Source organism: Zingiber officinale, chromosome 3B (assembly GCF_018446385.1).
Source record: "Zingiber officinale cultivar Zhangliang chromosome 3B, Zo_v1.1, whole genome shotgun sequence".
Lineage (NCBI taxonomy): Eukaryota > Viridiplantae > Streptophyta > Magnoliopsida > Zingiberales > Zingiberaceae > Zingiber > Zingiber officinale.
This window is the reverse complement of record NC_055991.1, coordinates 131,611,147-131,683,235: the sequence shown is the minus strand read 5'-3', so window position 1 is coordinate 131,683,235 and position 72,089 is coordinate 131,611,147. Positions and strand designations below refer to the sequence as shown.

The window sequence follows — 72,089 nt, the reverse complement described above, 5'->3', positions numbered from 1 at the left end:
AAAAACTATTTCAAAAAACTAGATCTAATTGCCTCTTGTATTTAGAATTCATACAAAAGAAATACAACTAGTATGATGCGGAAATTAATTACTAATTATACCTTCCTTTGTAAACTTTAACGACCTCTTGATCTTCTATCGTATTCATCTTCTAACCTCGGACGTTGTGTGGGCAACGATCTTCCGAGATGAGATCCACCAAGCACCTTCTTCTTCCTTCTAGGTTTCGGCCACCACAATTCTCCAAGAGAAGTAGAGGTCCGGCCACCACCACCAAGCTCCAAGGGATGCATGAAACAAAACCTCCTTTCTCTCCTTCTTCTCCTAGCTAGAACCGGCCACCATCAAGAGCTCCAAGAGGGGTTGCCGCCGGCCACAAGAAGAAGAGAAGAGGGAGAAGCTAGGGCCGGCCACCAAGGAGGAAAAGAGAGGAAGAATAGAATAGAGTCGTTAGCCATGAAGGCACCTCTACCTCCTCTTTTATAATCCTTGGTCTTGGCAAATAAGGAAATTTTAATAAAAACTTCCTTAATTCTTTTGCTATGAAAAGGAAAATTTAATTAATTAAAAATCAATTTTTTTTTTCTCAATTCATATGGCCGGCCACTTTCTCCCCAAAAACAAGGAAAATTTAATTCACACAAGAATTAAAACTTCCTAATTTGTTTCTAAAAATTTATAAAAAAAATTTATCCAATAATTTTAATCCATTCATGATTGGTTTAGTAAAAAGGAAATTTTATAAATTAAAATCTTTCTTTTAAACATGTGGATAATTTTCAAAAAGGAAAGTTATCTCTAAAAATTAAAATTTCTTTTCAATCTACAAATAAGGAAAGATATCAAATCTTTTCTTAATCTTTTGTAGAAACTAATAAAAGAGAATATTTAATTTTTAAACTTTCTTTTAAATCATGAACATGGTTAAAAAAGAAAAGTTTTCTCAAAATTAAAATCTACCTTTCAATCTACAAATAAGGAAAGATTTCAAATCTTTTCTTAATCTTTTGTAGAAAACTATAAAAGGAAAGATTTAAATTTCAAACTCTCTTTTAAAACCATGATATCCACATAAGAAATAATTTTAACAAAAATCCCTTTTTGATATGATGTGGTCGGCCACCTAGGCTTGGGCTCCAAGCTATTGGCCGGCCACCTTAAGGCTCAACCTTTAGGCTTGGCCGACCCCTATAGGTTGGGTAAGAAGGTGGGTATGTGGTGGATATAAATCTCTATATACAAGAGGCTACGATAGGGACCGAGAGGAGGAATTGGTTTTGGTCTCCCGATGAAATTAAGCTTCCCGTGTTCGCCCCGAACACACAACTTAATTCCATCAATAATAATTCATTCCACTAAAGAACTATTATTGAACTACCGCACCAATCCCAAATTACATTTTGGGCTCCTTCTTATTATGAGTGTGTTAGTCTCCCTGTGTTTAAGATGTCGAATGCCCACTAATTAAATGAGTTACTGACAACTCACTTAATTAATATCTTAGTCCAAGAGTAGTACCACTCAACCTTATCGTCATGTCGGACTAAGTCCACCTGCAGGATTTAACATGACAATCCTTATGAGCTCCTCTTGGGAACATTATCAACCTAGATCACTAGGACACAGTTTCCTTCTATAATCAATAACGCACACTATAAGTGATATCATTTCCCAACTTATTAGGCTTATTAATTTATCGAACTAAATCTCACCCATTGATAAATTAAAGAAATGAATATCAAATATATGTGTTTATTATTATATTAGGATTAAGAGCACACACTTCCATAATAACTGAGGTCTTTGTTCCTTTATAAAGTCAGTATAAAAAGAAACGACCTCTAATGGTCCTACTCAATACACTCTAAGTGTACTAGTGTAATTATATAGTTAAGATAAACTAATACCTAATTACACTATGACCTTCCAATGGTTTGTTCCTTTCTATCTTGGTCGTGAGCTACTATTTATAATTTATAAGGTGCTGATAACATGATCCTCTATGTGTGACACCACACACCATGTTATCTACAATATAAATTAATTGAACAACTACATTTATCATAAATGTAGACATTTGACCAATGTGATATTTTTTCTAGATAAATGTTTGTACCAAAAGCTAGGCTTTTAGTATACACTCTAACAATCTCCCACTTATACTAAAAGACTAAGCTGTCATATCTGCTGCCATACATCTGATTCCCAACCCTTCAACATGCTCATAAAAAAGCTCTTGCCTTAAGGGCCTTAGTGAAAAGATCTATAGGTCATCATCTGATGCAATCTAGGCGGCAACAACTTCTCCTCGTTTATACGATTTCTCGTATTGGGTGGTACTTGTGCTCTATTGTGTTTACTTGCCTTATGGACTCATGGTTTCTTCGAGTTTGTTACTACACCAATATTATTACAATAAATTGTAATAATTTTTGGACAAACCAGAAAACATATCTAAGTCCATCTTGAGGTTACTGAGTCATTCAGCTTCTATGGCTGCCTCTGAGGCTGCCACATACTCAATTTCCATAGTGGAGTCTGAAAAGCACCTATGCTTAACATTCCTCCATAGTTATGGCTTTACCTCCTAAAGTAAACACAAAAACCCCGATGTTGACTTACTATCGTCCCTTATCTGATTGGAAGTCAAAATCCGTGTAACCCACAGGGATCAAATTATCTGCCTTGTAAATTAGCATATACTTTACGGTAGCCTAGTGTCCCGGTCCTGGGTTACTTCGATATCTGCTAACTATGCACTGGGCAAAACAGATATCCAATCTCGTGCATAGCATACATTAGGCTTTCCAACAGCCGAAGCATAAGGAACTTGCTTCCATGTCCTTTATCTGCTTTGATGTCTTCGGAGACATCTCTTTAGATAAAGTTTCTCCATGTCCAAAAGGTAGAAAAACCTTTTATGGAGTCTTGCATGTTTAGACGAGCTAGGATAGTATGAAGCTCGGGATAAGCACAACATTCTTTTCTTGTGATCCTTTTGATCCCGAGAATATGTGCACACTCTCCCAAGTCCTTCATATTGAATTGTTTGGATAACCATACCCTTACTTCCGGCAATACTTTGATATTGTTTCCAACTACCAAAAAATATCATCTATGTATAGTACAAGAAATACCACTACGCTTTCATCACACTTCTTGTATACACAAGATTTATCCGAACACTAAATCCATAAGACTGGAATACAACCGGATGTTCCAAGACCTTGAAGCTTAACTTCATTCCATAGACCGATTGAGCTTACATACTCGATGCTCTTTGCCCTTTGCAATGAACCTCTCTGGTTGCTTTATATGGATGCATTCTTCAAGACTTCCATAAAGGAAAGCTGTCTTGACATCCATTTGCCTAATCTCATAGTCTATATGAGTAGCAATAGATAAAAGAATCCGGATAGACTTAAGTATGGCTACCGTTAAAAGGTTTCCCTTCTTCAACTAGCCTTGCTTTGAAATTTTCCACTTTCCCATCTATCCCTTTTTGCTATTGTAGAATTATTTTCACCCAATGGTTTTTACACCATTTGGTGATTCTATAAGCTCCCAGAATCTATTAGAATACATATATTCTAATTCTGTATTTATTGCTCTTTGTAAAGATACTTCATCTTTATCTTGGAGTGCTTTGTCATATGTCTGGGGATCAGGTTCACGTCCACCAGGGATCAAGTCCAAAGACTTTCCCAAAACATGAATCTTTTAGGTTGCCTAACAACCCTCCCACTATGACGAGATACTTTCTGCAATTGTGTATCATTTGTGATACGTGTTGCAGTTTCTTGTGATATTACATCTTGTACAGTTGGTACTAGATTAGACGTGTCCTTTAATTTCCTTAAGAATAATTTTTACTCATGGCCTTGTGGTTCATAGTATAATCCTTTTCTAAAATTGGGCATTGGTGCCAACAATGACTTTCCGATTTTAAGGACTATAAACCTCTTTTCGTTTTTCTAGGATAACTCACAAACAAGTGAACTCATGTCCAACTTATCAGTGTCTCTCATGTGCTAGAGAACCCAAATCCGAATATGCTTCAGACTAGGCTTACACCCAATCTGTAATCTTATGGGAGTAGAGAGTTCTGACTTAGAAGGTACTATGTTCAATTCCATTTCCAGTGTATATCCTTAGAACGAATTTGGTAATTTTCTGAATAACTCATCATCAATCTAATTATTCTATAAGAGCCTTATACCTCTTTCTACTACACCATTCTGTTGGGGTGTACCAGGTGCAGTTAGTTGGGATTGAATCTCAACTTCTGATAAGTGACTCCTAAACTCTCCTAAGAGGTACTTGTTACTACGATTTCACCGTAGTATCTTGATACTTTTTCTTTGACGTTACTCCACATCAGCCTAGTATTCTTTGAACTAATCAAAGCACTTAGACTTGTGGCGAGTCAAGTAAATGTATCCTTATCTCGAATAGTAGTCTATAAAAGTGACGAAATATTCGAAACAACATCTTGCCTGGATAGTCAAAGGTCTACACAAATCAGAATGAATCAATTCCAACATATCTTTGGCTCTATACCCCTTTAAAAGCTTCTTGGTTATTTTTCCTTTCAAGTAAGACTCGCAGGTTGGAAAAATTTCCACTACCAATGAACCCAAGAGTTCATTGGTTATTATCCTTTGAATCCTACTCAAGTTAATATAACCTAGCCTTGGATGCCAAAAATATGATTGGTTCATATCCGAAGGTTACTTTCTCTTAAAGATAGAAAATGTGTTATTAATTTCCATTAATTGCATCATGGGAGTTATTGGATTATAAATTGTCAACCAACGTACCAGAACAGATAACTTCCCTATTTTTCTTGATAATAAGTTTGTTATCAAAATAGACAGAATATCTATTCTTTAATAGTTTAGAAACTGAAATCAGGTTCTTTCTAAACTTAGTACGTAAAGATAATTTCTAATAATTCATATTTTATTCCTATCAAAGGATAAACATCTCCTACTGCAATAGCTGCTACTTTTACAGCAGTGCCCATGTGAACGGTGATTTATATAGTTGTCGGATTTCCTGGAACCCCTACAATGAATTGCAGACATAATAAGTGGTTCCTGTATCTACACACCAGGTACTGGTAGATAACACCACTAAATATGTTTCAACAACTAATAAAATACACCGTTATTGTTCTCAGTTCTGTGAGGACAGTCTACCTTAATGTCCAACTTTTCCAATCATTACAATTGGGACTACTAAGTCTATTCTATAATATAACAACTAGGGGATTGACTAACATTTGAAATCCTAAGAATCACAAAACTATTTGGTCAAGACCAACACTTTAAAATCCCCGTGAATTTTGTATGCCACGATAGTGTGGACGTATGCAAAAAGATATTTTGTCTATTAATTTTATTATCTCGTCATTCTATGATAAATAAAATTAATAGTTGGTCTATTTTTGATCAAATATTTTGGTCAAAACTTTGAATTTAAAATAACATTGATTCCTCAAACAATATTATTTAAATTCACCAACAATTCAAACACCGAGAATTTTGCATGCCACGATAGTGTGGACGTATACAAAATTGAACATTTGTAAGAGGAGGGTTTTACCCATTAATTATCTTGTCAATACATCTTTATGACAAATAAAATTACCTCAAACACCGTGAATTTTGTATGCCACGATAGTGTGGACGTATACAAAACCAAACATTTGTAAGAGGGGTTTTTCCCATTAATTTTATTTCCTTGTCATCCTGACAAATAAAATTACCTCATACATCGTGAATTTTGTATGTCACGATAGTGTGGACGTATACAAAAACTCGACATTTATAAGAGGGAGTTTTAATTTTATTATCTTGTCAACTTATCTTTTTGACAAATTAATAGTTGGTTTTCCTTTGGTCACACAAATAATAGCAGTGACTCCGATGGGGAGGATACTATTAGACATGCCTAAGTGTATACCATTACTTGACACTAAGTCCATTAATAAGATTGTGCCCCTTCCGATGGGGAAGATCACACGCTCTTAATTAATTTCCTATAGTCATCCTAAATGGAAGTTTGATCTAGTGATCCGCAAATAAACTCATCCGATATGGAGGAAGGCACTCAGAGCCAACGCGCAAGCTTGTTGCATCACTTACAAACCAGTAATGGAGACCATGAGATTCATATACTAATCTCTCTCCCACTTAGTTATTTATGGTGAGGAATTTTAACCTAGCTATCACACACATGCACACATATACAGTAAATAAAAAGCAATAAATTTGAAAATTATTTTTCAACTATTATGACCTTTTTCCATCACTGTCCTCCGTGTGCTCCAACCCTAGCTGTTGCCATCTTTAGCCACCGCCATTGGGTCGAATCATCGCATCCATCTTGCTTCTTATTCCGCTGCGCCTCTGGTGCTCCAAAAGTATCACGCCTCGCAAGCATCCGATCCGCGACAAAAATAGAATTTGACATGTGTCGATCCTATATTCCTCGAGGGAATGTACATGAAATCTAGATAGAAAATAAAATTCTAAAATCCTAGGGCTAATACAGCTCCTGCTGTATTAGTTACATACAATCATGCACAGACACAATAATGCCCTTGACATGTCCAAGGGTTCAATCACACACAACATCTATAAGCCATAATAGTTGGAGCCTGCAACCAAAAAGTTAGCACATCCTACTATTATCCTGCCTAAATTATGTATGACATGTGCATAACCTATTTGAATTCTAAACACACAGAGGCAAACCCTAGCTCTGATACCAATTATTGGTTAGTCCTAGGAAAATGTACCGGTTCCACTGTACAAAATTTTTTTTTACAAGTGTCGAACCTTTCCTTAAATAACCTATTGTGTTCTTTAGAAGTTAAATTAGAAATCGTACACGGAACTTAACATCATTGATTCCAAATTTAACTTATCTGTTCTTAATGGTTTAGATTTGAATCGCAAGCGGAACTTAACACTATTGATTCAAATCCACCTATGTTATTAATTTTATTAAATATTAATTTCCAAAATTGGCTTCCAGGACTGCATGGCGAGGTACATGACCTTCTTGGATAAGGGAGCAACCACCACCGCCTAGACAAAGTCTTTTAAGGAAAGCTAATATTTAATTTCCTTAAATAACTCTAAGTTAACCAAAAAGAACAATCGAATCACAAATTCGAAAAAGAAGAAAACACAAACTCGAAAAACTATTTCGAAAAACTAGATCTAATTGCCTCTTGTATTTAGAATTCATACAAAAGAAATACAACTAGTATGATGTGGAAATTAATTACTAATTATACCTTCCTTTGTAAACTTTAATGACCTCTTGATCTTCTACCGTATTCATCTTCTAACCTCGGACGTTGTGTGGGCAACGATCTTCCGAGATGAGAACCACCAAGCACCTTCTTCTTCCTTCTAGGTTTCAACCACCACAATTCTCCAAGAGAAGTAGAGGTCCGACCACCACCACCAAGCTCCAAGGGATGCATGAAACAAAACGTCCTTTCTCTCCTTCTTCTCCTAGATAGAACCGGCCACCATCAAGAGCTCCAAGAGGGGTTGCCGCCGGCCACAAGAAGAAGAGAAGAGGGAGAAGCTAGGGCCGGCCACCAAGGAGGAAAAGAGAGGAAGAATAGAATAGAGTCGTTAGCCATGAAGGCACCTCTACCCCCTCTTTTATAATCCTTGGTCTTGGCAAATAAGAAAATTTTAATAAAAACTTCCTTATTCTTTTGCCATGAAAAGAAAATTTTAATTCACACAAGAATTAAAACTTCCTAATTTGTTTCTAGAAATTTATAAAAAAAAATTCTCCAATAATTTTAATCCCTTCATGATTGGTTTAGTAAAAAGGAAATTTTATAAATTAAAATCTTTCTTTTAAACATGTAGATAATTTTCAAAAAGGAAAGTTATCTCTAAAAATTAAAATCTCTTTTCAATCTACAAATAAGGAAAGATATCAAATCTTTTCTTAATCTTTTGTAGAAACTAATAAAAGAGAATATTTAATTTTTAAACTTTCTTTTAAATCATGAACATGGTTAAAAAAGGAAAGTTTTCTCAAAATTAAAATCTACCTTTCAATCTACAAATAAGGAAAGATTTCAAATCTTTTCTTAATCTTTTGTAGAAAACTATAAAAGGAAAGATTTAAATTTCAAACTCTCTTTTAAAACCATGATATCCACATAAGAAATAATTTTAACAAAAATCCCTTTTTAATATGATGCGGCCGACCACCTAAGCTTAGGCTCCAAGCTATTGGCCGACCACCTTAAGGCTCAACCTTTAGGCTTGGTCGGCCCTAAGCTTGAGCTTCAAGCTTGGCTTGGCCGGCCCCTATAGGTTGGGTAAGAAGGTGGGTATGTAGTGGGTATAAATCTCTATATACAAGAGGCTACGATAGGGACCGAGAGGAAGAATTGGTTTTGGTCTCCCGATGAAATTAAGTTTCCCGTGTTCGCCCCGAACACACAACTTAATTCCATCAATAATAATTTATTCCACTAAAGAACTATTATTGAACTACCGCACCAATCCCAAATTACATTTTGGGCTCCTTCTTATTATGAGTGTGTTAGTCTCCCTGTGTTTAAGATGTCGAATGCCCACTAATTAAATGAGTTACTGACAACTCACTTAATTAATATCTTAGTCCAAGAGTAGTACCACTCAACCTTATCGTCATGTCGGACTAAGTCCACCTGCAGGGTTTAACATGACAATCCTTATGAGCTCCTCTTGGCGACATTATCAACCTAGATCACTAGGACACAGTTTCCTTCTATAATCAACAACACACACTATAAGTGATATCATTTCTCAACTTATCAGGCTTATTGATTTATCGAACTAAATCTCACCCATTGATAAATTAAAGAAATAAATATCAAATATATGTGCTTGTTATTATATTAGGATTAAGAGCACACACTTCCATAATAACTGAGGTCTTTGTTCCTTTATAAAGTCAGTATAAAAAGAAACGACCTCTAATGGTCCTACTCAATACACTCTAAGTGTACTAGTGTAATTATATAGTTAAGATAAACTAATACCTAATTACACTATGACCTTCCAATGGTTTGTTCCTTTCCATCTTGGTCGTGAGCTACTGTTTATAATTTATAAGGTGCTGATAACATGATCCTCTGTGTGTGACACCACACACCATGTTATCTACAATATAAATTAATTGAACAACTACATTTATCATAAATGTAGACATTTGACCAATCTGATTCTTTTTTCTAGATAAATGTTTATACCAAAAGCTAGGCTTTTAGTATACACTTTAACAATACTACCCTACAAAACAAAAGTTAGCACAATTATAAAAACAGAGTAGTAATTAGATTCTATCTCCTTGAGACCAGAATATAGTCAAGATCTCAACTTAGATTTCTGAAATGGATCTATGTTGGATTGACGCCTACTGTTCCGTCAAATGGGGAACACGTCCTCACCAAGTCACTCCCCTCCGGTGACTTACCTTAACTTATCGTCTTGCCAAATATCCGGTCAGCCCGTCGACCTATCTGGACTTCATGTTGGCTATCTGATCGGCCCGTTGACCTAGCTAGACTTCCCTATAACACTGAGTTATCACAATAGATAAAACAGTAAAGTAAGACAGTGTTAACAGATTTCAAGATTCGTTGATCCGGTCAATCATGCGCGGTTGACCAGAAACCAGTTGGCTACATATAACCTAGGGTTACTTCCCCTAGGGCTGCCCAGCTTCACTCACTAGGACTTCCATTGTCTGGCTTCACACACTAGGACTTCCACCACCTAGCTTCACTCACTAGGGCCTGGCTTCACTCACCAGGACTTCCACTACCTAGCTTCACTCACTAGTGTCCAGCTTTACTCACCAAGACATCCACCACCTAGCTTCACTCACTAGGGCCTGACTTCACTCATCAGGACTTCCACTACCTAGCTTCACTCACTAGGACTTCCACTTTGCCTAACCTCCAGTTAGGACTAGTCACTCAGTAGACTTCTCACTTGCATATCCTTTGGTTAGGACTTACCTTTGCTAGTCATCTAATCCTGACTAGACTTCTCTCTTCCAATCATCAAGTCCTATTTGGATCAACCCTTGATCAAATTGACCAAACTTAGGTATATTGTCAAACATCAAAACCCTAGAGGTCGATTGCACCAACACACTCGACAATTCTTACACCCATATCTTGCCCTGAAGCTCCATTTCAGTTTTCAATCATTGCAACAAATCTCAGTTAGTAACCTTTACTCACCTATTATTTTACGGATATGCCACTAAGGTAAAAGTTTGTTAAATATTCAACTATCCACACTGAGCTTGTAACCTCCATCCTTGTAACTACCTTCCATTTTTTGAAATAAGCTTACGGGGATCCCAAAGTGACATACCAAATTCTACTATAAGAACTTTAAGATAACCTCCTTCATGATTCTGGCTAGCATTTCAGCCTCCATCCACTTAAAAAAGTTGTCCACTATCACCACAAGGAATATATTCTGTGTTGTACCAAGCGAAAAGGGTCTCACAATATCTACCCTCATTGGTTGAAGGGGCAAGCCGCTACAAGTGGCTTAAGTAAGTCTGCTGGAAGAGAAGATCTAGGCTGGTGTAGTTGTCAACTTTCACAATCTTGCATCAACAACATCACATCCTTTTTCATAGTAGGCCAGAAGTACTCAGCTACAAGGGTTTTCCGAATCAGGACTAACCCCCAATGTGGCTTTCACACGTCGTTGATGGATTTCTCAGAGGATGTAGTCAGCTTCATAATCTTCCACACAACGCAACAATGGTCCATATAGGAACACTTGTATAAAACTCGGTAAAGGAGTAGGAATTGGACAGACCATTTTTGTACCTATGAAGCCTAGACTGGATCAAATGGTAAGACTCCTCTGATGAAATACTTCACAAACTTTGAGAGTCAGTCCTCCTCTTTTGGCACAGGGTTGGTCTCTATTTGTAGTGGCACATCTACTTGAAACACCACCTATCGAACCCCTAATCTCCCAGTCACACAGCAAGTTCATCAGTTCGGCTATTCTCCACTCTAGGAATGTACTTGATAACCATCTCCATAAACCTCTCCTTAGCCTACTCTAAGCCTCACAATACTTTTGGATCTTTTCCTCCTTGATATCATAGTTGCCTTCACCTATTGTCCCAATAGTTGAGAATCTAGGTGCACTATAACCTGAACTGCTCCCACATTCCGAATTGTTTGAAGCCCAATTAGTAGCGCTTCATACTCCACTTTATTGTTGGAAGCCTTGAAGCATAATTGTACAACTAGTTTTATCTCTTCTCTGTGTAGGGATATCAATACCACACCACACCGCAACCTTTACTGCTAGTGAACCATCGACATATATCTTCTATGCCACATCTTCTTCTTTGAAACGATTTCCAACAAGAAATTAGCAATGACTTGGGCCTTGATAGACGACCTTGATTGATAGTCTAGGTCGTATTCACTTAACTTTGTAGGCCACTTAACCAACCTTCTAGTAGCCTCAGAATAGGTAAGAATGCACCCTAACTGAGTGTCAGTCAAGATAACAACATGATGAGATAGAAGGTATGGCCTCAAGCATCGTGTTGTTAGGGTAAGCCCCAATGTCAATTTTCCAAATCCAATGTGGTGTACTTTGGGTCCCTTGAATAAATAACTAAGATAATACATAGGGAGGTATTCGGTTCCCGCCAATGCACAATTACAGAATCATAGCTACCTCAAAAATTGCCAGGTATAATAACAACTTCTCCTCAGGCTGAGGTTTACTAGCGCAGGTAGTCTCATCAAGTAGTCCTTCAGCTCCTTAAATGCCTATTAGAAACGAGTGGCCTTCCTCAAGATCATGAAAAATGGCTGGTTCAGATCTTCCAAATGAGAAATGAATTACGACAAGGTTGTAACTCTATCTAAGAGGCACTACACCTCTCAAACGCTCTGCAGGGACTGCATTTGTCGAACAACCTCTATCTTCTCCGGGTTGGCCTCTATGCCTCATTCCGTTACCATCTACTCCAGGAATTTACCTTTCCTCACCCCCAAATACACATTTTACTGGGTTTAGTTTCATGTTATAGCTTCGTATAGTAGCAAACATTCTTCCAAATCAGATACCAACCCTTTTATGACTAGGAATTTAACCAAAATATCATCCACATAGACTTCAATGTTTCTCCTAAGTTACTTGTTGAACATGCGATCTATTAGGCGGTGCTATGTAGCTTTAACATTCTTCATCCCAAAGGGCATTACCATATAGTAAAATGTCTCATCTATAGTGATGAAGCTGACTTTGTCTTGATCCGAGACTGCTAGAGGGATTTGATGGTACCCCTAGTAGGAATCCATCATAGAAATGAAACGACACTCAATGGTAGAGTCCACAAGCTGGTCTATCCGAGGCAAGGGATAACAGTAGTCCGGGCATGCCTTATTCAAATCTTGGAAGTTAATTCAAACTCGCCACTTCCCGAAGGACTTAGGCACCAACACAACCTTGCCAAACCAAGATGGAAAGAGCACTTTTGTGATCAGATTGCAACAACTTTTTGACTTCTTCCCTGATAATTTTGTCCCTCTCTAACTCAAAATGCCTCCATTTTTACTTTACAAGACTGACAATGGAGAGGAGATGTAACTGATGTTCCATCACACTCAGGGGAATTCCTGTCAGGTGATAGGGAGACCAAGAAAAGACATCATGGATCCTCATCAAACACTTACCCAACATCCTCTTCAAGTCTGACTCCAACTACTGCAATGAAGAAGGGCACGTAAAAGACAACTGTCCAAAACTAAAAAGCAAGTACAAGAATAAGGACACAAGCATGGACAAGAGACCAACCCAAAAAAGGCACAAGAACCTAAAAGTGATGTGGGACGAAACCTCATCAGAATCAGAAATTGAGGCCTACGTCGGAATCGCGCTAATGGCATGTCACCAAGAAGAAGCGGAATGAGCATCGAGAGCATTGATGAAGGGAGGACAACATCAGAAGAGAGTATCTCTACAGGGGAAGTCTCATATGATAAAATCAACAAGGTAAGTCAGGTACAATCCTTATCGCATGATAAGCTATTTAAATTTATAAAATTTCTGACTAAAACATCTTATAAATTATAAATTGAGAATAAGAAATTACAAAAAGATTTCAACAAACTCAAAAAGGAAAATGATAAACTAAAAGGAATTTTAGTAACATTTTGTCGACTAGAAGACTTCGATAAAATAAAAATGAAAAATGAAAAACTGAAAGCAGAAATAGAAGAATTAAAAAATCATGCATGCTCACATAATCAACATGTTAGAAAATATAATGGATTAAATTGACACTTTAAATACCATAAAGGTCAAATTAGGAAAATATTATTGAAATATATTTCTAAGAAATTGTTGATTAATCCTGTAGGAAGGAATCTATTTTGGATTCCAAAATCATATTTAGATTGACTATTTTTTTTGGACTTAGAGCTTTCAGAAAGAAAATTAAATATTCAATTTATTTAAATGACTTTGTCTAGAATTGATTGTTGTTCCAATAATTAAGAAGGTCTAATGCCTCGCCACAGCTTAGAAGTCAATTACTGAAATGAATATTTAATTGACTAATTGTAAAGTATTTAATTATTTTAACTAATGTTTTAAATTGTTTGTCAAAATTTCTGTTAGAAAAATTCAGATTGTTAAAATTTATTTAACAAAAATCATATTTATTAGAGTTATTTCAGCTAATTTATTTTTCTATATCTAAACAATTCTTCAGATTTTTTTTAACCATTAAAAAATTTTCTATGAATTAATTATCCAAATACATTTTTTTAAAAAAAAATTGATTTTCCTTAGATTTAATTTTATCTTTTCCAAAGTCATTTTAAAAATACCCTATTTAATGTGATCAAAGGGAGAGAAGGGAAGATTAAGTCTAGGGGAAGGTATTTTATTTTTTTTCACATTATTGAGTTAGAAATTTATTACCTTATTATTATTTGTTTTTATTATTACCCTAACTTAACTTGGGATTGCTCACGTCAAAAAATGAGAGATTGTTAGTATCCCAAAGTAGTTTTAATGTGATCAACCAAGTCAGGTTAGGTTCTGTTGGTATTTAACCCCTGTGTCTAAGTGTATAGGAACTTAAGAGCATAGAAAATCAAGCAAAAGATGCAGCTAGCGAGAAGGACGACATGGGAGAGAGCCAACGGGCTCGGTGCGTCCGAGGGATGGGGTGCTAAGCAAAAGTACGCGGGCGAACGAGAAGGAGGCGTGCAGCGTTTCCGAAGGACGAGAAGTTGGAGTGAAAGACTGCTTGAAGGCCGGAAGTTAGGTTCGGGTAAGCCCTATTCCGGATGGTCGAGATCACCCAAGCGAGTGGAGCTGGAGCGAAAGAACCGAACCAATACGAGCGGAACCAGAGCGGATGACCTAGACCAAAAAGTCAACTGGAAGTTGACTTTCTAGTTCGGTGTCCAGAATCAAATTTTATCCAAAGCGCGACTTGCGCATTGCATTACGACGGAGATAAAGTTTTATGCCCCAGGAGGCGCCTGGAACCCTTCCAGGCGCCCTGACCAGGGCTATAAATACAACCCTAGTCCCAATGATTCAAAACAATACTTGTAAAACGCTTTTAGCTTGTTCTACTACTTATTTGTGAGCCATCAACACTATAAGAGGCTTCTCCTCCTAAAGGAGCCTGTTTACTAAGCTTTCAACTTTCTTAGATTAACAATCTCCCTGGTTGTATCCAAGTAACCCCTTCGTGCCTCTACTCTTAGTTTATTTCTTAAACTTATTTTATGCAAGTGTTAGTTATTGTTAAACTATAAAGTTCGAAGAAGGTTCATTTTTATTTGCAGAGATATTCACCCCCCTCCTTCTAGTCGACTTCCAAGGGACCTACAAGAACTTGAAAAGTGTCATAAGAACAAGGCTAAGAAGTCCCGATTGATTGAATGGAGCCTTGATGCAGGATGTTAAACCATTGTTGAGCTTGCCAACAAGTGTGGTGTGGAATACTTGGCATTTCACAACATCAAAAAATTGATGAAGGAGAGACGTATTTTCAAAATCACAAAGATATCCTCTAGATCGGTAGTGTCATTGTACTCCCGCATCTATGGTGGCCTGAAATTAGTGATTCTACAATAGCCAATCAGAAAGACATCTAGTGAACAACAACCCTTCCCAATGACAGTCTGACTGGGTTAATCGGCCTAGCTGGGCTGACTGACATCCACCTAATGCAAGAAGAGGAGGTCACTATTTTGAAGCTTTGTACTGAAGGCTCAAGCATTGGGATGGCCCGAGCAGAAGCTACTACTCCCTCTGAAGGTTACATGGCTCGACCCCGCTGAAAGGCTTCATCGATCTTCAACTTGGTAAACTGTGCTAATTGCCCCCACGGGATGGGACCTTCTGCCATCTTTACTATTGGCAGTTGAGACGAACATCTCGATTCTTCATATTCTTCCCTATTGAATCTGCAACTCTCCTAGTATTCACCATCCTCACACCTTATCACTCACTGTTCACAAACAAAGCTAAAATGATGCGATTAGAATTTCCTGCTTGACTCTGAGGCTCGTTAACCTGCCGCGCCACTTGAGTTGATGGTTCTTCCTGGTAGAGCTTTATCTGCTATGTGCCAAGACTGGGGCTGACGGGGCCTAACAGGGGCTCGTTAACCTGCTACTCCCTCTAATAACATTTCATTGCAACTAAGCAAACTTTCAATCTGAGATATTAACATACATCAATGGGGACTGACGGTGTTGGCCTTACCCCTAATGTTTAAGTCAACACAAGGTTGAAAACAATTAACGCTTGCCTTCTCCAAGAGAATGGCTTGTGCTGGAAAAAAAAGAAGTCTTTCATTGGGAAGAGCTTTTGTAAGTTGTCGGAACAGTCATCTCTTATTGAGGAAGAGATTTTTTTAGAGAAATTTGAAAGAAGAACAACATTTTGGGAAGTTAACCACCACATTGATGGGAGAGAATACTTATAGAAATTGAGAGAGAGAGAGAGAGAGAAAGAGAGAGAGAGAGAGAGAGCTTAGAAAAAGAGAGTGAGAGTTTGTCCCCCTTCTTTGGCCAACACCCACTAGGTTATATAAAAGTTGTCATGTCAGCTGCCACTCCAGCTATCATCCATCTCCTTATACATCATCCCTGAGGTGAGGAGTGGGTTGGAGCTCAGAAAAAGAGAGTGAGAGTTTGCCCCCCTTCTTTGGCCAACACCCACTAGGTTATATAAAAGTTTTCATGTCAGCTGCCACTCTAGCTATCATCCATCTCCTTATACATCATCCCTGAGGTGAGTGGGTTGGAGCCGTTTTGTTGTGTGTTAGGGAAAGGAGTCGCCGCTGCTGCCATGTCAGCTTCCACACCAGCTGACACCCATCATCCAATGTACTATCCATAGTGTTAGAAGGAAGTGGGGCTGAACATGCCTTGCCAAGTGCGAGAGGAATGATCTTCTACTGCCATCGTGTCAGTGAAGGGACAAGAGCAAAAGCCTGCCACTAGGTCGACTTCAAATCTAGAAAAAATGTTATCTGTTGTTGACACATACCATCTTTTCCATCAACATCTGACATCAAGTACAGCCAATAGAAGTGATTAAATATAATGATGGGAATGATTCAACTTCTAGATTATGTTCCACAACCGGTAGTGTTGTCACAGCTTAGATATCCATTCCACTTAAGAGATTGTTAGTCGAAGATGTGCCAAGGCAAGTGATAATTATGATAATAAAATAGAATAACCAAAGGGATTATAATTTAGCTAACACAGTTGTATGTAGAGAGGCTTTTGTAACCTGAGACTATCGAGTCTAGGGGAGATCTCCATGAGTAGGGATGCTTTCGTAGCCTAACATATGGAGCGAAAGCATTCCCTAACAAATTAAAGACATTTCTATGTGAGGTTGCTTGACCAGGGATGATACCCTATGGGATTGTTCCTGAGCTACATTAATGGGCCAAGGTTGAGGCCGCCTCGATCTTTACAAGGATATACCCTATGAGGTTGTTCCAGTGTTGCAACATTCAAGGCTTGGGCAGCCTCAGTCTTTTCAGGGATATACCCTATGAGGTTATTCCAGTGTTGCAACATTCGAGGCTTGGGAGACCTCAGTCTTTTCGGGGATATACCCTATGAGGTTATTCCTGTTGGTGCAATATCCCTAGATCAAGGTTGAACTGGTTGAATAAGCTTGAGTTGGCTCAAGCTTGAGTCTTGATGTTTGGGTTTCGATTTTTGACAATACATGGAGATTACAGATACAATCATCTAATTTGGGAGATTGTTGATACAATTCCCCTCTGGTCAAAGAATGACCAGTTAGATATGAAGAAGAGTCAAGTAGGTCAAAGGGTTAATCGGATATTTGACTGCGAAAGTCCTAACTGGAGGCTAAGCAAGGGGAAGTCCTGGTGAGTGAAGCTATGCAGTTGGTGAGTGAAGCTATGCAGTTGGTGAGTGAAGCCAGGCAGTGGAAAAATCTTGGTGAGTGAAGTCAGGTGAAAGACCTAGTGAGTGAAGGTAGGCAGGTGAAAGTCCTGGTGAGTGAAGCCGAGCAGTGGGAAAATCCTGGTGAATGAAGCCAGGTGAAAGTCCTAGTGAGTGAATGTAGGCAGGTGAAAGTCCCGGTGAGTGAAGCCGGACAATAGAAAAATCCTAGTGAGTGAAGCCAGGTGAAAACCCTAGTGAGTGAAGCTAGGTGAAAGTCCTAGTGAGTGAAGCCAGGAAGATGAAAAGTTCTAGTGAGTGAAGCTAGGAAGATGGAAAGACTTAGTGAGTGAAGCCAGACACGTGGAGATCTAGATGGGTCAAGGTTGATCGGTCACCTGGTGTTGGGAAGCCTAAGTAGGTCAAAGGATTGACCGGATACTTGGCACGAGAAAATTCAGATAAGTCAAGGTTGACCAGACATCTGATGGAAATCCAAATGGGTCATGGAGGATCAGACACTTGGCACGAGACGGTAATTCCAAGTGGGTCAAGGTTGACCAGACACTTGGCACAAGGAGAAAAGTCAAGTGGGTCAAAGGATTGACCAGACACTTGGTGAAGAAGTCCCAGCAGGTCAAGGTTGACTATATGCTAGGCAGAAGGAGTCTCAACAGGTCACAGTTGACCGGATGTTGGGTTTGGAAACCTTAGACTTGAGTTTTGGCAAGTCAAGGTTGGGGCAATCGATCGGCTGATCTATTGCGATAGTGTTGCAACAAATAGCAGCCCAATCGATCGACTGATCGATTAGGAGCAAGTGTCACGAGCACAGAGAGCTACCCAATTGATCGGTCGATTGATTAGCAGCTGGTTTCTCGCGTGATCGCGAGAAAGCCTCAATCGATCGGTCGATCGATTTAGACAGCTCCGGCGAGCACAGAAGCGTTCTAAATCGATCAACCAATCAATTCAAGCCTCCCCAATAGATCAACCGATCGATTGGGATTCGATCGTTATGCAGGATGCAGGCGATGGAGGCTGCGATGGCTGGGATGTGACATGGCAATCGATTGGGGCGAAGCCCAATCGATTGGGAGTCGCATGAGTGCACAATATATAGCCGTTGTGAGCATTTTTCTCAGCAGCTTTCCCGCACGATTCTTCCCGATTCTTCACACGATTTCTCCACTGATCACAACCAGTTCTTGGAGGCTCTTGGGGACAAGTGCTGATACACTTCCGAGGTTAAAGAGGCAACAACAAGCGACAAGTAAGCAAGAAGAGAGGGTCTTTCTTTTGTATTCATTATATTTTTCTTCTTGTGTTGAGTTATTGTATGTGTGAGTGTTGTACGAGGTTTCTTCATCTTCGGTAGCTACCGAGAAGGAGTGTTTTTATTAGTGGAGTGAGTGTCATATGTGAATCCTTGGATTAGTCACCTTTTTTTGAGGTGAATACCAAGTAAATCTATGTGTTAGCATTAGAGAGTTGCTTCTAGTTTTATTCCGCTGAAAATCATCAAGGAGCAAGCAACGAACGCACGACGAGCTATTCACCCCCCCCCCTCTAGCACCAAATCGATCCTAACAATTCCAATGTTGCAACATTCAAGGCTTGGGCTGTTGGAGTGTATACTGAGAGCCTAAGCTTTGTAAACATTCATTATGAATAAAGAATCACATTTGGTCTAATTATCTGCATTTGTTTGTAGTTGTTCATTTAATTTATATTGTAGATAACATAGTATGTGGTGTCACATACAGAAGATGATGTTATCAGTACCTTATAAATTATAAACAGTAGCTCACGACCAGAATGGAAAGGAACAAACCATTAGAAAGTCGTAGTGTAATTAGGTATTAGTTTATCTTGACTATATAATTACACTAGTACACTCAGAGTGTATTGAGTAGGACCATTTGAGGTCGTTCCTTTTATACTGACTTTATAAAGGAACAAAGACCTCAGTTATTATGGAAGTGTGTGCTCTTAATCCTAATATAATAACAAGCACATATGTTTGATATTTATTTCTTTAATTTATCAATGGGTGAGATTTAGTTCGATGAATCAATAAACCCGATAAATTGGGAAATGGTATCACTCATAGTGTGTGTTGTTGATTATAGAAGGAAACGGTGTCCTAGTGATACTAGGTTGATAATGTCCTCAAGAGGAGCTCATAAAGATTGTCATGTTAAACCCTGCAGGTGGACTTAGTCCGACATGATAATAAGGTTGAGTGGTACTACTCTTGGACTTAGGTATTAATTAAATGAGTTGTCGGTAACTCACTTAATTAGTGGACATTCGATATCTTAAACACGGGGAGACTAACACACTCATAATAAGAAGGAGCCCAAAATGTAATTTGGGATTGGTGCGGTAGTTCAATGATAGTTCTCTAGTGGAATGAATTATCATTGATAAAATTAAGTTGTGTGTTCGCGACATGGGATGCTTAATTTTATCGGAGACCAAAACCAATTCCTCCTCTCGGTCCCTATCGTAGCCTCTTATTTATAGAGTACTATACCCACATATACCCACCTTCTATACCCACCTAAAGGGGCCGGCCAAGCTAGCTTGGGAACCAAGCTAGGGCCGACCTAAGGCCGGCCCTAGCTTGAACCCAAGCTAGTAGGGCCGACCATAATTAAATAAAAAAGAAATTTAATTTTAGATTTTATTATTATGTGGAAGATATATTTTAAAGAGAATTAAAATTAAAATATCTCTCTTGTAAAAGATTTACAAAAGATTAAAGAAAGAGATTAGATCTCTTTCCTTATTTGTAGATTGGAGAGTTTTTTATTTTCTCTTTAAAATTATTCACATGTTAATAAAATTAAAATTATAGATATTTCCTTTTATTAACCATGAAGAGATTTTTAAAGAGAAATTTTATTTTTTAAAATTTCCGGAAACAAATAAGGAAAGTTTTAATTGTTGATTAAAACTTGTCCAATTTGCTTCCTCTTGATGTGGCCGGCCATCATTGTTTAATTGGGGAAATATTATTTTATTTTTCTCAATTAAATCATGTTAAGGAAATTAAGGAAAATTTGTTGTAATTAAATTTCCTAATTTACCTAGGCCAAGGAATATAAAAGAAGGGGTGAGGGTGCCTTCACAAGACACAACATCTATTATTCCTCTCCCTCTTTTGTTCCTTGGTGTGGCCGGCCATCATCTTCTTCTCTTCCTCTTTGTGGTGGCCGAACCTCTCCCTCTCCCTTGGAGTTCTTGTGGTGGCCGGATACTACTCGGAGAAGAAGAAGAAGAAGGAGAGAAAGCTAGCATCTCTTGGAGCTTGGTTAGTATTTTGTTTTTCCTCCTTGGTGAAGTTTCCTTTTTGGCCGAACCTTGCTTGGAGGAGAAGAAGGTGGTTGGTGGTTTCTCATCTTGGAAGATCGTTGCCCACACAACGTCCGAGGTTAGAAGAGGAATACGGTAGAAGATCAAGAGGTTTTTCTACAAGGTATAACTAGTAATTTCTATTTCCGCATCATGCTAGTTATTTATGGAAATAATACCAAATACAAGAGGCTTACGTTCTAGTATTTCGAATATGGTTTTTCGAAGTTGTGTTCTTTTGTTTCTTTCTTTTCCTTGTGATTTGATTGTTCTCTTTGGTTAACCTAAAGTTATTTTAGGAAATTAAATATTAGCTTTCTATTAAAGGTTTTGTCTAGTCGGTGGTGGTTGCTCCCATATCCAAGAAGGCCATGTGCCTCGCCACGTCAAGTGGGAACCTTTTATGGAAATTGATATTTAATGGAATTAATAACTTAAGGAGACTTGGGTCGAACGTGTTAAGTTTCGCAGAGATCCAAGTCAAAACCTAAAAGAACAAATAGATTAAGTTTTGGATCAAACGTGTTAAGTTCCGCAGAGATCCAAAATTTAATTTAAAAGAACACATGGTAGCTAGGAAAAGGTTCGAGACCTTTGTAAATTTTGTATAGTGGAACCTATAGGCTTTCCGAGTAGCAACCAACAATTGGTATCGAGCTAGGGTTTTGCCTCTGTATTTGGTATTTAGTTTAATTATGCACATGTCATACATAATTTAGGCAGGTTAATAGTAGGATGTGCTAACTCTATGGATGCAGGATCCAACTATTATGGCTTTTAGTTAATTATGTGTGTGATTGGACCCTTGGACATGTCAAGGGCATTTATATGAGTGTGCATGATTGTATTAAAATACAGCAGGAGCTGTATTTAGTTTTATTAGGATTTTATTTTTGATCTAGATACATGTACATTCCTTTTATGGAATATAGGATCAAAATGTAAAATTCTATTTATGTCGCGGATCGAATCTTACAAAGCGTGGAACCTTCTAAGGACCAGAGGCGCAGCGGAACTCGGAGCAAGATGGATGCGATAGGGTGGCGGTGGCCAAATATGGCAACGCTTGGATGACAACACACGGAGGACAATTAAAGATAAAAGCCATAATAGTTGAAAATTAGATTTTCTATTTATTGCTTTTATATTGTCTGTGCATGTTAGTTTACAAGTTTAGTAGGCTAGCATAGTTAAAATTCCTCATTTATAAATAACTAAGTGGGAGAGGGATTTTAAGTAAATCCCATGGTCTCCATTACTGGTTTGTAAGTGATGCAAACAAGCTTGCGCGTTGGCTCTGAGTGCCTTCCTCCATAACGGATGAGCTTGTTTGTGGATCACTAGAACAGACTTCCATTTTTGGATGACTATAGGAAGTTAATTAAGAGCGTATGATCTTAAACGAAAGAAAGAGCATAATCTTATTAATGGAATTAGTGTAAAATAATGTTGTACACTTAGACACATCTAATAGTATCCTCCTAAACGGAGTCACTGCTATTATTTGTGTGACCAAATAATACCAACTATTAATTTTATTTGTCAAAAAGTTAGGTTGACAAGATAATAAAATTAATGGGTTAAAACCCTCCTTTTACAAATGTTGAATTTGTATACGTCCACACTAACGTGGCATACAAAATTCACGGTGTTTTAAGGTGTTGGTTAATTTAAAATAGTATTGTTTGAGGAATCAATATTATTCTAAATTTAGAGTTCTGACCAAAAGTTATTTGTGATTCTTAGGATGACTTTCAACCCACTGTCCATCATACTTCAACAAAATAGACTTACTGGACCAAATTACATAGATTGGAAAAGAAACCGGGACATTGTTCTGACAGCTATAAATTTGTACTGACTGAGCATTGCCCTGATGCACCCACTGGTGAATCTACCCAAGAGGAGATTGAATATCATAGGAAATGGGTAAAAGCAGATGAGATGGCGCGGTGTTACATTTTGGCTTCAATGTCAAATGTATTGCAACATCAGCATAAAGATTTACCAACAGCTTATGATATTATGAACAATCTCAAGGAACTCTTTGGTCATCAGGATAGGGCTTCTAGACAAGAAGCTATGAGAAAGATAATGACAGCCACCATGCAAGAGGGTACTCCTGTAAGGGATCATATCCTAAACATGATGGCTTATCTGAACGAAATACAGATCCTTGGAGGAGAAATTGATGGGGAAACCCAGATCGATATGATCCTCCAAACCCTACCTAGAAGTTTTGAGCAGTTCCGCCTGAACTATAATATGAATAAAAGGATTTATTCATTAGGGGAACTACTGACAGAACTTCAAGCAGCAGAAGGGTTATTTCGTCACAATGCTCAAATTCACTATGCTGAAAATGGTTCTACTTCTAAACCAAAAGGTAAGAAGAAGAAGAAACAAACTGGTTCAGCAAAGAAAGTGAATAAATCTCAGAGTACGGGATTTAAAGCTGGAATGAAGAAGCCGAAGGGCAAGTGCTTCATCTGCAAGCAGGCAGGACATGCTGACCGTCCTCGTAAGAACCAAAACAAAGGTATATCTCATACTCTAGTTGTTGAAACATGTTTAGCGGTGTTATCTACCAGCACCTGGTGTGTAGATACGGGAGCCACTGATCATGTCTGCAATTCCTTGCAGGGGTTCCAGGAAACCCGACGACTATCTGAAGGAGAGATTACCGTCTACATGGGCAATGCTACTAAGGTGGCAGCTGTTGCAGTGGGAGACGTCTACTTATCTTTTAGTAGAAATAGAAATTTGGTTTTAAGAAATTGTCTTTATGTACCCAGTTTTAGAAAGAATTTAATTTCAGTTTCTAAACTGTTTTTAGATGGATATTCAGTTTCTTTCAGTAACGATGTAGTTATTAAAAGAAATAAAGTGATTATCTGTTCTGGTGCATTAGTTGGCAATTTGTATACTTTAAATCCAAATTCTTCCACAAAGCAAAACATGGAAATTTATAACTCATCTTCTAACTCTAATAAGAGAAAAGAACCTTCGGAAATGAACCAAGCATATCTTTGGCATCTAAGGCTTGGTCATATTAACTTAAGTAGGATTCAGAGGCTTATAGCCGATGGACTTTTGAGTTCATTAGAGTTGGAAAATTTTCCAACTTGTGAATCTTGCTTAGAAGGTAAAATGACCAAGAGGCCGCTCAAGGCCAAGGGTATAGAGCCAAAGAAGTGTTAGAGTTGGTTCACTCGATTTGTGTGGTCCTATGTCCGTCCGTGCAAGAGGAGGTTTTGAATATTTTGTCTCTTTCATGAGACGATTATTCAAGATATGGATACATTTACCTAATGCGCCGAAGTCAAAGTGCTTTGATAAGTTCAAAGAATACAAGGTGATGTGGAGAAACGACTAGGTAAAAGTATCAAGACACTACTATCGATCGTGGTGGCGAATACCTCTTAGGAGAGTTTAGGAGTTACTTATCGAGGCCGAATTCAATCCCAATTGTTCGCACCGGAACACCCCAACAGAGTGTAGCAGAGCGAAGGAATAGGACTCTTATGGAGATGGTTAGATCAATGATGAGTTATTCGAATTACCAAATTCGTTTTGGGGATATGCTCCTGAAACAGAAGTATACGTTCTGAACTTAGTACCTTCTAAATCGTTTCTTCTACTCCCATAGAATTGTGGAATGGGCGAAAACCCGCCTAAGACATATTCGGATATGGGTAGTCCAGCACATGTGCTGAAACCAGATGATAAGTTAGAATCTCGTCAGAAGTTCGCGTGTTTGTAGGATATCCCAAAGGAACGAAAGGTGGTTTATTTTATAGTCCTAAGACCGAAGGTCATTGTTAGCACCAATGCCCGCTTTTAGAAGAAGACTATATAATGGATCACAAGCCCGAGTAAAGTTATTTTAGAAGAACTTAGAGAGGACATGTCTACTTCAGCACCAACAAGACAAGATGAAGTACCACAAGAGACCGCAACACGTGTCACACATGATACACAACCACGGACTGCCTCGTCGTAGTGGGAGGGTTGTAATGCACTGAAAGATTCATGTTTTGGGAGAGTCTTCGACTTGATCCTGGTAAACATGATCCCCGATCATATGACGAAGCACTCCAAGATATAGATGCAGATCTTGGCAAAAGGCAATGAATTCAAATAGAGTCCATGTACTCTAATAAGGTCCGGGAGCTTGTAGAACCACCGATGGTGTAAAAGCTTGGATGCAAGTGGATCTACAAAAGGAAAAGAGGGATGACGGAAGGTAGAAACCTTCAAAGCTAGGCTTGTTGCAAAAGGGTACACTCAAAAAGAGGGAATCGATTATGAGGAAACCTTTTCACCGGTAGCCATGCTTAAGTCTATCCGGATACTCTTATCCATTGCTGCTCATATGGATTATGAGATTTGGCAAATGGATGTCAAGACAGCTTTCCTTAATGGAAGTCTTGAAGAGAACATCCATATGAAGCAACCAGAAGGATTTATTGAAAAAGGCAAAGAGCATCTAGTATGCAAGCTCAATCGGTCCATTTATGGACTAAAGCAAGCTTCAAGGTCTTGGAACATCCGGTTTAATGAAGTAATCCAGTCATATGGATTTATTCAAAGTCCGGATGAGTCTTGTGTATATAAGAAGTGTAACGGAAACGTGGTGGTATTTCTTGTACTATACGTAGATGATATTTTGTTAATTGGCAACAATGTCAAGGTATTATCAGACGTAAGGGTATGGTTGTCCAAACAATTTGATATGAAGAACTTAGGAGAATGTGCACACATTCTTGGGATCAAAGTTATAAGGGATCGCAAGAAAAGAATGTTGTGTCTATCCCAAGCTTCATATATAGATACAATCCTTGCTCGTTTTAGCATGCAAGACTCCAAGAAAGGTTTCTTACCTTTTAGACATGGAGTAGCTCTATCTAAAGAGATGTCTCCAAAGACATCGAAAGAGATAGAGGACATGAAAGCAGTTCCTTATGCTTCAACTGTAGGAAGCCTAATGTATGCAATGCTATGTACGAGACCTGATATCTGTTTTGCCGTGGGCATGGTCAGTAGATATCGAGTAACCTGGACAAGGACATTGGATCGGTAAAGCATATATTAAAGTACCGAGAAGGACTAGAGATTATATGCTAGTTTACCAAGCGACGATCCGCTCCCTGTGGGTTACACGGATTCGATTTCCAATCAGATAGGGATAGAAGTCTACATCAGGCTATGTGTTTACTTTAGGAGGTGGAGCCATTTCATGGAGGAGTGTTAAGCGAAATGCTTCGGACTCAACCATGGAAGTCGAGTATGTAGCACCTCTGAGGCACTAAAGAAGCAGTATGGCTCAGAACTTTCTAATGGACTTAGATGTGATTCCGGTTTGCCCAAAATCATCACAATTTATTGTGATAATGACATTGCAAACTCGAAGGAACCACGAGCCCATAAGGCAAGTAAACATATAGAGCGCAAGTACCACTTGATAAGAGATATCGTGAAGCGAGGAGAAGTTGTCATCGCCAAGATTGCATCACGGATAACCTGGCATCCTTTCACTAAGGCCCTTCCTACGAAAGCTTTCGATCGGCATGTGGAGGAATGGGAATCGGATGTATGGTAGAAGATATGGCACTTAGTCATTAGTATAAGTGGGAGATTGTTGGAGTGTATACCGAGAGCCTAAGCTTTGTAAACATTCATTATGAATAAAGAATCACATTTGGTCAATTATCTACATGTTAAGTGTAGTTGTTCATTTAATTTATATTGTAGATAACATAGTATGTGGTGTCACACATGGAAGATGATGTTATCAGTACCTTATAAATTATAAACAGTAGCTCACGACCGAGATGGAAAGGAACAAACCATTAGAACAGTCGTAGTGTAATTAGGTATTAGTTTATCTTGACTATATAATTACACTAGTACACTTAGAGTGTATTGAGTAGGACCCATTGAGGTCGTTCCTTTTTATACTGACTTTATAAAGGAACAAGACCTCGATTATTATGGAAGTGTGTGCTCTTAATCCTAATATAATAACAAGCACATATGTTTGATATTTATTTCTTTAATTTATCAATGGGTGAGATTTAGTTCGATAAATCAATAAACCCGATAAGTTGGGAAATGATATTACTTATAGTGTGTGTTGTTGATTATAGAAGGAAACTGTGTCCTAGTAATCTAGGTTGATAATGTCCCTAAGAGGAGCTCATAAAGATTGTCATGTTAAACCCTGCAGGTGGACTTAGTCCGACATGATAATAAGGTTGAGTGGTACTACTCTTGGACTTAGATATTAATTAAAATGAGTTATCAGCATTCGATATCTTAAACACAGGGAGACTAACACACTCATAATAAGAAGGAGCCCAAAATGTAATTTGGGATTGGTGCGGTAGTTCAATGATAGTTCTCTAGTGGAATGAATTATCATTGATAAAATGTGTGTTCGGGCTAACATGGGATGCTTAATTTTATCGGGAGACCAAAACCAATTCCTCCTCTCGGTCCCTATCGTAGCCTCTTATTTATAGAGTACTATACCCACATATACCCACCTTCTATACCCACCTAAAGGGGGCCGGCCAAGCTAGCTTGGGAACCAAGCTAGGGCCGGCCTAAGCTTGGGTTTAAGGTGGCCGGCCCTAGCTTGAACCCAAGCTAGTAGGGCCGGCCATAATTAAATAAAAAAAAGAGAAATTTAATTTTAGATTTTATTATTATGTGGAAGATATATTTTAAAGAGAATTAAAATTAAAATATCTCTCTTGTAAAAGATTTACAAAAGATTAAAGAAAGAGATTAGATCTCTTTCCTTATTTGTAGATTGGAGAGTTTTTTATTTTCTCTTTAAAATTATTCACATGTTAATAAAATTAAAATTATAGATATTTCCTTTTATTAACCATGAAGAGATTTTTAAAGAGAAATTTTATTTTTTAAAATTTCCGGAAACAAATAAGGAAAGTTTTAATTGTTGATTAAAACTTGTCCAATTTGCTTCCTCTTGATGTGGCCGGCCATCATTGTTTAATTGGGGAAATATTATTTTATTTTTCTCAATTAAATCATGTTAAGGAAATTAAGGAAAATTTGTTGTAATTAAATTTCCTAATTTACCTAGGCCAAGGAATATAAAAGAAGGGGTGAGGGTGCCTTCACAAGACACAACATCTATTATTCCTCTCCCTCTTTTGTTCCTTGGTGTGGCCGGCCATCATCTCCTTCTCTTCCTCTTGTGGTGGCCGAACCTCTCCCTCTCCCTTGGAGTTCTTGTGGTGGCCGGATACTACTCGGAGAAGAAGAAGAAGAAGGAGAGAAAGCTAGCATCTCTTGGAGCTTGGTTAGTATTTTGTTTTTCCTCCTTGGTGAAGTTTCCCTTTGTGGCCGAACCTTGCTTGGAGGAGAAGAAGGTGGTTGGTGGTTTCTCATCTTGGAAGATCGCTGCCACACAACGTCCGAGGTTAGAAGAGGAATACGGTAGAAGATCAAGAGGTTTTTCTACAAGGTATAACTAGTAATTTCTATTTCCGCATCATGCTAGTTATTTATGGAAATAATACCAAATACAAGAGGCTTACGTTCTAGTATTTCGAATATGGTTTTTCGAAGTTGTGTTCTTTTGTTTCTTTCTTTTCCTTGTGATTTGATTGTTCTCTTTGGTTAACCTAAAGTTATTTTAGGAAATTAAATATTAGCTTTCTATTAAAGGTTTTGTCTAGTCGGTGGTGGTTGCTCCCATATCCAAGAAGGCCATGTGCCTCGGCACGTCAGTACTGGGAACCTTTTATGGAAATTGATATTTAATGGAATTAATAACTTAAGGAGACTTGGGTCGAACGTGTTAAGTTCCGCAGGAGATCCAAGTCAAAACCTAAAAGAACAAATAGATTAAGTTTTGGATCAAACGTGTTAAGTTCCGCAGGAGATCCAAAATTTAATTTAAAAGAACACATGGTAGCTAGGAAAAGGTTCAGACCTTTGTACAAAATTTTTGTACAGTGGAACCTATAGGCTTTCCGAGTAGCAACCAACATGGGCAGCCTCGGTCTTTCTAGGATGTATCTTATGAGATTGTTCCTATGCTACAACAACCGAGGCTGGGGAATGTTGGGACCGAATATGCAGCCAGAGGGGGGTGAATAGCTCGGCGCGATCTCGTGCTCGTCGTTGCTTGTTTCTTCAAAGATATGCAGCGGAAAATATAAAGAAACAATATACACAACGCTAACAAGAGGATTTACTTGGTATCCACCTCACAAGAGGTGACTAATCCAAGGATCCACACACTCACGCACCCTCCACTAATAAAACACTCCTTTACGGTAACTACCGAAGGCGGAGAAGCCCTACACGTTCACACTACAAGAAGGAAGGGAAAGTGAACAAAGTACAAGCAAAAGCTTACAAGTTTGCACAAGAAAACTCTAACCCTAGATTTCTTCTTCTTGTTGTATTCTCGCCTCTTGACTTGGATGTGCCTCCAAGAATCTTCAAGATCTGGCGGAGAATTTTGTGGATAAATCGCCCAAACTCGAGCTCTGGTCGTGTGTGTCGAAGAGAGGAAGAACTGCTGAAGCAATCGCACGCCAACGGCTAAATCCTGCGCCAACGGTCGGATCCCAATCGATTGGATAGCTCCCAATCGATTGGGGAGGCTTTAGATCGATCGACCGATCGATCCAGAGAGCCTCTGTGCTCTCGGGAATTGCCTGAATTGATCGGCCGATCAATCCAAGGCTTATCGCGCGAAGTCGCAGCTCCCAATCGATCGCCCGATCGATTAGGGGCTCTGGATTGATCGGTTGATCGATCCAGAGCTGTTCTGTTCGCGCGATGCTTCTCCCCAATCGATCCACTAATCGATTGGTAGGAGGTTTGTTGCGAGGACTCACCCAATCGATCGACCGATCGATTAGGCATGTGCCAATCGATCGGCTAATCGATACAGCTCCTTGTTTTTGCCCAAAAATAAGTCTAAAGTCCCCTAAACCAACATCCGGTCAACCATGACCTGTTGGTCCATCATGCCTAGCATCCGGTCACCCTTGACCCACTAGGACTCGCTCACCACGTGTCCGGTCAATCCCTTTGACCCACTTGAACTTTTCTTCCTCATGCCAAGTATCCAGTCAATCCCTTTGACATACCTGGTCTTTCCAACTCGTGCCAAGTATTCGGTCAATCCCTTTGACCTACTTGGACTTTCCAACACCAGATGTCTGATCAGCCTTGATCCATCTGAATTTCCTCGTGCTTGGCTTCACTCACCAGGATTTCCCAATTGCCTAGCTTCACTCACTAGGACTTGTCAACTGCCTGACTTCACTCACCAGGACTTTCATTCTATATAACTTCACTCACTAGGTCTTTCACCTGGCTTCACTCACCAGAATTTTCCATTCTGCCTAGCTTCACTCACTAGGTCTTTCACTTGGCTTCACTCACCAGGATTTCCAGTCAAGTATCCAGTCAACCTTGACCTACTTGACTCTCCGTCACAATTTCCCCACATGAGCAATCGCACTTGCAATCTCCATGTATTGTCAAACATCGAAACCCAAACATCAAGACTCGAGCTTGACTCAATTCAAACTCAGTCAAACAGGTCAACCTTGACCTAGGGAATATTGCACCAACAGGGAAGTCTTGGTCTTTCTGAGGATGTATCTCATGATGTTGTTCCCGTAGTGTAACATCCAAGACTGGGTTAGTCTTGGTCTTTTTAGGGATGTACCCTATGAGATTGTTCCCGTACTACAACATCTGAGCCTGAGGCAGCCTTGGTCTTTCTGAACATGCACCCTATGAAGTTGCTCTAGTGCCGCAACATCCAAGACTGGGGAAGCCTTGGTTGTGTCGATAGCAGCCTAGCATGGACATGTGCTAGTTAAGAGGGTGGGCCTAACTAAGATAGGGACTACGGTCACATCAAATTGGTAGAATATAAATTAGAGTAGAAATATTTAGATATATGTAGTTGTAGCAAAAAAAAAAAAAAAAGTGATTATGCTCTCCTATGTGTTCCTCAGAGTTCGTCTTCAAGTTATGTGAATGGAAGTAAATCATGAAGTCAGCTTATAGTCAACCGTTAAATGAGTAGGGGCGAGAAGAGTTTTTTTTTTCTAAAATTTAGATATCTATAAAGTAAAAATGATTAATCAAATTACATCGAATTTGGAGTGACTGATTCGATTCTACGGAAATTTTACACTGACTACTTAAATAAATAAATTAGAGAAATACACACAAAGACTCATCCTAATCGTCAATATTTTTAGGTTCATTATGTATTATGTGAGAAAAAATTCTAATAATAAGTCATAGTTGATATATCACGATGAGGTGGAAGAGTCGTTGACGAAATTAGTCCTCTGTGGGTTATATTCATTGATGAGTTATTCAAAGTGTAGCCGTTATAAAATGCCCTTACTTGTTTGGCATCTTGATTTTGAAACAACGTTGGTGCACGATGATGAGGCACTTGAGGAGGATATGAGGATATACATGGAGCCACCCAAAGTATTTGATCTTCAAGGAAATGAACTCATTAATGTCTAGCACATGAGAATATAGCTTACGACTTACGAGAGCGTATAATGAAGCACACACGAGGAACACCCTTGCGTTAAAAAAAAAATAAACGACGACCGTTCTCCCAACTCTTCCTGACTACTACTGCCCGCCCATTTACTTTTTCTTCTCCTCCTTTCCTTTCCTTTCCTTTTCCTTTTTTTCTTTTCCTTTTCCCTTCTCCTCACTACAGTACCTACTGTTCCACCGCTCGTCCTCTGAGGCACGCGTCCGCGAACGACCACCACGTGAACTGTACTCTCCCACCTCCCTCCATTTCTCCCTATTTGTTTCTCTCCTTCCTCCTTTTAACTTCTCCCTTTGATGAATTTTGAGGGGCAGGGGCAGGGGCAGGGCGGAGCGGATCATGGAATCTGCGGCGGACGAGGACGGCGCGGCGTCGTCGTCCGGAGGTCATCCGGCGGCGGCGGCGCAGCAGGCGCCGAGTCGGTACGAGTCGCAGAAGCGGCGGGACTGGAACACGTTCCTGACGTACCTGAGGAACCACACGCCGCCGCTGGTGCTGGCGCGGTGCAGCGGGGCGCACGTGATCGAGTTCTTGCGGTACCTCGACCAGTTCGGGAAGACGAAGGTGCACGCCGCGGGCTGCGCCTTCTACGGCCAACCGAGCCCCCCGGGGCCCTGCGACTGCCCGCTCCGCCAGGCCTGGGGCTCCCTCGACGCCCTCATCGGCCGCCTCCGCGCCGCCTACGAGGAGGCCGGCGGCATACCGGAGACCAACCCCTTCGCCGCCCGCGCCATCCGCATCTTCCTCCTCGACGTCCGCGAGAGCCAGGCCAAGGCCCGCGGCATCCCCTACGAGAGAAAGAAACGCAAGCGCCACCCGCCCGCCTCCTTCCCTGCCTCTGCTTCCGCCGCTCTCAGCTGCGGCAGCTCCGGCGATGGTTCCGGTGCCGCCGCCCCCTGATGAGAGACCCCTCTACTACTTCTTAGGAGAGAGGTAGCAACTCTTCGAACTGAAACAAATGTCATCATATTTGATCATCATCTAAATTACCCCAAAGCGACAAATAAAATCCATTTGTTTTCTTAATTAGCAAATGCAACGCAGCCGATCACAAACTAGCTCAAGAACGTACTTGATTAGGAGAAAAGATCCAATATTCTGGCTGGTTTGGTGGATGTTAGTTAGGGTTTTGCTCCAATCTGTAGCAGGCTTAAATGATGATGCAATCCATCTCCTTAATTTAATTTGGTCCCCTACATATCTGGTGGAATGCCAGTCTGCTCTTCCTCAGAAATTAAACCACACGTGCATGCGCTCAAAGCCCCCTGCCTTCTTCTCAGTTTCTGCCGCTAAAAAATGCACCCTTTGTAAGTCTTCCCTCTTCTTTCATCCTTCATCGGCCGTCATCGTCGTCGCCGTCGTCTATTGCTACGATGTATCTTCTTTGAGTGACAGAACTGCTTTGATTAAGATAAGCTTTCAGTAATATCCATGAACTCTATTTGTGACTCCTTCGACTGTCCAAATCCATCGACTGCTCTCGCCCTCGCACACACTTCGCATCCTTATCATACTTTTCAACAGCTAGTTTTAATGATGAAGCTCGGGCGTCTTCTTGTTCAGGTGGGAATAATGGGCCCTGTGATCAACTAAAAAAAAGCTTAAAGATCAATCCACAATCTCTAATAAAGTTAGTCCATCATCTGTATATCTACTACTTCCAACTAGTTCTTGAAAAAAAAAAAGAAACTACTGTATCAATTAGTCAAAAGTGGATCTAGTTCCAATCTTTGTGGGGTAGGAAAGAAAGATTGTGAGAGGAATTTTGTATTGTAAGTCAGGAAACAGATCGATGATTATAAGCTAACTCGTACGACGTAAATGCATTAAGAATATAGTAGGTATACACTAGTGGTGGTATTTTTCTTTTATCTTGATCTTGAGATATCATATTTTGAGCTAAAATTACAAGATAATTAAATCCCTTTTCTTTGTTATGTCTCTTTAGAGTCGTACTAGATTACATTCTTGTGGTGTAGGGTTGGATACCTACATGATGCCTAACATTTGCTGTAAGCTCAAGAGGAAAAGGACTCATTCAAATTAAATTTGCAAGCAGAAGAAACAGAAAGAGCTACGTACGGAGTTTATCATCTTGTCGGACTAGATTGGAGATGACTAGACCTATATATCGTGTGATCGTATACCAAAGTTGGATGGTAGTTCGGAACAATAGAACATGCCATATTGATTAGTAACATGTTTAATGTACCGTATAGTCCGAGTCTGTTTCATCTAATAAATGAGCCAAAAAATTTAAACACAAATGTTGTATGAACGTAAATTAATTTGATGTGTTTGATCAAATGAGTTAAATAAGCTAGATGATCCTTTTAAACAAACGTGTTGTATTATTAAGGTCGAATCACGGGTAGTTCATTGAAGTTTAACATACTGATGAGGCGGAATCCTGCAGCCCCATGTGGTCCATATGATCAAAAATCGTATTGAGCAGTTAATTAAAGTCACGGTGAGTCAAACACGACACAAATGAATTCAGACCCAGCCCAGATGAAATTCAAGTCTAATTGAACCAGCCAAATACACTCATTTCAAATATTCGAGTTTAATCAAGGACAAGTACGACTATTACGCCTCGGCCTGAGCTACCGGCATCATCCTAGCTATCTCAACATCAGATCTAGACATCTCCTCTAACTCGGCCTCAGTCGCCGATATCCTCTATGTCTCAATCTCAGATCCCAGCATCATTCATGTCTCGATCTTAGTCATCGACGTCATCCCTACCCCATCCTCAAATCTCAATATCACCCCGGCCCAACCTTAAATCTAGACATCTCCTCTGACTCAGTCATTGCCACCGACATCGTCCGCATCTCAGCATCAAATCCTGACATCATACATGTCTCGGCCTTAATCACCGACGTTATCCCTGCCTCAGCTTCGAATCTTAACTTCTCCCCTGGCTCAACCTCAGATCCAAACATTTCCCCTGACTTGACCCCGACATCTTCCCTACTTCAACCTCGGTTTTGTCTATTCTCAAGGTCACTCTGCATCAGCCTCATTCCCTCATTTGTCCTTGGATCGAGCACATACCCTACGTGCCTTGCTGAAAGCACGTGAGGGGCATGTGGATAAGGAGACAGTGTAACAGCTTCCTCAATGAGACTGTTTCTTCATGAATATTCTAGAATATGTGGCATCAGATGTGATCCGGCAGTAAGGTCGGGGGACCCCCTCTGGAGGGGAGTCAACGCCACGTGGAGGTCAAAAGTCAAAAGGGTCAGCATGAAGGCCAGCCGATCGGAGAAGGGTTGGGTCGACCGGCCGAACGGGTCCTGGCGGAATCAAAGACAACCCAACGGGGGAGTCGGGTTTTCGACGCTCATGGTGAGCAGGGTCGCCGGGCCGAGCGGGTAGTCCGCTCGGCTGAGGCGTAAAACGGTAATACTGTGAAGGAACTGTTTCAGCCGAGCACGCGATCGGGAATCTTCTGGTTGGACCGATACCTATGCCCGGTCGGAAGTAATATGCCTTCCGAGCGGATGGACGCCCGGCGCATGGAAAGAGGAGAGCGCCACGTCCCCAGCGTCCGTCGACTCATCGTTCGGACAGGATCAAATTGGCGCCGTCTGTGGGAAAGCACATGCATCCGAGCCGAAGAGATGGACGAAGCTGGACGACCGCACACCGTGATGCTCTCCCAGGAGGAGCTCGACGCTCTAATCGAGGCAAGAGCAGCTAAGCTCGTGGAGCAACAGAAACAGAAGGCGCAAGCCGAGCGGATGGAGCAACAAGCAACGTTAGCGTCAGGAGGCCGAGCGGAAGCACCACCTGCCACGGTTCCATTTCATCGGGCCCTATTCCGTACCCCTCCTGAAGTCGCAACAGTTAACCGTGATCGAGGATCTTCATCCGACGAGGCTCCCAGGCGAGACAACAGAAAAGGCAAGGCTCCCCGAACGGACGCCTCCCCCGAGCGGATCAACCGGTAGTTTTCAGAGGCCATCCTACGGGACCCTCTGCCAAAGCATTATGTGCCACCGACGATCAGGGAATACAATGGAACCACCGACCCGGACGACCATCTGGGTAAGTTCGACAACACAGCTACCCTACATCAATACACAGATGGAGTAAAATGCCGGGTGTTCCTTACCACCCTCTCGGGATTGGCGCAACGGTGGTTTCGGAGGCTGCCGGACGGATCCATTACTAGCTTCAAGGAATTCCGCACGACCTTTCTCCACCATTTTACAAGCAGTCGGCGTTACCAGAAGACAAGTGTCAGTTTATTTGCCATCAAGCAAGAGCCCAGGGAGTCGCTCCGAGCTTACATCCAACGATTCAACCGGGTGACCATGGATATTCCAACGGCCACCTCAGAAACAATGATGAATGCGTTCACGCAAGGCCTCGTGGACGGAGACTTCTTCCGTTCACTTATTCGAAAGCCGCCCCGAGACTATGATCATATGTTATATCGGGCCAATGAGTACATTAATATGGAGGAAGCCCAGACGGCCCGAAGGAAAGAAGCTCCAACCGAGCGACTAGCCCATGCCGAGCGGAAGCCGCTCACTGGCCACCAGCCGCCCAGAGGACCGCGAGCTGAAGCAGCCCGCCCTCATCAACATGCAAGGTCTCATGCCATCCAAGAGGTATCCGCCGAACGGCCCAAACCAAAAAAGAAGGTATGGACCCCCATCTTTTGCTCGTTCCGCCGAACCGACACGCATAACACACGAGATTGCCGAAGCCTTCCCCTGATCGCCCACCCCGTTCCCTGGAATGGCCGCCGTCGATCGCCATCATCCGACAGGCGACAACAACACCATGAAGCCGGTCGGCGTACATCCAGAAAGTCTCCCGAGCGGTATCATCCTCAGAGGTGCGAGGACAATCCCCGGGTATCTAAGGAGCGGCCTAGGCCGTCCGCACGCGAGGAAGAAAATAGAAGCAACACGTCCCGGGGCGAAATCAACATCCTCGCTGGCGGACCGGCCAGAGGTGACTCTAACAGAGCAAGGAAGGCGAGTGTCAGACGGCTTCAGATCAATGCGGTCGGCTGCAGTCAGGAACGGGCGAGCGGACCCGAAATCAGCTTCGGGCCCAGGGACCTTGAGGGAGTCGAAGTGCCACATGACGACGCCCTCATCATCAAAGCGGTAATAGCTAACTATACTATTCACCGCATTTTCATTGATACAGGCAGTTCGGTCAACATCATATTAAAAAAGGATTTCGACCAACTGCAAATAGATCGAGCTGAGTTGTTGCCCATGACAACCCCCCTCTACGGGTTTACGAGCAATGAAGTTCTACCGGTCGGACAGGTCCGACTGGCTATTTCGTTAGGAGAAGAGTCGCTCAGAAGGACGCGGACTGCCAACTTCGTTGTGGTTGATTCTCCCTCAACATACAATGTTATCCTGGGGCGACCAGCGCTCAATGAGCTCCGAGCGGCCGTCTCCACCTTCTACCAGAAAATTAAGTTCCCAGTTGAAGATAAAGTAGGAGAAGTGCAAGGAGACCAGCTGGCGGCGCGACGATGCTACGTCGAAATGGTCCGAGCGGAAGCTAATTCTACGCGGAAGACGCCACGGATCGAGGTGAACGCCATAACCGAAAAACCACCCTCTTTAGTTTCTGAAGAAAAAGAGGAGGTGCAGATCCACCCGACCCGATCGGAGGCTACCACATTCATTGCGGCCGATCTGGAGGCAAGCCAGAAAAAGGAGGTGATCAAATGTCTCCAGAGAAACTGCGACGTCTTCATTTGGTCGACGCATGAGATGTCGAGAATTTCGCCAAGTATAGCACAACATGAGCTTCACGTCCGACCGGACGCTCGGCCGGTGAAGCAAAGGAAGAGGGACTTTAGCGCCGAACAAAACGCCATCATCCAAGCGAAGGTCGAGAAGCTCCTGGAGGTCGGCCATATAAGGGAGGTCCAGTTCCCGAGCTGGCTCGCAAATGTAGTGCTAGTCTTCAAGCCGAGCAACAAGTGGAGGGTTTGCATCGATTTCCGGGATCTCAACAAAGCATGCCCAAAGGATTTCTACCCTCTGCCCCGGATCGATCAACTGGTTGACTCCACAGCCGGGTGCGAGCTGATATGCATGCTAGACGCCTATTAGGGCTACCATCAGGTGCCGCTCACCCGAGAAGATCAAGAGAAGGTCAGCTTCGTCACAGCCGACGGCACTTACTGTTATAATGTAATGTCATTTGGACTAAAGAACGCGGGAGCAACCTACCAGCGCTTGATGAACAAAGTATTCAAGGAGCAGATCGGACGCAATTTAGAAGTGTACGTGGATGATATTCTCATCAAGTCCGTCCGAGCGGTTGATCTTTTTACGGACATGGAGGAGACCTTCCGAACGCTGAGAAAGTATGGAGTCAAGCTGAACCCTCAGAAATGTTTGTTCGGAGCAAAAGGCGGGCGTTTCTTGGGCTATATAGTGACCGAGTGGGGCACAGAGGCAAACCCCAGCAAGGTAAAAGCGTTGCAAAATATGTCGCCCCCAAGAAATCTGAGGGAAGTACAACGCCTGACCGGTCGGATAACTGCATTGTCGAGATTCATCTCTAAGACTGCCGACCGGAGTCTCCCTTTTTTCAAGATCCTACGCAAAGCTACTAAGTTTCAGTGGGACGAGGAATGCGATCGGGCGTTGGAGGAGCTGAAGGCGTACTTGAACTCTTTGCCGGTGCTAGCCAAGCTGTAGGTGAGCCGCTCTGTATTTATTTATCTTTAACCGAGCAGGCAGTAGACTCGGCATTAGTGAGGACGAGCGGTGAAGAACGACCCGTGTACTTCTTGAGCCATATTCTAAAAGATGCTGAATCTCGCTACACTGGGCTCGAGAAGTTGGCCTATGCTTTGGTCCTCGCCGCAAAGAGACTTCGTCCTTATTTCCTATCACATACAATCATCGTCCGGACAAATAGCCCATTAGGAACAGTGCTGCTGAACCCAGAAGCGTCCGGACGGCTCATCAAATGGACAACGGAGTTAAGTGAATTTGACATTCATTATCAACCCCGTTCGGAGATAAAGGCGCAGTCCTTAGCAGATTTTATTACCGAAGTGCAAAATCCCGAGCCCGAAGCTATGTGGAAAATATTCGTGGATGGATCGTCTACTCGGCTCGGGAGCGGGATTGGTGTGCTTTACTTTCTCCCCAAGAAGAACGGATGCACCTAGCCGTTCGACTGGACTACAAAGCCACCAATAATGAAGCGGAGTATGAGGCCGTCATAGCCGGCTTGCAGGCAGCCCGGCATGTAGGAACCGGTCGGGTAACAATCCATTCAGACTCTCAGCTGGCCGCCCAGCAGCTCTCAGGCACTTTTGAGATTAAAAACGCTCGACTCAAGCTCTACGCTGAGGCCTTCAAAAAGCTCAAGACCCACTTCAGAGAAGTCATTATCCAGAAGATACCCCGAGCGGAGAACCAGGCGGCAGATGAGTTAGCCAAGCTCGCAAGTTCAATATCACCGGTCGTCGTCCAGCAGCCAATTGAGCAAGTATCCTTGGTGGCGCACATTGACCGGATGGAGGGTCTCGCATTCCCGAGTGACTGGAGGACAGCCATCATAGAGTTTCTGCGCTCGGGTGCGACACCGTCCGATCGGGAAGAAGCCCAGCTATTGAGGAGGAGAGTCGGTCGGTTCACACTCGTTGGAGACCAACTCTACAAGAAGGTTTTCTCCAGCCCACTTTTGAAGTGTGTGAGCTCGGAGGACGCGGAGTACATCCTCCAGGAAGTGCACCAAGGATCGTGCGGAGGACATCCGAGAGGACGATCGCTGGCGAGGAAGATCCTGCTGGCCGGATACTTCTGGCCAACCCTGCAAGCAGACGCCGCTTGGACCGTCACGACGTGCCTCTCCTACCAGAAGTACCACAACGTCTCCCACCGACCGGCGGAAGAGATGAAAGCATCTACAGTCTCCTGTCCGTTCGATCAGTGGGGAATGGATATCGTAGGTCTGTTCCCTATGGCGACCGGTCAGCGGAAGTTTCTTTTAGTGGCGGTCGACTACTTTTCCAAATGGGTGGAGGCCGAGCCACTGGCCAAAATCACCGAGCAGATAGTCAAAAGGTTTATCTGGCAGCATATAATTTGTCGGTTCGGCATTCCTCGTCGGCTCATATCCGATAACGGGCGACAGTTCGCCGGAAAGCAGCTCGAAGAATGGTGCAAAAGTTATGGCATTGAACAACATTTTACTTCTGTGGCGTATCCCCAGAGCAATGGTCAAGCCGAAGTAGCGAACCGGGAAATTCTTCACATTCTTCGGGCTCGGCTCGACCATATGGGAGGAAGCTGGGTGGACGAGCTGCCGGGCGTCCTATGGGCTATCCACACAACCCCAAAGGAGGGAACGGGCGTCACGCCATTCCATTTAGTGTATGGTGGTGAAGCAGTTATCCCAGTTGAAGTCGGCATAGAGTCTGTCCGGATCCAAAACTATGATGATGACAACGCCGAGCAGCGGGAGATGGAGTTGGACTTGATCGACGAAGAGCGAGCCAAGGCGTCCGTCCGGCTGATGGCGTATCGGCAGAGAATGAAGCAAAATTATAACCGGTATGTGATCCCTAGAGCATTCCAGGTCGGCGACCTAATGTGGAAGAAAGTAAAGCCGGTCAGGGACGTTGGCAAGCTGGAGGCTCCTTGGGCAGGTCCCTTCAAAGTCATCGAGAAGCTCCGCTCGGGTGCCTATTATCTGGAGGATGAAGACGGACGGCAGCTGGATCGATCCTAGAGCGCAAATCATCTCCAGCCGTACCGAGCTGGGTGAGAGGTGCGCCGATGTAATTCAATTTATGTATGTCTTGGTCGCCTATGTCCTTGTAATGCAGGAAGCAAAGTGATAAAACGCATTTGGCCCCGTGCCACTCGACGAGGCATATATCATCCGTGTTAAAATTAGCGTCGAGCTCCGACGTTAAAAATCGAGAGTCGAACCGGCGACTATAAACCCACCGGCCGGAAGACCGTCGAGCTCCGACGTTAAAAATCGAGAGTCGAACCGACGACTATAAACCCTCCGGCCGGAAGACCGTCGAGCTCCGACGTTAAAAATCGAGAGTCGAACCGGCGACTATAAACCCTCCGGCCGGAATACCGTCGAGCTCCGACGTTAAATATCGAGAGTCGGACCGGCGACTATAAACCCTCCGGCCGGAATGAAAGACGCTTGAAGATAAGCGGCAAGGGAAAATAGTGACAAGTCGTATGCTACCTACGCCCGCTCGGGAGGCCTAGTTGACCCAATTGTGTGTCATAGGCCCGGACCAATCACCCACAGGGATGCAAAGTAAAAACGAGGTTGCACAAAGATAAGTTTTTCATTGAAATTAGGGAAATTAAGGCCGAGCGGCTGAATTACAAAAAAGGGAGTTTCTGGCCGAACGACCGAATTACATGGAGACTTCTATTCCAAAAAATCATAGAGGTCCTTCGGGATGGTGCTGAGGAGCGTCGCGTAGTCTTGGGCTGGGATAGTTGTGGAGTCGGGGAGCTGAGCCTTGGACTTCAGATAGTCCGTTGTGGCAGTGATGGCAAGCTCAAAGGCATTATACATCCGCTCGCACAATTTTGCAGAAAATTCGGTCGAGCGGATATGATTCAGCGTCAGGGTTGCGACTCGGCCAGGTTCCGCCTCTTGATATTCCTTGAAGGTGACTTGGAAAGCTTCGAGAGACTCCTGCAACGTCTTCAGTTCATCTTTTTGTTTAGTTGCCTCGGCCGAGCGACTTGCCTTCTCACCGTCCAGTTGCTCCATCAGCTCCTTAACCCGCTGCTCCAGGCCTCGAGCCTCGACATTCTTCTTCTCCAGATTGGCGATAGCCGTGTTCTTCCGCTCGGTTGCCAGGCTTATTTTGCAGTCCCGTGATTTGACCTATCGTTCAAGTTCAGCTAGAGTGTGGGCTTGATCGGCCGTCTTTTTTTGCTCAACCGCCAACAGATCTTGGGTCTTTTTGAGCTCTTTCTGCAGCTCGGCGTATGAGGGGCCTTGAGAGCCGAGCGGGCCGCCCGAAGCCTTCAGCCTCTTTAGCTCCTCGTCCACCATAGCCAGACGATTGGAGACCGCAATCTCCTCCATCCATCTCTGACATAAGCAAGATTGTTAGTAGACGATCGGAAAGAATGCGTAAAGGACTTGAGAAAATACGCTTACCCCAGTGGCCTGCTGCATGTGGCTGTTGGCCATATTGCTGAGTGGAATCATAGCGACGCGTGCCCGAGCGTCGACCCACATTTCGGCTAGAGGCCCCTTCATTGTGATCATGTGCTCGGACGTCGTTGGCCGATCGGACTCGGGCATCAACTCTTCGGCGGGGAGATGCAGGGAAACCCTGATGGTTCGGTGCCAACCAAGAGTCGTCTGAGTGGAAGCTGGGGAAGGATCGGAGGTCGGGGCCGAAAACGTTCGACTCGGCGGGGAGCGGGCGGAATGGCGCTGATCGGAATGGCCTCGAGGGGGTCCGCGGACGCGTCCAGCTGGGAGGGGGTCAGATCGGACGAAATCACCTCAACCGCTGGGGCTTTGCCGTGAGAATCAGCGGTGGTCCGTTCGGGCGGCTGGACCGCGGAAGTGGTTTAACGAAGTGGTGTCTCCGTTCGGCGCCTCTTTTTTCGGAGAGGGCACTCTTCCTCCTGAGCGGAGCCTTCCTCTTGGACAGTTGGCCCCCTGCTAGGGGTGGTGCCTCTCGCCACATCCTGGGGAGATGCCTGAGCGGCCGACTCCTCGTGAGTCCCGCTCTCCCCTTCGTGTGAGCCGACCGGCTCAATGCCAAGTGCCTCCATCTCCTTGGCAGTTGCGGCCTCGAGCGCTGCCGCCTTCCTATTCAAAATTCCGGCCATCACGGACTCCATGACAATGTCCGCTGCAAAGGAAAAAGGAGAAAATCAGTTAGCAATCAAGGCAAATGTACAAGTAAAATTCTTACCGAAGCCGCTCGGGAGGGGAGTCCGGATCGGACTCAGGCCAAATATGTACATCACCCCTTCAGGTAAGAATTTGTTGATGTCGAACTTCAGACCGGCCAGCATGTTGGCAGCATGAAGATAGTCCGGTCGGGTCTTGAACCTCTTAAGCTCAGGGGAGATTGGCGGTCCGACCTACCACTGGGTTCGGAAAGCGGCTCGCTCGGGAAGACGAAGATAGAAGTAGAACTCTTTCCAATATTTATTGGAAGAGGGAAATTTATTAATGAAGACTAAACCGGGCCGAGCCTGGAATATGTAAGTACCCAGCTCGGACTGTTTAGGGTAATAAAAATAATAAAAGACCTCCGGTCGGAGGGGAATGTTATGGATTTTGAATAAGACAACAACGCCACAGAGAAGGCGGAAAGTGTTAGGGACTAAACTTCCGAGCGGAATGCTGAAAAAATTACAAACTTCTACGATGAAGGGATGGACTGGGAAGCGCAGACCGGCTATGAACTGGTCGCGGAAAACACAGAAAGTTTCGCGTGACGATTTATGTGGCCGAGCGGAGGGTGAGGGTAAGATGATTTCAAAGTCAGAGGGGATGTCAAAGTTGTCCATCAGAATATCGACGTCGCGCCGATCGAAGCGCGACTACAGGGTGTTATACCATGGGCCTAGGGCTAGGTCTTGAGGCTGAGAAGAACTGGCCATTGGCCGAACGGCAGAGCAAGCGAAAGGCGAAAAAAAGGCCAACGACAGAGGGGAGAAGAGGATGAACAAGACAGCGACCAGAGGACGAGAACTTGACAAAAAACACAAGGCTAACAAAGAGAGAAAGTAGGAGAACCTTACAAAGAAACGGAGGATCGAGGGAAGAACGCCGGAGATCGTCGGAGAACAGGAGCAGGGTCGTCGGAGTGCTAAGAGAGAAAAACAGTGGAGCACGCGAAGGCAAAGATGCGGCTGGGGGAGAAGGCGAAGGCTTTATAGGGTTGGCCCCGAGCGGCCTCCACCGTCGGATGTAGGTCACATGAACCAAAGCACGCATCGGGTCATCCATTTCAAACCGCCTCGATCCCGTCGGACACCACGCCGTCGCCGTACGCTGACGGCAGTATCGCCACGTGGCATTCGGCTACTGGAGCGCATTTAATGAGCGCGTGCTCAGCCTTAATGTCGAAGATTGGCGCAAATTTTGAAAAGATCCGAGGAATGTCGGCGTTGACTGACGTTATAGCTACCCCCGTGGTGGCCGAGCGGAGGATAGTTTCACAGACGCCGCTCGACGTGACTGGCGGTCCAGTTAGTCGGACTAATCGCCTCCTTCGACTAGACTTGAAGGGGAGGCAAGTGATCCGACAGTAAGGTCGGGGGACCCCCTCTGGAGGGGAGTCAACGCCACGTGGAGGTCAAAAGTCAAAAGGGTCAGCATGAAGGCCAGCCGATCCGAGAAGGGTTGGGTCGACCGGCCGAACGGGTCCTGGCGGAATCAAAGACAACCCGACGGGGGAGTCGGGTTTCCGACGCTCATGGTGAGCAAGGTCGCCGGGCCGAGCGGGTAGTCCGCTCGGCTGAGGCGTAAAACGGTAATACTGTGAAGGAACTGTTTCAGCCGAGCACGCGACCGGGAATCTTCTGGTCGGACCGATACCTATGCCCGGTCAGAAGTAATATGCCTTCCGAGCGGATGGACGCCCAACGCATGGAAAGAGGAGAGCGCCACATCCTCAGCGTCCGTCGACTCATCATTCAGACAGGATCAAGATGAATGGAGAAGTTGTTAAAGAGTTATCAAATTTGGTCTCCTAGATGCCCTCCTTCAAACATGTGGCATTTGGTTAATAGAGAGGCAGCTAACGACTATTTTATTTAATCCCTTCACTAGCTCATACGAGGATGATGAAAAAAATGCAATGCAACTTCAGACGTGAAGATGCTCTTTTGACAGCTATATAAACCTTAAAGGAAGTAAGTGCAAAGGATTTTGGACTCTCTTTGTCTCCACTAGGCTCTCATTTTCTTCTCCTGCTTCCTCCTCTAAGCTTCATACCTCAAGGAAATCCTAACTTAAGCGTCTGAGTAGCCTGTCAGGATCTCTCCTCGACGTCATTCTAACCTTGTTTTGGAGTACTGCTTTTCAAGTCCACCCTCCTCATCTATTATTTTCGAAGAGTGCACGTGTTAGCCTGTTCATTGATTGGCGACTTGACCATCCACAGTATTTGGCCGAAATAAATTGGCATCATCTGTGGGATCTTTGAGCCAAGACGTTGCAATGGTTAACACTAGAAGAATTATTGATAACTGTGACTCCATCGGAGAAAGAAGCCACGGCGAAGTAGTGGCCTTGACATAAGAAGACATCAATCAACTGATCTCCAAGGTGGCATGAGAAATACTACGAAACACCCACTCCTACAACCGCCACTAGTGGAAGGCCCTTCACCCTTAGCAGGCATGCTCCCTCCTTTGGGAGACACCCCCTCGCGACTTCAAAGGAAAGGCGTCTACCTCCAATGAGGGAAGTGTTTGAGAAATGCCCTTCTCTATAGAAGTCCTTAGATAGGAATTGCCTCACCATTTTCGATAGCGGCAACTGGACGTATACACAGGGTTGTCAAACTTGGAAGATCATCTATGCCGCTTCGTGAACATTTCCCTACTGCACCAATATGTGGATAGTGTTAAGTGTCAAGTCTTCTTGACTACCTTGTCAGGCTTGACCCAACAGTGGCACCATAAAAAAAATAAATTTAGAAGTAGTTATAAAAGACATATAGCAACATTTACCAACCATTGCTAAATCTACTGCACTGATTTTCCAACCATTGCAGATGTTGTCAGTTCTAAGGGCAACCGAAGCAGTAAAACTAACCAATGCTTAAAACTATCAACCACTTATGTTGCATACCTTTAGCAGTTGTTAATAACCAATTTAGAAAGACAAGTTGTAGAAGCGGTCCTGGGCTAATTCAGAAAGAAGACCTGTATAAACACTAATTAACCGCTTCTAATGGTCATCTATTACAACGATTGTTAATCGATTGAGAAGTCTGGTTGTAGAAGCGGTTAAACACCACTCCTAATATCAAATTTAGACCGATTTAAAAATGATCTTATATCATATTGTACTGGTACAAGTATAAGATTTTTAAAACCAAATGCTCAAATCAATTTTCATATCACTCACAAAACTAATTTATTACATTACTAAATTAACATATAATATTCATATTTCATTCCAAAATATTGATATATCTCATTTTACTCCACAATATATCACCAATACAACTTTCTTCAATCCCTAAAACATATACAACCTTTAATAACAAATCTTCTCCACCAAAAAACATCAAAAGGAATCTATCTTAAGTTACCCAAACTATTGCACTTTAATCAAACAAATCTATTTATTGATAAAAATGGTTTTTCTATTGCCTCCCCCTAGATCATAGCCTCGATAGGGTTTATCAAGGTAATGGATTTGATCCTTGAGGACCCAATATTGACCAAGTCCAACTTGATTAATCAAGTTTGACTTGGGGGTCCATGGTTGGACTAACTTTCTATTTGTTCTATTTATAAGTGATAAATAAGATTTGTATTTTTGTTTAGCCTTCAATCCAATTTTGGATCGGTTGTAAACGGCTCTTTGTTTTCCAAGAATCAGATCAAGATTCTTGGAACCCAAGGTGAATCGTTCCAACGTGTCCTTAAGTTCTTTAATTTGAGTTTTCAAATTGGAGTTTTCTTCCTCAAGTTGTTGGACTTGATTTGAACTTCCATTTTGAATTGTCTTAGTCAAAGAACTTAGGTTAGTCTCCTCCTTAAGGATTGTTACCTCCTTTTAGAGTGACTTGACTCAGAGGTTAGATTTAGCTAACTTACGCATGAGATAATTAAATAAATTAAATAATTTATCTATCTGAGAAATTCATACAGTGGACTTAGGCCCTTCGGAAACGGATACGGATCCGTGGCTTCTCTCGGATTCAGTTTCTAACTCGCTCTCGATTTTAGATTCGTCAATTTGTTCCCTGGTCGTAAGCGCGAGAAAGCTCGTCTGTTTGAGTTCTTCGTCAGAATCTTCTGAAGAAGACTCATCCCCTGTCTCCTGCAGTGCTTTCTTCTTTCTTTTCTTCTTTGTTTCCTTTTAGTTCGGACAGTTGGCTTTGATGTGGCCCTTTTTTGTTGCAGCCGTAGCAGGTTAATTTGGACTTCACTTTAGGACTTGATTGCACCATCTTGGACTGAATCACTTTCTTGATGTCTTTCTTGGTGAACCCTTTCTTCTTTTTGTAAAGTCTTCGTACAAGGTTGACGGGTTCGACTACTATCTCGTCGTCGTCATCTTCTGAGTCTGGTTCATCTTCGGACTCGGGTTTGGTTCTGTGCTTTGCTTTTAATTCTCACGTTCTACTCGTTCCTGCAATCAAAGCAATACATTTCTCAGTCGGAGTAGTATTAGTTTGTTCATGAAGCTCGAATTCAGAAAATAATTCATCTAATTTGATTAATGACAAATCCTTAGACACTTTATAAGTATCTACCATAGATGCTCACAAGGTGTTCCTTGAAAATGCATTTAATGCATACCTTATGACGTCGCAGTTCTCCACTTTATATCTGATTGCATGAAGGTCGTTCAGAAGGTCATGAATCCGCACGTGAAGCTGGCTAGCCGTTTCGCCTTCCTGTATTTTTATGTTATATAATTTATTCAAAATTAGATCTCTTTTACTTACCTTAGTATCAGAGGTCCCCTCATGCAGCTCAATTAGCTTCTCCCACAAGTCTTTGGCTCTTGAGAATGGGTCAACTCAGTTTAGTTCCTCCTTTGTTAATCCACATTGGAGAGTGCATGTCGCTTTGGTATTGGCCTCGATCTTCTTCATCATACTTGTGTCCCAGTTCTCGCATGATACTGATTTTCCTGCGCCGTCGAGTGGGAGTGAGAGGCTGATTTTGACGATCATCCACATCTCGACTTGTGTTTGGAGGCGGTACTCCATTCGTCTCTTCCAGTAGTCGAAGTCTTCACCGGAGAAGAGGGGCAAGCACTCTGTGCTATAGCCTTCTTGATGGGCCATTGAAATAGAATCTCGCACACAAGAAGAAAAAAAAGAGAACAAAGGTTCCAAGACTTGGTCTTGGATTAGTAGTGCGGAAACAAGAGAATATAATAAAAACTCGAGTGGTGTTTGCACCAACTTTGAGAAATGAAAGAACTCGCTCGATAAAACAGATTGGAAGGCGGAAATTTACTTGGTCTTTGCCAAATCATCGAGCGGTGACGTTAAACGCAGGTCTTCATCAAATCATCGAGCGGCGACATTAAACACAAGTCAACTAGACAAGCGGCGACGACGGATCCAACACTACGCAGGCGATCGAACGGATGACTACAGATAAGGGTTTCCCAAAGGCCCCCAAAAAGGGCAAATGAAGCGCTCGCTCGTGAGAGCGCCCTAGAATACTTCGGGCCCAATGACTTGAACAGAAAGATGGGTCGAGGGGGCGCGCATGCAAATCATGGCCGAACGGAAGAATTATGAAGTTACAATGTGGTTAGAGGAAAAAATGGAATGCGAAAACAATAAGAAAAAGTCACGTCGAATGGCGGAGCATGCATTGATACTTGGAAAAGCTTACAAAAGAAGAATTACAAAGATCAAGCTCTTAGACTCACTCTAAGTAGTCTAGCACGTCGTCGGGTAGAGCGGCTATGAGTTTATCCTGACTTATGACTTTGCCCATCACAGCGGTCGGCAGGTGGCCCCCCTCGTGAAGCTGGCCGATCATCCCTTCGATGGCCAAGTCAAAAAGGCGAAGGGCCGATCAGAGAATCTGTCACAGAAAGCGTCCAAACGGAAGTAGCCTTGCTTCATGGTTTCAAACCTTCTCCCCTTGGCGCCCTGTTAGATGCGTAGGGCCACCCGAGAGCCCTCCAGCTTACAAAAGAAGAATTACAAAGATCAAGCTCTTAGACTCACTCTAAGTAGTCTAGCACGTCGTCGGGTAGAGCGGCTATGAGTTTATCCTGACTTATGACTTTGCCCATCACAGCGGTCGGCAGGTGGCCCCCCTCGTGAAGCTGGTCGATCATCCCTTCGATGGCCAAGTCAAAAAGGCGAAGGGCCGATCAGAGAATCTGTCACAGAAAGCGTCCAAACGGAAGTAGCCTTGCTTCATGGTTTCAAACCTTCTCCCCTTGGCGCCCTGGTAGATGCGTAGGGCCACCCGGGAGCCCTCCAGCTCATCCTTGGCAACGGCTAATTGGTCCCGAAGGGATTTCTCTTCAGCCAAGCGGTTGCTCCGCTCGGTCACCAGGAAGTCTTCAGCCTCCTTGAGCTTCTGGGCGAGCTTCCTGGCCTCCTGGTTCTTCAACTCAAGGTCATTGATGGTTCGTTGCTTCCGAGCGGTAGCTGACTCTATTTTCTTATCGAAGGTGGCAACTTGTTTTTTGTATTGGGCCAGCATCCCCTCCTGGTCGGCAGACCTTTTTCGCTTGACCTCTAGGAGCTCGTTATTTTTCTCCAGATTGGCCTTCAGCTTCTCGATCTCAGAGAGGGATGGCCCTTGGGAGGAAGAGGCGCCGCCCGAGATGTTGAGCTTCCTGAACTCATCCTCCAAATAAGCAACCTGTGACACATGGCCAGGCTCTCCACCCAGTACTGTAGCTAAACAAAAAAAAAGGTTAAGGTCGAGCGGAGGTGAACCATGAGTTTACAGTAAAGAGTCTACCCCGGTAGCCATTTGGGTATGGCTGTTGACCAATGCGCCCAGAGGAAGCATCATCGCCCGGGCTCAGGTGTCTTGCCAGACTTCAGCGAGCTGTCCCCGAATAAGGATCTGGTGCTGAGGGGTCCGGGACTAAGCACTCAGCTCGCTGTAATCCTCCGTTGGCAGGTGGAGAACCGTCGTGATAGAGCGTCGGCCGCCCGGAGCCGAATGTGAGGAGGCCGCTGTGCAGGAAGTCGGTAGGATCCTGGACCGTTGGACTGCTACGGCTTCGGTGGTGGCGGTATGAAGGCCATGGGCGATGCGGGCACTGCACCTGATGGCAGCTCAGCCAAGGAAGGCGTCCGGTCAGACGAGGAAGCCTCCACAATTTCAATGAGCGTGGCCGGAGTTGAGGTTTCGACCCTCTCGACTGGTTGCACCCCCGAGGCAGCAGAACGCGGAGATGGCTCCGGTCAACGCCTCTTACGCCTGGTCAAAGGTACGTCGAAGGAGGCCGACCCCGAAGGTTCTTCAACAGGGATTGCAGGTCATCGCTCCATCTGGAGATGTGAGCTCGGAGCATCTCCTCCGCTCGGCGTATGGCTGGCCGCACCTTCGCATACTTCTGCGGGCGTCTCCCCGCTTAGCCCGAGTGGGTCTTCATGGGAGTCGAATGGTGGCTGACCCCGGCTCGCCAACTCTTAGGTGGCCACCGCCTCGATCATGTCATCCGAAAGCTTCGCTTTGCCGGATACCCGAGCTCGCATCATGACTTCGACTATAGAAGAAAAAGAAAAATCAGTTAGCATCAAAGGGAAAGGATAAAGTAGTGGCATACATAGGCTGGTCAGCAGCCAGGTGTGGATCAGGCTGATTCGGAAGATATAGAGAATACCCTCAAGCAACAGCTTGTGAATGTGGTATTTTTGGTCTGCCAACATGGAAGCCCCGTGTAGATAGTCTGAGCGGCTCTTATATCGCTTCAGGTCGGGATGAGGCACCACTTCAAGTTACCAACGGGTCGCGAACTCTGGCCGCTCAAGAAGACGCAGGAAAAAGAAGTATTCTTTCCAGTGTTTATTAGATGTCAGCATTTTGTCAAAGAAAACTAGGCCGACCCGAGACTGAAAAACGAAGGTCCCCAACTCAGATTTCTTGGGATAATGGAAGTAGTGGAAGACCTGAGCAGTGAGGGGGATGTCGTGCAGCCGGAACAAGACAGTGACGCCGCACAGCAGACGAAAAGAGTTTGGTACGAGTTGGGGGAGAGAAATGTGGAAGTATTTTCAAATGGAGATAATAAAAGGATGGATGGAGAATCGCAGACCGGCAACAAAGTGGTCTCTGAACAGGAAAATGGTGTCGATCGGAGGATTATTGGGTCGATCGGATGGAGAGGGTAAAACAATCTCATACTCAGGAGGGAGTTCAAAGGTATTTCACAAAGCCTCCGCATCGCCCGCATCGAACCAGGACTCCATAGTGGTTTACCAGAGTCCCGGAACGACGGCCAACGGTTGCGAAGAACTCGCCATTGTGATAGAAAGCAAAAACAGCAAAGGAAATGCGAACGAAGGAGCGAAAAGACCATGGGGAGGACTCCAGGAACAAGGAGAGGCCGGAAACCAAAAGCGAATAAGAGAAAGAAGCTTACGGGACGAGGATAGTCAGGGCAGAAAAGGAGAAATGGTCAACAATGCGCAGAAGGCCGCCGGAGAACACGCACAGAGTGTCGCCGGAGAACACGCGCAGAATCGCCGGAGAGCACAAGTGCAGGACCACGAAGGTCGAGAAGGCAGTGAGGCGGTGAGGCGACGAGCTCATATACCCCGGGCTCGGCCGACTGGAGCCGTCTGATCTAGGTCATGAAAACCTATGCGAAGATCCGACCGTTGAATTTAAACCGCCAAACGTCGCCATCAATGCATATTGCATCAAGCGTGCGATGGCTGCGGGCGTGACACGTGGTGTGCTACCACGAGTCGACAATTAAGGCCGACATGGGAACCTGCTCCACCTTAATGAAAAAGGATTTTCACACTTCTCAAGAAATTAGGATGACATCAGGCTAGCCGGCGTTCGCCCGGGACAAACGGACGAAAAAGTCTCCAAGTGTAGCCTTTTGATTATCCGACTAGATCAAAGGAGCATACTCATGACTGAGTGACCACCTTCAAAAGGTCGATTGGCAAGGGTCAGGCCTAGCCTAATCAGACCGTACGGAAAGGAAGGTCGATCGGGACGGAATCTACTCACTCAATAGTCTAGTCAGTCGGACCACGACCTCCTTCGACTAGACTTGAAGGGGCGACATATTGTGATACGGTGATAAGGAGGGGCCCACCTTGGGAAAGGTCTTCGTCACGATGGAGGTCAAAGTCAAGGTTGTCAATGCCCCCTATCACAGGTCGAGTGAGCGAGTGATTCGCCCGGCCAAGATGTGAAAGGTCCAATCCAACATCATCACTAGCTCGGCCATCGATTGAGCTGAGACGCTCAAGACTGGAATAAGTGTAAAGTGTTTGCGGAAGTATGTCGAGCGGCCACTCCACTCGGCTCTACATCAATGACCAGATCAGCGGAGGCATGGCCAAGTGAACCACACGCGGACAACGCTACTACAGTCGAACGGCTCTCCCGCTCGTTCCAGACATGTGGAACAATCAGACGGTGGAAGTATCGGCTGAGCGGATAACCCGCTCGGCCAAGTAGTAAGATTCATCAACCAAACATTGAAGACTCCAGCCGAGCGACCATCCTGTTCGGCTGAGCAACAGACACCAAGGGATATCCTTCGACATCCTTTTAGGAGTTAGTGTCGCCGACGGGCGGCATGGTCAAGCAAAAGATCGTACGGCGGAAGCTTCCACTGTTATTTCAGAGATATGCTCAGCTCGTTAAGGTATTGTGTTAGTGACACTTTACTGACATGACTATTCACGAAAAGCTTGGGATGACGTGCTCGCTTTAAGAAGCGTGCACACACGCTACCGAAGCCCTATATAAAGGGGGTCCAAGCATCGGCGGAGGTATACTTTTCTCGCGATCTCTATAGTTGCGCTACAGTTTTCGTTGCTTCTTGCTTCACCAGAGGCTGACTTGAGTGTCGGAGAGCCATCGCCAGGGATCTCTTCCCTGGCTCGGCACTGACGCTGCTTGTGTTGTAGGCAAACGCGGAGTTCATCGGAGGTCAGCAGGAGCTCCACGTCCCCAGCATCCACTTCCCCGACTTTCGGACAGGATCAATAATCTTTACAAATTTTAGAATTTTTAAACCGTCCGCAATCTCACCCTACAAAACCCTATGCCAAATGTCAAAACCGTCTCGCCAAACTTCTTTCTGCCAAAACTCTACCAAATTTCTTCTCCCTTCTTCTTCGTCGTGCACCAATGGTGGCACGGCTGCGAGCGGCATCACGGCCACCTAGGGTGGCTACTCGCAGCCTCGCGAGTCAGCCGCCTTCTCGCGGCTGCACAAGGAAAAACCCGCTACTCAGGCCCACGCAAGGCGGCCTCCCTCTTGCGGTTGCGCGAGGCTGCTACATGAGTAAACTCCTCACACAGTCGCGCGAGGTGGCTGTGCGACCGGACGCCTCGTGCAATCGATTGCAGTCGCAATCGATTGCATGGCTACCTCGCGCACCTCCTCGCATTTGCTTGCATGATACAACCTCTGCTCATATGAGGCAGCGCCACAGCATGCTCTTCCTTCAATGATAGATTCGAAGAAGGAAAAGATCAAACTACAAAATTAGGTTGCTTATGTAAGTTGCTTTTATGTTTATATTTGTTCTTGGAAAGTGAAATTGCTTATTAGGTTTAGTGTTTTTTTTTAAATTCAGATAACAAGTCTTTCATCCAACATTTTTCTTTGTTGCATAATCAGTTAGCAATTAGGGGTTAAGATTTGATGCATTACTTTTATGATGGACTTCATGTTGATCTCAAACTGCCTATTAATCATGTATTATCTAGAGAGCTACAGGTTGTTTTTCCCAATAGTCCCTTCATGAATTTTCTTGGTTTTGCTGCCTAAGTTCATTAGCTTCTATGAGAAATTTCCCATGTAGTTGATTTTTATTACTCATCATTGCAGCTCTACTTCAACAGAATTACAGAGCATACAATTACAACACCTAAGTGCTCTGAGCTAAAAAAAAAAACTTAAGACTTATTTGAAAAAACTGCATCTAAAATTTCCCTAACTCAAGACATGTTGCGGGCTAGACGGGCCAATCCACGCTCTTGTTGGTTTCTTTTTGACAGCATGGAAAAACACAAAATAAAACGGTAACTACTTACAGTGATCTCTCGATGAAATCGAAGAAGAATCGTCGGAAGTCGCTGCTGTCGGAAACACGATTACGAGTAACCAGAAAGTACTTCAAGATTCACGAGCCAAATCCCCAACAGGGGCGGAGAATAATATGGGCAAAGCTGGGCACAAGCCCGGCAAAAATTTAAAATTTTTAAGCCTAGGTATATATGTTTAAAGCCCAGTTCACTTAGAGGTAATTATTAAATCGAACCCAATTCATTTTTAAAGCCCAATTCAAGGTCTAGGTTATTAATAGCTCGATTAGATTATTAAATCATTATTTGATAAAGCGTTAAATCCACCGACTAAACCCTAAATCATTCATAAAGAAGTGGCGGCTTGGCACACGGACAAAGAAGTGGCGGCTTGGAAAAGTTTGCAGAAATGAAAATTCTCCTAGGTTTGTGTTTCGATTTTATTTATATATAATAGTATAATCAATTACATAGTATATAGATTACGTTTTTTTTAATATTATGTGAATATATTAAGATTTTTATTTTCTAGGGTTGAAATTGAACATTGGAGATTTTAAAATTTCTAAAATTTAGGATTGAAAATGTAAACATTGAACTTAGTATCTAGTTTATATTTGTTCAAAGAAGATAAATTTGTGAAAAAATTTAGGATTGAAATTTGAAAATGTAGGGTTGAAATTTTTTATCTTCATATTTGAAAATGTAGACAAATTTGTTTCATTTGTTAGCTTCCCACATGTTCGAAGTATATTTTTTAAAAATTTATTTTTGAAAAATGATTTTACTTGTTATTTTATATTTATAATTGTGCTGATTTTTTTTTATTGAACTTATATTATAGGTTAAAAAAGTAAAGAATTTATAATTTGAATTGAATTAGCTTAAATAACTTAGACTTACAAAATTTATTTTGATTACAGATGAAATATTACAATGAAGAATAAAAAAATCTTTGATTTCTTCAAAAAGAAGAATGATGAATCAACAAATGATTTAAATGAGTCAATTAACATATCTCCTTGTATTTCAGAACCAGCGTCTACTAAAAAACCAAGACTTGGAAATGAGACTCTTGATGAACTGCTTCCGAGTAACAATTTTCCATATGTTTCTGATCCTAGAATTCGCATCCCAATTTTACAACATCCCATTGAACTTCAAGATGAGGTAAGAAGAGCATATATTGCTAAAGGGTCAATTTAACCTATATATGATTATCCTTTTATTGAATGTGAAGGTCAAAAGCGTAGATTCCAATCTTCTTAGTTTCAAAAATATCCTTGGATTGAATTTTCTATTGAGAAACAAAGTGCATTTTGTTTCCCTTGCTATGTCTTTGACACTAACTCAGCACAATTTGACACATTCACTGTCACGGGATTTAAAATTGGAAAAGAGTTAATTGTAAAAATTGTCCATTCAAGAGACATGAAGGAGATGGGAATTCAAGAGACTTGATCGGCATATTGATAGAAGATTAGAAAAATAATCTTCTAAGCAAATTGAGCAAAATCGGTTGCTCTTAAAGGTGTCCATAGAAAGTGTGAAGTTTCTTGCAATGCAAGGTTGTGCTTTTAGGGGTCATGATGAATCAGTTGCCTCTAAAAATCGTGGAAATTATCTGGAATTGGTAACTTTGTTGGGAAGAATGAATCCAGAAATTGGTAGTACTTTAGAAAAAGCATCTAAAAATGCAAAGTACACATCACCAGAAATTCAAAGAGAAATTTTGAAAACTATTAATGATATTGTGAGGGATAAAATTCGTGCAGAAATTGGAGAAGCCAAGTTTTGTATCCTCATTGATGAAGCAATTGATGAGTCAAGTAAAGAACAAATGGCTATCATTTTAAGATATGTTGATCGGGATGGGTTCATTAGAGAACAATTTTTTGAAGTTGTTCACGTTGAAAATACAAGTGCATTAACTTTGAAAAAAGAGATATGCAATGTATTTAACCAATACAATCTGTTAACTGAAAATCTAAGGGGGCAAGGCTATGATGGCGTGTGGGGAATGGAATGGACTCCAAGCTTTATTTCTTAAAGATTCTCCACATGTTTATTATATTCATTGTTTTGCTCATAGATTACAACTTGCTTTAGTTGCAGTTTCTAAAGAGGTGCATGATGTGTGGCGCTTCTTTTCAACATTAACTTCGGCTATTAATTTTGTTGGTTCATCTGCTAAACGTCATTTTTAATTGAAATCTATCCGAAAAGCTGAAATTAATGATTTGATAAAATTGGGAGAAATTGACACTGGTACTGAATCTAATCTAGATTGTTCTTTGGTACGAGCTGGAGCTACTCGTTGGAGTTCACATTTCAACTCTGTTAGGAGATTCATTGGTTTGTTTGGTTCAGTGAGTATACTTCTTCAAGATCTTGTCAACAAAGGTCTCAATAGTAACATTCGAGGATAGGCTAAAGGTTTGTACTTGGATATAAAATCATTTGACTTTGTATTTGTATTATTTTTTATGCATGAAGTTTTGGGAATATCAGATAAGTTGTGTAAGACATTACAGAAGAATGACATAGATATTTTGAATGCTATGAATTTGGTTTCTACTACTAGACTAAATCTTCAGCAGATCCGAGATGATAGATGGGAAGGATTTCTTTGGAGTCTGTTGAAGTTTTATGAAAGCAATGATGTTGAGGTGCCAAACTTTGATGATTGCTACACACGAGGTACAAAACGTTCTTGCCAGCAGAAAAATAATATAACAGTCCATGATCACTATCGTTTTGAAATATTTAATGCAGTAATCGATTTTCAGTTGATGGAATTGAATGAGAGATTTCCAAAGGGCACAATAGAACTTCTTACTCTCAGTAATGTTTTGAGTTCCGTTGATGGATTCAAATCATTTTCTCTGCCTGACATTTGTTCTCTTGTTGATAAATTTTACTACTATGATTTCAATCTAGAAGAAAGAGGAGATTTTGAGAGAGAATTAGATCATTATAAATTTGATGTACCGCGTCATGCGCAGTTTCAGAATCTTAATTCTTTGCATCATTTGTGCCAAACAGTGGCCAGAACGACAAAGTCAGTTATCTATCCTTTGATTGATAGGTTGGTTCGATTGGTTTTGACACTTCCAATTTCTACAGCAACTACAGAACGAGCCTTTTCATGGATGAAACTCATTAAGACGCCACTTCGTAATAAAATGGAAAATGACCTTATGGCCAATACCATGGTTGTTTATATAGAGAGGGATATTGCTTTAGGTATTGATACAGAATTTATCATAAACAAGTTTGTTGTATTGAAAAATCGTAAAATATGGCTTAAATAAGAATTTGGTATGTTTATTTAGTTTCTTTTATTTCTATTATGTGAAGTTCAAATTAATATGTAAAAACACTTTGCCTAGTACCCACCAGAAAAAATTTTGTTGGCTATGCCCCCGATCCCTAACCTCTCGGATGTTCTTCTTTGCTCGACGGGCACTGATCACCGTCGCCTCTCTTCACCTTATGCTCTTCTCGCTTGCCCCCGATTGTTCTTGGACACCATCATATGTAGCAAATAAAATATCGGTTACCAACCGATGCTTTGATGACTGGCTTTCAATGGAGGAAGATGAAGGTGAATGGGCACCCCTTCATCTTCCTGACGTTGCAACTGATGCAACGTCTAACATCTCCCACTCGTCCAAGTCAATCCATAAGGTTATATGGTCACATAGACTACGAGGTGATTATGTCATAATGCCAAAACCAAATATTAATTGGTCACATAAACCAAATAAATCACATAGACTATTTGACGATCAAGTCACAAAGACCGGAACATTAATTAGTTATAAAGACTATATAAGAACATCCATTTCATACATTAGGGAAATGGTTCGTGCGACAGCAAGCATACTGAGCATGTATTGCTAAGAAGATTGTTACACCTTACATAGTTGCTCTTTAGAACGAATCAGAGCCATCAATGACTTACCTTTACCACAGATTAAATTATTTACATCATTGTGAACATCTCTAATCCCTCATATTGACTATATGTCAAGAGCATGTTCAACATCTTCAATTAAATAAATTATTCACAATTACATTTTATGTACTGAACTAAAAATATAATTGGTACCAGTGAATAAATGTCACAGATGTAAATCAATCTTAATTTTCCTTTTTAGCTAGAATCTATTCATTCTAATTAGTCACTTTCCTAGTTATGCTCCATAGATCGAATCATCCATAGTCAATAGGAAACATGCTAAAGTAGCAGACACTGATCAGAACTTTAAGTAGACAGCTAAATAGTCACTTAGGGTAAGTTTGAGATTAACTTATAATCTCAAGGGTCTCACATAGTAGAGAAGCAGAGATCCATTCTCCTACTACCCTTCTTGTCGTCATAACACATGTGGTATGAATCACATACTACGATGTTATTCTCTTTACTAAAAAGAGTGCATGTTTTCCCCAAAGTTTAACATCTTACAGATTTTGATCTAGACATACCTAATGTCTAATCCTGAATTTAACATATGAATTCCAATATGATTTTAAGCAGATTCAGTAAATGGTGGGTGCATTTACTCCAATCATTACATAAATGATCTCATCTTGACTCAATTATCAAGGCGACCTTAACTTATGGGTATGTCTCTATTCACAACTACATAAGTTGTCCCATAAGCAACAGTCTTACCTCTATTCGTACTTAACAAATAGAGATGATTATCCATGTGAGTGGACCAATCTCAATCTGTCAACATGCTTATCGAGACTTTATTCGAATTTAACAAAGACAAATAAACTGATTAGATCATGACATTTTTTATTTATCAAAATATCTTTACAATAAGTTATATTCTTCAAAGTCCCAAAGACTTCACATGTCCATGAAATGACTTTAGTCAATAGCTTAGTAAAAGGATCAGCAAGCATATTTCGTGTAGGGACGTACTCAAGAATTATCTTTTTCTTGTCAACAATATTCCTTACAAAATTATATTTAATGTTTATATGCTTGCCTTTGCTGTGATATTTGGGATCCTTGGAAAAAGCTATTACATCTTGACTGTCACAGTGCACTATAACAGAACTCCCACTGTCCTCAGCAATCTTCAAATGCTTCAGGAACCTTCTTAGCTAGACAGCCTCTTGCACAGCCGCTGCACAAGCCACATACTCAGCTTCCATTGTCGACAAGGCTACACAATCTTGCTTCTTGCTGTTCCATGAGATGGCACTACCATTCAGCAAGAAGATATAGCCAAATATGGATTTTCTATCATTAAGGTCCCCTGCCCAATCTGCATCTGTGTAGCCACTTAGGCTCATATCTAATCCTTGGAAACAAAGACAATAATCCGTTGTTCCTTTGAGAAATCTGAATATCCTCTTCACCGCTTTCCAGTGTCTTGATCTTGAGTTTGACTGGAAATGACTAACTAAGCCAACAGCATAGCTTATATCAGGACGAGTACACAACATAGTGTACATTAAACTACCAATAGCACTGGCATATGATTTTTTCTTCATTTCGACTATTTTCTCAGGAGTCTTGGGATACATACTTTTGCTCAAAACAGTACCTCTCGCTATAGACACCTGTTTGATATTGCAATCTGACATATTGAAGTGTTGTAGCATCTTAGTGATATAAGTTTCTTGAGACAAATCCAAAAGTCTTTTTGATCGATCTCTAATGATCTTCACTCCTAAGATGTACTCTGCTTCTCCCATATCTATCATGTCAAATTGCAATGAAAGCCAACATTTAACTTCTATCACACACTTTATATCACTTCCAGCTATTAGCATATCATCAACATATAATGATAAAATAACAAACTTTCCTTTTTCCTTTCTAAGGTAAACACAATGATCCTCATTGATCATTTCGAAGCCATAAGACAAAATGACTTCATTAAATCTCATGTTCCATTGTCTTGACGCTTACTTTAGCCCATATATAGACTTCCTAAGTCTACATACTCTATTCTCTTGGCCTTCAGCGACATATCCTTCTGGTTGTACCATATAGATTTCTTCGTCAAGATTACCATTAAGGAAAGTCGTTTTTACATCTATCTGATGTAATTTCATGTCAAATTGTGCTACTATAGCTAGGATGACACGTATTGATACAAACTTCACAACTTAGGAGAATGTCTCTTCAAAGTCAATACCCTCCATTTGGGTATATCCTTTTGCAACTAATCAAGCTTTATATCGATTAATCGATCCATCTTCTTTCCTCTTTATTTTGAGAATTCACTTATTCCCAATAGCCCTTCGGCCCGAAGGAAGACTGACTAAATCCCAAACTTGATTCTTTCTCATTGACTCCATTTCCTCATCTATTGCAATTTTTCATTTTTCTCTTACTGAGCTTCTCAAAGCTTCCTCAACTGTTCGAGGTTCCTCATCATCAATTAGGAGAATCATCAATGCCTCATTATCAATATCAAACCTTCTCTAAGGAATAATCTGACGACTACTTTTTCGTAGGTTAGACTGTTGAGAAACTGACTCATTCAGTGGCAAATTACTCCCATTAGGTTGACTAGATTCAGGCATCTCCTGATTTGTTGATAAAGGAACATTATCCTCCTCCTCTATCTCATATAGAGGAATTATTTTATCAACTTCACCTCGTGTTGGGAACTCAATTTTAAGAAAAGTAGCATCTCTTGACTCTATTTCCGAGATGGTTCCATCTTGTCGCTCACCAATAAAAACATAACCCTTAGAAGTCTCAGAATACCTTATAAAGATACACTTCTTACCTCTGAGTCCTAATTTTTCATATTCGTTAGTCTTATCATGAACGTAGGCAGCTGACCCCCAAGGTCTCAGATTACTCAAATCTGATTTTCTGCCTGTTCAACGTTCATGTGGGGTAGATGAAACTGACTTTGAAGGCACTTTGTTAAGTATATAGGCCGCAACTAATAATGCATCTCCCCAATAGGAGATTGCCAAATTAGCCTACGCCATCATAGACCTAACCATTTCAAGAAGAGTCCTATTTCTTCTTTCAGCAACGTCATTTTACTGTGGAGTTCCAGGGATAGTTAGTTATCTAATAATCCCTTTCTCATTACATATTGTCTTGAACTGATCAGACAAATATTCACCTCCACGGTCAGTGCACAAGATTTTAACCTTACGTTCCAATTGATTCTCAACTTCGTTCAAGTAATGAATAAAGTAATCTAATGCTTCATATTTGTGAGAAATCAAATACACATGACCAAAACGTGTGAAGTCATCAATAAATGTAATGAAATAAGAACTCTCATTTCTAGCCTTCATATTCATTGGTTCACAAATATCCGAATGAATTAATTGCAATGGCAATTCAGCCCTAATAACCTTGCCAAATGGTTTCCGAGTTGCCTTTCCAGCAAGACAATGCTCACATATAGACAAGTTAATCTTAGCATGAGTGCCTAAAAGGCCCTCCTTAGCTAATTTATTCATTCGTTCTTATCCTATATGTCCTAATCTAGCATGCCAAATTTCATCATTAACATCAGCATTACTAGTAATAAGAGCAATGTTTGAAAAAACAACCATCATTATTATTTGGTTCTACATCAAGAACCATAAAACCATTTGTTATATAATCATGCCCAATTAACACAGAGTTAAATCAAAATTCCACACAACGGCTATAAAAATTTACACAATAACCTAAATCAAAAAGACAAATGACGAAAACCATATTCCGTCGAATCTCAGGAGCATACAGGACATCATGTAGAAACAGGGTACGCCCACCACGTAGGTTGAGCTTGCAAGTGTCAATTCCTTTAACTTCAATTCTTGCATTGTTTCCTAGATATATTCATTTGTTGTCGGCTGGTACCCAACGGTACTCCACATATTTAGCTCGATCATGTGCTACATGGTTCATTGCTCCTGAATCTTTTTAGGCTCAGTACAATCCCGAGCAAAATGGCCCTTCTTGCCATAGTTGAAGCAGGTCAACTTGCTCCTAGGTTTTTGTCCATATCTCTTTCCTTTCTTCTTGATTTGGTTTTTAACAGCAATAGCACTAGCCTCCTTTCCTTTTCCCTTTCCTTTCTTAAACCATCTTTTCTTATTCTTGGAACCAGAACCTTTAGCTACAAAAGCTTGACCAAAAATCCTTGCGGATTCAATCCTCTCCACCTCAAGTTCAACATGGTATGAGACATCGGTGAAAATCTTGATACTCTCACTGTGGGTTAGATTCTGTTTCATCGTTTCCCAAGAATCAGGAAGGGAACGGATAACTGCTTGAACCTGTTGTTCATCGGTCAACGCATGAGCAGCAGTCTTAAACTCTCGAATCATGTTACCCATCTCCCTGAAATGTTGGGGTCATGGTAACATTCGAGTATTTTTTATAGCTATCAAACTTAATTGTTAGCTGACGGAGCTTACTGAGACTAACTCTACTGTACTTTTCTCTAAGGGCTACCCAGACAGCATGAGTCGATGGTAATGGCTCATATTCAAATACCAGATCATCCACCATTGAACTAATCAATATTCCCTTAGCAATTGAGTCCTTCCTTTTCCATACCTTATAGGCATCAAGGTCACGTCTGTGCTGTGTTGTAGAACCATCAGCTGGTTCTTCCATGAATTGATTTACAACCTCTAGAACTTCTTGTTCCTCAAGAACGTATTGTATCTTGAGGTGCCAGATTTTGTAGTTATCCCCATATAATTTCTCTTCCTTATTGAGTTTAGCCATAATGTTTTTAGTTGCCATGATCTACATAAATAAACACATTATTTATTATTTCAGTGTAATTCATATATGTGCAATTATTTATTGACTCAGTGTAAATTAGAGTTAGTTTACAAAATCAAGTGATAACATTGTTTCCACTCATCATTTGTATGTTCTAATCTAATCAACATTGATCAATCATATTACACACATCCCATCTAATGAACTAATCATTTTTCATATGAACTAATCATATGGATATATGAACTAATCATATTCACATGAACTAATCATGAGTAAGTTAGTTAACACATAACATAATTGTTTATTTATCATAACTCTTTTCATACATAACAACAGAAATTATTATATGACTCAAATACCAAATGAGCTAACACTATTCGTACATAACAACAGTAAACAGAACACTAGTAAACTCGATAGGCCAAAACTGCTCCCACTAGGACAAATACTAGTGTAGCGGCCAACATTATCCCTATTAACCTGGACTCATTTGGGATAATGTCATATGGGGCGACTTCAGGATTCTTTATCAGATCTATTTCTGGATCTTCCTCGAACATTTCCTGGTCCTCTTCAGACTCTTCAAACTCTTCTTTACCCATATAATGAAGTAGTTCCTCACACAGTTCTGAATATGTGACGCGTCCTTCATGGCGTCCCCAAACATAATCTGCTATCACCCTAGGATACTCTGGCAATAAATGCATCAATGCCCAGATCCTATAACTGTCCAGGACTGAAAACTCTTCTTGCTCAAGTTTCCAGAATAGTCTATCAAGCCTTCTAACATGTCCGTCGACTCCATAAACAAACTTATATCTATCTCCTAAAATCTCCTCCCGGAGCTGGTTTCGCCGCACTTCGTGACGAGTCAATGTGGTAATCGTCCGAGCCATCTGAAAAATTGAATTTAAATAAGTTAGTACAAAATTGATTAATAGTACAAAACCAGTTTAATTCAATTTATACAGATATACAACCATCATTATGAATCAAGAAAAATAAATCTTCTTAATTTTCAGGAGTTTAAGTCGACTGGCCGATTGGACCGGTGGATCAGGAGTCCGAATCTTAAGCTTAGTCTATCGTCCTCAATAGAACTAATCTAATTAGACATAGATTTCAAACTTATGTTCTGTTTTTTTTTAAGTCCATTTGAGTCATTCTCAGACTTATTAATCAAACTTAGGTCCGTTTGATTTATCCAATGCCCATTGGATTAAGTTTGACCCATTAGAACAAATCTAATCATTTTGATCAAATCTAACACAACAAAACTAATCCGGTCATATTTGATCAGCCCAACTTATATAATCAAGATCACCCCAATTAATTTAATAATAAATTGAACTGGTTAAATCAACAAATAATTTGAACCAGATTTAGGTATCATTGAATCAAACTGGTCTACTTAAATTAATTAATAATTTAAATCAATCCTGGGTTTGATTGGATAAGTTGGTCTGGTTCAATTTTCAGTTAATTGAACTATAAATTAATTAAATATCTATTTATTAATTAATAATACATTTCTATATGTATTTAATTAATTAATATATTTAATTAAACTTTAAACATACACTGGTTTATATACGTGAACAAAGAAAAAAAACATGCATTGTGCTTCGTCAAAACCTACTATTCATCTTGTTTTATTTCTTTCTTCAATCGATTTATGAATCGATTAAGGCACTGTGCATCTCGAGTTTTTTTCCAATCGATTCATCAATCGATTAAAACTACATTCAATCGACTGATGAATCGACTAAGTCACTATGCCGTGAACTTAATCGATTCAATTTCCTTCCCAATCGATTCAAATGCATGAATCGATTGAGTAATCGATTAAAACAAAAAAATATATATATGTACTGTTCATCTTCTATCTCGCGACAAATACGATTCTTCCCATGATCGACTTTCACCGGTATTTAAACACGGTGGCCAACGCTTCTCTGCCACGACTCTATGCCGTCGAGGACTACACGATTTCCATGCAGCCGGGTGGAAATCGCGATTCTTGCATAGATCGTTGAAATCGCAACGTCACGATTTCTCCATGCTTTCAAAAATAGTGCTATGATACCATTGTTGATTTCTTTTTGATAGCATGGAAAAACACAAAATAAAACGGTAACCACTCGCAGTGATCTCCCGATGAAATCGAAGAAGAACCGTCGGGCGTCGCTTCTATCGGAAACACGATCACGAGTAACCGGAAAGTGCTTCAAGGTTCACGAGTCAAATCCCCAACCTCTCGGATGTTCTTCTTTGCTCGACGGGCACTGATCACCGTCACCTCTCTTCACCTTATACTCTTCTCGCTGGCCCCTGTTTGCTCTTAGACGCCATCATATATAGCAAGCAAAACATCAGTTACCAACCGATGCTTTAATGGCTGGCTTTCAATGGAAGAAGATGAAGATGAATGGGCACCCCTTCATCTTCCTGACGTTGCAACTGATGCAACGTCTAATAGGTCTCACTAAAAAATTATATATATATATATATATATAACATTAAAAAATTTAAGTTTTGATTACGGATTAGATAGACCAAACCCACAAATCTATTGAATTTTTCACTTTAATTTAAGTTTTGGAGAAAATACTTTTTTCTCAACCCGTAGACTAACCCAAACCCACCGTCAAGCGACTCGTGCAGGTCATGTGCCCAAGTGGGTTGGCTCGCCTAAATTCATTTTTAAATGAGTTGATAAAATTTCAACTAAACCAGTTTAAATTATTTGGTGGGGTGAGCCGGTCCGACGAGCCTAACTCAAATTGACGGCTCCAAGACTATCACACCTAGCATATAGAATGAAGGCATTCCCTAACAAGGGTGTTTCGATGATGTGTAGGTTAACTATGGATGTGCCCTATGGGGTTATTCCCATGCTATAACATCTGAGGCTAGGAGAGCCTTGGTCTTTCTGGAGATGTATCCTATGGAGTTGCTCTCATTCTGCACTAGCCGAGGTTTGGGGGAGTCTTGGTCTTCCCATGGATGTATCCCATGGGATTGTTCCCATGCTGCAATATACGAGGATGAGGGAGCCTTGGTCTCTCCAGGGATGCATCACATTGGGTTGTTCCCATACTGTAACATCTGAGGTTGGGGAAGTCATAGTCTTTCTAGGAATGTACCTTATGTGAGTGTTCTCATGTTGTTTAACCAAGACTGCTCCCATGCTAGTCTAACCAAGATCGGTGGACCGCGACTTCTTTTTCATTTGAGCAATCTGACTATTCGGTCGCTTTTGGAGATATTCCCAAGTTGTACAGTTTTGTCTAGTCACTTCTTTGGCGAGCATACTTAAATCCACCCGGGCGTATATATGCCATGGCAAGGAATGCGAGACGCATCACGTGTAACCTTTTCCCTCCCCTAATTTGACCCACTTTAAATTAGTTTACATGAGATCACAATGGACCTTCCTATTTAACGTGCCAATTGATACTTATGGTGATTTCCATAAACCGATCTCGCCATGATGATCAATATTGAGTATCACTTGCATTGAAACAGTAGGGTGATAACTTGAAAAATTATTTCATCCTCAGTGAGAAAGAAGAACAGGAAGTACTACAATTATCTTCAACCTTCTCTCTAATAGTGAGGAATAATATATTATTAGCTCGAAGATTTGTACACTTTTACAGTTACAACTTTTATGTTAAAATGCCTAGCCAGATAAAACTAAATGCCCCATAGGGAATTAGGGGTCCATAGTCATAAATCTATCTATGAACTTCTTGATTATCACATCCACGTCATATTAAAAATAAAAAAATTTACACATATCTTCACTATCAAAAAAAAAAAAAAAAAAAATCTATCAACAATTTATTCATGGATCCCATAATTTTCATTATATATTTCTCATCTCTTCTTCATATTTTACATTATATATAATTAAATTTTTATAAAATTTAAATTTATAAAAATTTTATAATATTCTCTCTTTCATATTTCTCATTATTTTTTGTTTTTAATATTTTATTATTCTTATTTCTTTAAGCATAAATAAAAAAATATTTAATAAAAAACAAGAATGAAAAAACTGGCTTCATAAACGAAGGAGCCCTCTCCTACCGTGGGAGAGCTCGTTGCATCCATATCACACTGAAAGCTTCCAAGAAGCCCCCATTGTGTGGAAACAAGGCAAAAGATAACTCTTTAATATTGATCTTGTCCGAGAGTGTCCGAGAGTGAGTCGACGGGCACTGGAGACACTGGAGAGATAGTGCTCACGTTGACTAAATGTCGACTGAAAATGATGTGGACCTCCAACGAGCTGAGTCTGCAACCACAAATCGTTAGCATCGAGCCAGGGAGGGTTTCCCCGATGATTACCCTCCGACGCTCAAGTCAGTTACCGGCGGCTAGCGAATGAAGTAGAGAAAGGAACAGCATAACTGTAGCTACAATAGTGAACATACCTCCGTCGAAATCTGGGGATCCTTATATAAGACTATTAGGAGGCGCGTGCACTCTTCCCAAGATGTGCACGTTTCTCAAAGCATACATGGAAAGGACGTGTCAGAAAAGCGTGTCTGACGTCATACCCAAACAGCCCGAGCATATCTCTGACGTGACAGTGGAAGTTTCCACCGTACGATATTCTCTACCCGATCATGCCGCCAACCATGCAGCCCGTCGGTGACACTAGTCCCTAGGAAGATATTGTCAACTGCCCCTTTTGTCTGTTATTGGACCGAGCGAGGGAGCCGCTCGATTGATTTATCGTCTGGGTGATACAATGGTCGGGCCAAACGTCCGCTCGGCCAATGATCTGCTACCCGACTTCGCCATGCTAGCAAGGGAGCCCTGCCTGCCGAGTCGAGGCTGCGTCCACTGTTTAGCCGAGCGAGACGGTCGCTCAACCTTTGTCCCTCCCTGCTTGAGCTTTATGAGAGTCGAAAACTCAATATATGACCGAGCTATCGAAATGTCGGGTCGGCTATTCTTCATACTGACTAGGAAGGTAGCTCGCCTGATCGACCTTATGCCTAGGACGTTGACCACTTTGACCTCCTGTCGGATGAACCTCACTTTATCACCAGATCAAATATAATCCTCATCTATATAATTTTTTAAAAATAATAAAAAAAAAACTTTAATAAATTAGTGCTCTCTTTGCAAAATTCTTGTAAATGGTATCTTGGAGAAAGAATTTATAAAAATATCCACCATATTATTTTTAATTATCCCCTTTCAATTGTACTATTCTAGCATTCGCTGTCAGCTCAGTCTCCGACAAGGAAATCTGCAATTGGCGGCGAGGGGCCGCCTCCTCTACGTATCGTTCCCTCTGTGTACAATTTGCCCGAAGAAACACCGGCAGGATAAAAAACATATCACAATTTTGATATACATCGTACAAAAAAGGATGTAGAATCTAACAATTCAATATTCAATATACCATTTTAAAAATATAAAATGTATATCTATATTAAAATTTTAATATACCAAAATTTTGTTATAATATCTGTATAATTCATTTATATATATACGTAACCAGCTCTCAACTTAACTGGGTTTTAGCTGTCCAGTTGCCAAATGTCTGATAGGGAAATGGCAAGAACCTTTAACTGATAAAACGACCCGTCTTTCTGATAGGAATTTTTCTGATCAAATCAATCGCCAAACTAGTTTGCTCCTGCTTCTAGATCACCCAATATCTCTAAATTTCAGTAGATTTAGATAGGCAGTCACTCTTTTGTGATTGTTTTTACTTCCAGTGGTTTCCTAACAAACATTTCATCGAACACGCTGAGTTCAACAGACAGAGGAAAACAAATCATGAACAGAATCAATACATAAACAAACAGACAAACAAGCGTGAACGTTATGTCAGGGCTACATACTGATGCTCATTTAAGATTAAGAATTTAACAGTAAAACCAGATTTAAGATTGAATGGTTTGGTGAAAGTGGGCCTCTCTTCGAACAGGAAAAAGGCAAAGAGCAAGCAAATAAAAACAAGAACATAATTCAGCGAGCTTCCATGATCGGAAGGAAACAGAAGCCCGTCCAGAAAAATCGATGAGCTAAAAACATCACCACTAGGTCAGTGACAAGAAAACCTCAAACACAATGAAAGAACAGGGAACCTGAAAGTTGTGTTCATCAATCAGTTTAAGAGAAATAAAAGAAATCAATAGATCAAAACTCCAGTGGTATATTAGTTCAATTCGAAGCACAGAACGTTACCACAGTGTGAATTAAGAGAAGCAAAGGGAGGGAGGGTTGCTGCGCTTTGATGCTGTAACGACTGGGCTGGTGAGACAGTGGCGCACACCGGCACCGGAGCGACTAGCGAACGTAACAGCAACAGCTCAGTGGAAGACGAGGCAGCTCTTTCTAATGCATCAGACGATTTTCACCGACTGATCCGATTTCGGAGGCCAAACTTCGAAGGAGCAGCTCAGAACTCCGAAACAGAGAATCTCCACAACTCTGAAATTGATCTTCCAAAGCTGGAGGCTTTTGCAACCGAAGCTGCACAGCAAGTAATCAAGGAAAGACCTGCAATTTTAACATTAGGATATCGTTGAACTCACCCTTGAATTACTTGCAGGAAGTGCTGAGGGCTCCGATACTACAAGTTAAACATGCAACACCATGTATTATGTATGTTTCATAAATATAACATAAAGTAGCTATCACAGCCGACGAACGCCTTCAAACAGCTCGTTGATCCTAGCCTCGACGTCCTCTACGCTGTACTTAATGTAGCGGTCGGCCAGCTTTCCGGAATCTGCAGTGGCGCGCAGCCGGCCGATGAAGTTGCGATAGGCTGGCAGCACCAGCGCCGCCACAGCCACCCTCAGCTCCGTCCGGAGTTGGTCGTGCGTCACTACCCACTCGCTTTGCACCCTCCATATATCCTCCAGGTAGTTGTTGAACACGCGTAGACGCTCCCGCAACGCCTTCACGGCCGCAGCCGAAGAGGAGGTGGCCGCAGCGCTGACGCCATCCATCCGCAGCACCGCGACCACCTTGGTCCACGTCGTCCGCTGGTAGTCGTGGCCCCACCGACGCACCATTCCTATCTGTCGCCGGATCCAGTCGTCGCCCAAAAGCGCCCCCAGCTCGCAGTCACTAGCCTTCTGGGTCATGTAACGAGTGTTGTTCATCAGGAAGATGTAGCTGAGGGGTGGCTCCGGGTATACCTTCGACTTGGCCTCGACGTTGGACTGGAGCACGTCCATGATCCACGCTACCTGAAGAGACAAGGAGGACGAGGGCGGGTGGCGATCGGGCGGAACGCCAGCACCAGCAGCGTCCTCGTCCATAACTTCTTCGAGGGTCCGCCGGGAGGCGCACGCTGCTCGGAGGTAGTTCATTACGTAGCGAGTGATCGGGTGGAGACCGCCCCCAGGCACGGCGGCCTTGGCTGGGTCACGACGAATAAGGTTTTCGAGCTCGACGAATATTCCCCGGATCGCTGCTCCCAGCGCCCTGTGAGCCGCGGCAACCTCCGCGCGGAGAGTGACAGAGTACTGTTCGGAGAGGAGGTGGTCGAGTTCAGGGAGGAGGTCGCGGAGCGTCTCGTACATGTCCACAAGGCGGAAAATGCGCTCGGGCTCACGTGGGCCGGCCGCAACAGCATCTGCGAAGGAGAGGAGGCTGGCGGCTGCCGGGCGGCAGGCGGCGGCGAAAGTAAGGTCCGCGAAGGGAGGTAAGGAGGCAAAAACGCGTTCGCAGAGGCGGCGCTCACTGGGGACGAGAATTAGGAAGGCCATTTTCGCACCCTTGACCCAGCGGGCGATATCGTCCTCAAGCTCAGGCCAGGGAGTGGCCTGAACCTCATCAGCAGGGCGGGGGCGAAGGCCTAACCGGGCGATAGATTCGTCGACGAATCCTCGGCGGGAAACTCCGTAGGCTTCCGCACATTCGCGGCCGAACCCAGCCGCGACCATCCGGCGGGCGATGGCGTGGAGATCAGCGACAGAGCCCGGCGGAAGGGCATCGATGACGAGATTATAGTCGTCAACCGGGGCAGCGACGGGGATGCGGTCATCGTCCGCGTCACCACCATCAGAGTCCGAGTCATGAGATGGTGGCGTGGAAATTACGGCACCATCTGATCGGTCAAGGATGGCGCGAAACTCTTCCTCTAGACGGAGCATGCAACGCTGGAGCAGATCATCGGCGCGGTCAAGAAGGGGCTTATCGGCCGGGACGGAGGGAGAGTCAAGGTCGTGGATGGTAGCGAGTAGGTCATCAACCGCCTCAAGGAAAGCAGCAGCATCCGCAGCGTCAGACCAGATGAGGCTGTCGGAGGAAACGAAGCGGGAGATCTGACGGTCGAGGGTGCGAATGGTGCGCTCCAGGGAGAGTGGTCGATGGTCGTCTGCCTCTCGTCCACCGCCAGTAACCGCGGGGGCTACGGCAGCAGATGGGGGAGAATCCGCGGGAGGACGACGGTGAGGGAGAGGACGGTCGGAGGAGAGCTTGTCGAGGGAGAATCGGCCGTCGAAAGAGGAAAAGACTTGGAGGATGTCATCGGCCATAGTCTCAGTCCGGCCCAGCGTCTTGGCGATGTGGCGGACGGCGGCAATCAGCTTCTCCTCACCGTTCTCTTCCATATTCGCGTAGGTTCCTAATTTTTCTGCGTGTTTCGCGAGCTACTGGCGCCGAGTGGTGATCACGGGCAAATTGCAAGGAGTTCGAAGTTGGAAGTCGAGGGAGTGGATTAGGGTTTGTTTGGGTGGAAACGGGAGGGGGAGTTGTTGTTGGGTCGCATAAAGAAGAGGGAAGGAACGCAGAAAGAGGACATGTCGCACTCAATCTCGTGATAACGTCGGGAGACGTGAAAGCGCGGCATAGGTGTTATTGGTCCCAAGGAAACGGAGTTGTCAATTTTCCTCATTTTCTAAATAAGACCAACATTGCTCGAACTTGATCCCGCACCGCGCTCTTTAGTTTGACTCTTCAAACTGCGTCTGAAGTTGCTGCGGACTTTGGATGATAATTAGTATCATCAATATATAATTAGGCTAAATAAAATCATATCTTAGAATTCTCCTAAATTTATATCTGAATATATATTCCTCTTTGAATTCGAAAGTCTTGCTTCAGTAACTCTATATGGCTCAACCATTGTGCTATAAATCTGAAGTGTATTATCGAGCAAGATCCGCATAGTGAACCTGGGCCATACCAGGTAGTCGCTAAAGGACATAAGCTCCAACATGGCCTAACATACAATATCTATGGAATCTATGGGAACCAGATTGGGAGACCATTAGGTTTGGGTCCTAGACCACTTTGGTCGACAGGACTACTAGTCATCAACCCCAAAAGATTCAGGTTTGGAATCTGCATCCCACTCGGATCATTTTCTTTCTGTAGAAAACAAAATCCTTCCGCATATGGATTCTCGAAGACGAAAGCTCACTGCCGAATGCAAAGGCAGCCGTCATCAAGTAAACCAGTGAAAGCATCATACAAGAATGAGATTACTAAAAATGCTACAAAATTCATATTTCTTTAACACTCTGAAGACTGAATTCCAACTATTTGCTGAGTGGAATTATCAGAAGCGTAGAAGAAAGTTTTGCTGCTGGTCAGATAGCAACAGTTCGGATGAGATTTTCTACGGACGGCAGATAGTAACACAGTCAAGCTCCTTGGTGACTGGCTGGAGAAATCCAAGATAGCAGAACTCACTCTTGTGGATAATTTTCATCTACCAACCTAATTCATGACTAACTAGAGCTAGAACTTCAGCAAAAACACAACAACAAAAGACGTGTGATTTTTTGTCTGCACGGTCAAATCCCTATCTAAACTGTCAGGCACAGTAGTGGATTTGGTATAACGATTTTATGTTGATATGTATGTATCAGATATCTCCTAGCATTTGATAGTACTGCTATCTTGTTGTTATGACGAGAAGAGTGGACAAATGATTTATCAGAGGTTTACTTCTTCAAGCACGCATTTCCTCCAATTGCTTCGTCC

General features: G+C 42.3%; 3 protein-coding genes and 1 long non-coding RNA gene across 5 annotated transcripts in view; 1 reads left to right on the top strand and 3 right to left on the bottom strand.

The window, feature by feature from the left end:
* The first annotated feature begins 31,737 nt into the window (after positions 1-31,737).
* Positions 31,738-33,684, top strand: LOC121967799 (protein G1-like7). Its single transcript, XM_042518252.1, has 2 exons — positions 31,738-32,378; positions 33,425-33,684. The coding sequence occupies exon 1, from the start codon at positions 31,785-31,787 to the stop codon at positions 32,343-32,345; it is 561 nt and encodes a 186-aa protein (XP_042374186.1). The 5' UTR covers positions 31,738-31,784; the 3' UTR covers positions 32,346-32,378; positions 33,425-33,684.
* LOC121967801 lies at positions 31,764-32,660 on the bottom strand. Its single transcript, XR_006107852.1, has 2 exons — positions 32,518-32,660; positions 31,764-32,394 (listed from the first exon to the last, which is right to left on the bottom strand). It is a non-coding gene; the product is annotated as an uncharacterized LOC121967801 (long non-coding RNA).
* A 34,594-nt stretch (positions 33,685-68,278) lies between the features above and the next one.
* Positions 68,279-70,941, bottom strand: LOC121967798 (exocyst complex component EXO70B1-like). The gene has a single exon (XM_042518251.1). It carries the CDS (start codon positions 70,709-70,711, stop codon positions 68,783-68,785), a length of 1,929 nt encoding a protein of 642 aa, XP_042374185.1. The 5' UTR covers positions 70,712-70,941; the 3' UTR covers positions 68,279-68,782.
* Positions 70,942-71,584: 643 nt separating this feature from the next.
* LOC121967797 (F-box/LRR-repeat protein 3-like) overlaps positions 71,585-72,089 on the bottom strand; it is a 4,416-nt gene continuing 3,911 nt past the window's right edge. For both annotated transcript variants that reach the window (XM_042518250.1, XM_042518249.1), the window contains one exon: positions 71,585-72,089. This exon is cut by the window's right edge and continues 25 nt beyond it. In XM_042518250.1, coding sequence (XP_042374184.1) covers positions 72,058-72,089 — 32 coding nt within the window. In that variant the 3' untranslated portion in view covers positions 71,585-72,057.

Excerpts from the sequence above, each read along its gene's own strand:
- LOC121967799 (XM_042518252.1), top strand. The coding sequence starts at position 31,785 with ATGGAATCTGCGGCGGACGAGGACGGCGCGGCGTCGTCGTCCGGAGGT.
- LOC121967798 (XM_042518251.1), bottom strand. The coding sequence starts at position 70,711 with ATGGAAGAGAACGGTGAGGAGAAGCTGATTGCCGCCGTCCGCCACATC.